General features: G+C 45.5%; 1 protein-coding gene and 1 pseudogene across 3 annotated transcripts; both read right to left on the minus strand.

Annotated features, from left to right (window-relative positions):
- Nucleotides 1-1,200: 1,200 nt before the first annotated feature.
- LOC148345671 (uncharacterized) lies at nucleotides 1,201-55,541 on the minus strand. 3 transcript variants are annotated; one of them, XM_088325861.1, is made up of 7 exons: nucleotides 55,382-55,541; nucleotides 17,929-18,089; nucleotides 4,532-4,714; nucleotides 3,926-4,073; nucleotides 3,780-3,826; nucleotides 3,500-3,621; nucleotides 1,201-1,500 (listed from the first exon to the last, which is right to left on the minus strand). In XM_088325861.1, the coding sequence occupies exons 1-7, from the start codon at nucleotides 55,503-55,505 to the stop codon at nucleotides 1,386-1,388; spliced, it is 900 nt and encodes a 299-aa protein (XP_088181987.1). In that variant the 5' UTR covers nucleotides 55,506-55,541; the 3' UTR covers nucleotides 1,201-1,385. The 3 variants fall into 3 exon arrangements, with proteins under 3 accessions (XP_088181987.1, XP_088181986.1, XP_088181988.1); XM_088325860.1 differs by having other exon boundaries at nucleotides 3,780-3,829; XM_088325862.1 differs by lacking the exon at nucleotides 1,201-1,500 and adding an exon at nucleotides 2,767-3,396 and having other exon boundaries at nucleotides 3,780-3,829.
- LOC148345672 (uncharacterized) lies at nucleotides 14,977-17,913 on the minus strand (annotated as a pseudogene).
- Nucleotides 55,542-72,089: the final 16,548 nt, after the last annotated feature.

The raw sequence follows: 72,089 nt of genomic DNA on the forward strand, positions 1-72,089 counted from the left end.
TACTAACACAAATCACATACAAAGCATGTTAAAACAATATTTTAAAAATAACAAATGAAAACGTCCTCACCCTATTAATCCAAAAGAAACACAAGGAACATTTCTCATTTAATTCTCGTGTTTGTTGCGGTGTTTTGTGAATAAAAAAATTGCACTGAGAACTTCAATTTCAATTTTTTTGTGTGGTGGTGATGGGGGGCACCATAAAGCATTTGTGCTTAGGGCACCCAAATGACACTGCTCCTATGAGACTCAGGTCTGAGCATGACCCAGATGTGTCTGCGTTGTTCTACTGACTATTTTGCGATACATCTGTCATATGATTCGATCAATAAATCACATATAAACGATCACCAACCCAACAAATCTAAAAAATAAAGGGAAAACATGAAATGGGGGTGTACCTACGTCGCCTCGACTGCTCCGGGTTTAACCGTCATTTCGATTTACCAAAACCACTTCGTCTTCATTTTTTGGGAATGTAATACAACTTAAACCATTCAGTCTTTGTATTTGTTGGGAATGTAATCGAACAGTAATTTACACCCAAACATGCATTTCAGGTGAATTGGCCGGTCCAAATTGTCCCTAGGTGTGAATGAGCGAATGAGTTGTCTGTCCCTGTGTGCCCTGTGATTGGCTGGCAACCAGTTCAGGGTGTCTCCTGCCCACTGCCCGGAGATGGCTGGCCAAGTAATGTTTTTTGTATATCCCTTAATCATAAGTAGTCTCAAAGGGCTGCAGAGATCAGACTATTGCAAAATACAGACTATCATTGCACCATCTGATTTAAACATCCATTAGGGCAAGGAAAAACTCAAATATCTCAGCATGAGGAAAATGAAGAAACCTTGAGAAGGTACCGCAAATGAGGTAATCCCCCTTCCAGAATGACGAGGCTGTAATGGATGTTGCATTAACAAATTGTCACGTTAATTTTTTTTTATTTAAAAAAAGAAAAGTACAATATATAATGAAGAATAAAAATTTAAAATAAAAAGGTTGACCGGGTTGCAATGGATGTAGCATTAACAAACAGTACACAGATACTGTCAAAATGGTATATAGGTCATTCTTATAATTTATAATATAAGTGTGTTTTAAGCCTTGTCGAGTCAAGTCAGATTCATTTATAAAGCCCTTAATCACAAAAATGTCTCAAAGGACTGTCAGGAACCAGGAACGGAGACGGGAACCCAATTGCGTTAGTTTCTAAGTTTTATTTGAAAAGAGATGTAAGCTGGCACCCACGATCCAGTGATCGTTGATTGTGGGGAGCAGGTCGCTTCGTGATGCGGAAGTCGCACTTCTCTTAGCGGGAGCTGAAGGCTCGCAGCGATTGGACGGACGGCAGTCCCGTGACAGGTAGGCAGAATCAATACGTCTTAGCGGGGAGGTCGATGGCCAGGGCAGGAGAGTAGCTCGTAAACATGGGGCAGAAACAGGTCGGAACCGAAGGCAGGAATCAAAACAGGAGAGTAGTCTTTGGTACTTGCTAATCTGGCGAAACACACAGGAACACAGGAGTACAATCGGACGTCCTTGTCTGGACGCTGACTGGTTAAGAAGTGAACGTCGGCAAATTAGAGAGCGCGCTCCGGCGTGCCAAACGATTGCCACAGGTGTCTTCACTTCGGCAATCATGACAAGGACTGCACAGGATTACAATTACACAACTAGACAATTCCCGCGGCAATTGTAAGAGTTGTGATTGATCTGGAAGATGATCCCGGTATGTATATATAACCCCGGTTGTTAGCATTATGAGTTAGCATAAAGTTTTTAGCTCAGAGAGATGTTTCTGTTATTTTTTACTTGGTTATGTGGGGGGACTCTGCCCCCCCACACCGGTACTGGCAAGTTCATTTGAGATGGGCCCACAACCGTTAGCAACAAGGATATGCCTTGTGGAGGTCTAAAAAACACATTCATGGTAAAAACCATAGTAATAACACTGTTATTACACTTTAAAAACTTTTGAAATATACATGTTCAAATAGAATGGGCCGTTCGATTTTAATTGGCCCATCCGGAATGCATTGAGCCCATTCAATTTGCTGAGTCGTTAGCATGTTAGCATTAGAATAATTTTGCAGCATGAAGAAGTTAGCATTTAGCCTTTAGCATCACTTTTTAGCATGTATCCGTTAACATAACTCATCAAATGAGGCCATTAGCATAATTTTTAAATATTAATTCGTTACAATATTGCCATTACCAAAATCTTTTTGCATGAAGTTAGCATTTAGCCGTTAGAATCACTCTTTAGCAGTTACCCATTAACATAACTCGTCAACACTGCAAAAACTGCCTCTAAAAAAACAAGAAAATCTAGCCACTATTGCAGGAAATTTACTTGTTTCAAGCAAAATTATCTGCCAGTGCAGCAAGAAAATCCGACTCATAAAGTTTTCTTGAAACAAGAAAAAAAAAAAAAGAAAATAAGATACCTAAAAATGTTATTATATGCAGTAATACTATTAAGTGTACTTGTCAAGTTTTTTTTTGTCTCATTTTAAGATATTTGTGCTTGTTTTGGAGAATTATTGTTTAGAAACAAACTGGGTTTAAGCCAGGATTGCTCAAAAGTAGTTAGCATGAAGGTTACAACAAGATCAATATTCTTGTATTAAGTTGAAAATAAATTAGAAAATGGGTCAAAAACAAGATACATTTGCTTGTAATAAGTAATAAAAATCTTAGGCGAGGAAGTCTTGTTTCAAGAAATTCTCTACGTTTCGATATACTATACAAATGCAAAAATAGTTTTAATGTGAAAATTACCATTTTATTGGCAAACCACAAACCTTTGTCATTATCACAAAACACAATTGACATACCAGTAACAAAAATACTCATTTTCTTGACAAGATCTTGAAACGTTTGTTGGCGAACTGTAAATCTGTGGGGGTCAGATGCATCGACATTTCGTTCTGTATACACGTGTACTAGAATGACAATAAAGTAGATCTGAATCTGAATCTAAATCAAAGTTATCACTTACACATGTATCAGTGAACTGTCAAACAGACAACACATTTTTTTGCCTACAGAATATAGAGTGCAAGTTACCAATTTCTAAAAGAGAACTGCAAACATTCTTTTTTGTCTAATTTTAAGAACATCAGTTGGGTTGTTTTTTTTAAATCAATGCTTAAACTCAAAACAAGGCAATTAAAACACACACTTACAGGGAGACTGAGAGGCCAAAGCGTAAGGGGTCACAAATGTTTATAACAGAAAAAGTTCTCAAAGTACGTCCATGGATGGGTGTGTGGGTGTGTTCCCGAGGGGAGGCAGCATTATACAAAGTTATGCAAAAAAGGCCATCCAATCACTTCTTGCTCGTTTGAAAGCTGGTGTGGCATCTTTGTCATGGATTGAGTCCCCCAGGACCTCAGTTTGTAGAAGGGAAAGAACAGAGGCCACACATTTAGGGTAGGTCATATTTAATACATAATAGTATGCAATTATGTAGAATACTGCATCCCCTAGGTACCTTTTGGGTGATGGGATTGCTTCGGTTCCAAGGCAGAGAAAGGAGTCGAGATTTTCATCCACCAAAAGGAGTGGTGTGGTGAGTGGCCTTCTGTTCAGGAACGTCTCGGGGTCCTCTGTGGGCTTAACAGAAAAACACAACATCAGTAGGACAGCAATCACATCCCTCCATTCCCCGACTAAACATGACAATTTAGTATGAACAGAATAGAGGACCAACAAAAGGAGCAGCCATATTTGAGAAAGTTTAGTATGCACTTATGTAAAAGTTTGTGACTTACCAGAAGAACATGAATGAGCAGCATGGTCAAGAGGTTTATTGCTTGCTCTTCTAAAAAAAAAAAAAATCAAATCAAATATTTGTCTCTCAGTATACAGAAACAAACAAGGATACAGATTCTATTGGTATTATGTTGGCTGTTCTTACCAGCTGAAAGTGACATTGGAGGTTTCATTGCCCTCTTGTAAACCCCATAGAGGCATAATCTAGATTTGAATTCGAGCCACCGCTCCCTCAGCTCTTGCACGTAGTTGGAGTTGTTGTTGTCTATTATTCGTCTTAGTTCATCAAGAACCTTTGGTGGGGAAGACACAAAGAAGTGTTGTATGGAAATATCCAACACATAGTAGTTAAAGCATCACTTGAAAACAACAATTATATGTAGAGAGGTATTCTGAAAAACTATGTTCCCCTTCCCCTCCTCCATTTGTGAAAATAATTCTATTTACACTGATGATAAAACGCTAATAGACAGGTGTGTTGCAAATAACATGCGAAACAGATGGACTATCAGATATTCTAAAGAAGGAAAAATCACACCACAATGCATAAATGCTGTTTTCCCTGTCTACATGCAGAAATAAAACCAGATTGCTCATTTTCATTTTTCAGAGAAAATACATGAAAGGTTTTCCTGCATGGAAATGGGGTCTGAAACAGCTATTTAATGTATCAAAGCAGTATGCACCCAATGTTCAAAAGAACAATTTCACTGTTCAACTGAATCAAAGTGTGAATTGTGATCATACTTACATGATCAATATCTCGAAAGCATGGATATGCCTTCAATATTTTTGCCGGTCTGTCTTGTTCCCTTATTGTGTCCGAATCAATGAAGGCCCTCTTCCCCTCAAACTCAAGGTCAAGAAGTTGTGCCACATCAGCTCTGTTCTGTTTGGTATTGCGATATGGCCATGCGGCTGTCCTGCCTACATTCTAAAAAGGTAAAAGAAAATATCACAACACAGTTGAGGTCAAAATTATTTGCTTCTTGCTAATGTTATTCATGCTATTGTTTCTACTGGAACAAAGACAAAATGTCCACTACAGCTAATGAAGACATTCATTAATATTACTTGATTAGAAACAGGAAAAGGCAAACATTACAAGGTCAACATTTTCACCCCCCTGTAAAACAATAGTATTTATGAGAGTTTTGTGGTGCCTGGCCTTGTCCTTTTCTGCTTTTTCTTGTTTCTGTTCAGCCCACCAGTTGAAAATTTCAATAAAAGCTGGAGATGTTGTCTGTGCCCTCCTAAAAGAAGTAGAACTATGTGCAGTGCTGATTTATCTTGTATTTTGTGTAATTTCAATGAATGGGTCTACTCCATTGTGAATGCTACATTTTGTTTAATAAAATTACAGAGAGCATCAGCTTGTTTTGCTGGAGTGCTGGTTATGACTTGGGGGTCCCCTTCACTTTCTGGGCTGCTGATGGTGCTACTGCAGCTTGGGGAGACAATGAAAGTGAAAATGCTGGAGTCAAAATCCCCCTCATCTTTTCTCTGTGGCGCCAAACTCAAGGCGTCTCTTTTTTTCCCCTTGCCGGTGTAGCCCCCTGCGTTTTGCGTGGAGTCCTGATGTTTTGCAAAAGCAGGATATGCATGTGTGGATACTGTATATGAATTTATGTTCATGCTGAACAAAGAGAAACTGTGTAACATGTAATCCTGGTCGCTTAGATTAGTACAGGGCTCTTGTCGTAATGTTGACTAGTTTTAACGTTATATATTATAGTTAACAGTTTAAATCAACGACCATTTTGTAAGGGGTTAGCTCAATTCCATAGTTAACGGTTTAAATCAACGACCGTTTATTAAGGGGTTAGCTTAAAACTTGAGCTCACCCCTTACAAAATGGTCATTGATTTAAACCGTTAACTACGCATAAATACCGTTAAGAATCATATTTTACTTTTAATCACATTGTTTCTTGTTAAATGTTAAGACAATACAAACCTTTTAATTGTAAAAGTATTTTCACTTCTCTCCAAGTCAAAATACCGAATGGAGTTCGTCGAACGTTGAGGTAGTGTGAGCGAGTCCAAGTATTTCCGAATAAATGGGCGGAACCATATAAAGGAACGCAATATACAATTATTAAACAAAATCTATGAACTATCTCAGGGAAAAAATATAGTGTTCTCATTTATAAATATTAAATTTGTGTTTCGAAGTAAAGACTATCCAGTTTTAGTTAGGACACTGTACGGGTCAGCCACTTGCATTGTAAATGGCATCCCTATTTTTTTGATATGGAATTATCCAGCGCGAAAAAGGCGGAAACTAAGCATCAGCTTGTTTTGCTGGAGTGCTGGTTATGACTTGGGGGTCCCCTTCACTTTCTGGGCTGCTGATGGTGCTACTTCAGATTGGGGAGACAATGACAGTGAAAGTGCTGGAGTCAAAATCCCCCTCATCTTCTTTCTCTGTGATGCCAAACTCAAGGCGTCTCTTTTTTTCCCCTTGCTGGTGTAGCCCCCTGCGTTTTGCATGGAGTCCTGATGTTTTGCAAAATCAGAATATGCATGTCTGGATACTGTATATGAATTTATATTCATGCTGAACAAAGAGAGAAACTGTGTAACATGTAATCCTGGTCGCTTAGATTAGTACAGGCTCTTGTCGTAATGTGGACTAGTTTTAACGTTATATATTATAGTTAACAGTTTAAATCAACGACCATTTTGTAAGGGGTTAGCTCAATTCCATAGTTAACGGTTTAAATCAACGACCGTTTTTTAAGGGGTTAGCTTAAAACTCGAGCTAACCCCTTACAAAACGATCATTGATTTAAACCGTTAACTTTGCATAAATACCGTTAAGTATAATATTTTATTTTTAATCACATTGTTTCTTGTTAAATGTTAAGACAATACAAACCTTTTAATTGTAAGTGTTTTCACTTCTCTCGAAGTCAAAATACCGAATGGAGTTCGTCGAACGTTGGGGTTGTATAAGCGAGTCCAAGTAGGTCTGAATAAATGGGCGGAACCATATAAAGGAACGCAATATACAATTATTAAACAAAATCTATGAACTATCTCAGGGGAAAAATATAGTGTTCTCATTTATAAATATTACATTTGTGTTTCGAAGTAAAGACTATCCAGTTTTAGTTAGAACACTGTACGGGTCAGTCACTTGCATTGAAAATGGCATCCCTATTGTTTTGATATAAAATTCTCCAGCGCGAAAAAGGCGGAAACTAGCACCTAACGTGTGCAACACCATCAACAGAGGACAAAGACTAGGAACCTTCCCGTGGTGTCCTGCGAAGGGCTCTCTCCAGGGGGAGCCTTACGAATCCAACTCAGTCCACTCAGACTCGCTCTTTCTTTCTTTCTTGGTCCTCTCTCCTTCTTTGTCTCTCCTTTTCTCTCTTCCCCCTTTACACTCTTGTCTCTCATTTTCTCTATCCCTCTCTTTCCTACTCTCTCCCCACCTCTCTCACTCTCTTTTCCCCCTTTTTGCGTTTTACTCTGTCTGTCTTTCTCTCTTTCTATCTGTCCCTCTCTTTCTCTCTCTTCTACTCTCCTCTCTCTGTTCTTCTTAGGGCGGGCGACTTCGAGAGCAATCCTGGCCTCCAGTCCAAATGCCAGTGGTGCTTTCGAACCATTCACTCCGACCACACCCCAATCACCTGTGCTATCTGCCCAAGGGGCTTCCATAAATCATGCACCGCCCTGTCCGAACGTACTAAGGACTTTAGAGGCTTCGTCTGCTTGGTTTGCTTGGGTCGCACCCCGTCAGGCCTGGCGGCACAGGACAGTTGCAGCCCCCTCTCCTTCGGAGAACTACGGAGCCTCCCACGAGCGAGTCTGGCGCTACTATGGATTACCTTATGCGCCTTGAGTGACTTAACGACGACGACACCATCAACACAACCAAACTCGATTTGATTAGAGTACAGTGGGACCTCGCTACTTACTTACTACTACTCGCGGTTTGACGTTCGCGGATTCAGAGCTTCGCGGGTCTAAAAAAATAATACAAATTATATTTGTATATATATATATATATATATATATATATATATATATATATATATATATATATATATATATATCTCATCTCATCTCATTAGCCGTACCGCTTATCCTCATTAGGGTCGCGGGGGGGCTGGAGCCCATCCCAGCCATCTCCGGGCAGTGGGCAGGGGTCACCCTGAACTGGTTGCCAGCCAATCGCAGGGCACACGGGGACAGACATCTCACTCGCTCTTTTCACACCTAGGGACAATTTGGACCAATTCACATGAAATGCATGTTTTTGGAATGTGGGAGGAAAACGGAGTCCCCAGAGGAAACCCACGCAAGCAGGGGGAGAACATACAAACTCCGCACAGGAAGTCTGGAGCTGGATTTGAACCCACGCAGGAGGTTCCCATGACTTGAACTGTGCCGCACATGCGCTAACCACTGCCCCACCGTGCTTTATATATATAAAGCATATATGTACAGTGCATCCGGAAAGTATTCACAGTGCTTCACTTTTTCCACATTTTGTTATGTTACAGCCTCATTCCAAATTGTATTAATTTAATCTCTTATCTCAAAATTCTACACAAAATACTCCATTATGACAATGTGAAAAAGTTTTTTTTTGAATTTATTAAAAATAGAAAAACTAAGAAATCATATTTACATAAGTATTCACAGCCTTTGCTTAATACTTTGTTGATCCACCTTTGGCAGCAAATACAGTCTCAAGCTCAGTCAGGTTGGATGGGAGACGTTTGTGCACAGCCATTATCAGATCTCTCCAGAGATGTTCGATCGGATTCAAGTCTGGACTCTGGCTGGGCCACTCCAGGACATTCACGGAGTGGTTCTGAAGCCAATCTTTTGAGATCTTGGCTGTGTGCTTTGGGTCGTTGTCCTGCTGAAAAATGAACCTTCGCCCCAGCCTGAGGTCAAGAGCGCTCTGGAGCAGGTTTTCATCCAGAATATCTCTATATGCATTCATTTTTCCTTCTACCCTGACTAGTCTGCCAGTTCCTGCTGCTGAAAAACATCCCCACAGCATGATGCTGCCACCACCATGCTTCACTGTAGGGATGGTATTGGCCTGGTGATGAGCGGTGCCTGGTTTCCTCCAAACATGGCGCCTGGCATTCACACCAAAGAGTTCAATCTTTGTCTCATCAGACCAGACAATTTTGTTTCCCATGGTCCGAGAGTCATTCAGGTGCTTTTTGGCAAATTCCAGACGGGCTTCCATGTTTCTTTTACTAAAGAGTGGCTTTCGTCTGGCAACTCTACCATACAGGCCTGATTGGTGGATTGCTGCAGAGATGGTTGTCCATCTGGAAGGCTCTCCTCTCTCCACAGAGGAACGCTGGAGCTCTGACAGAGTGACCATCGGGTTCTTGGTCACCTCCCTGACTAAGGCCCTTCTTCCCCGATCGCTCAGTTTAGAAAGGCCGGCCAGCTCTAGGAAGAGTCCTGGTGGTTCCAAATGTCTTTCATTTACAAAAAATGGAGGCCACTGTGCTCATTGGGACCTTCAAAGCATCAGAATTTTTTTTGTATCCCTCCCCAGATTTGTGCCTCAGGACAATCCTGTCTCGCAGGTCTACAGACAGTTCTTTTGACTTCATGCTTGGTGTTTGTGCTCTGACATGCACACTCAACTGTGGGACCTTATATAGACAGGTGTGTGCCTTTCCAAATCATGTCCAATCAACTGAATTTACTGCAGGTGGACTCCAATTAAGCTGTAGAAAGATCTCAAGGATGATCAGTCGAAAAAAGATGCACCTGAGCTCAATTTTGAGCTTCATGGCAAAGGCTGTGAATACTTATGTAAATGTGATTTCTGAGATTTCTATTTTTAAAAAATTCAAAAAAAGTTTTAAAAAAAAGTTTTGTGTAGAATTTTTAGATAAGAGATTAAATTAATACAATTTGGAATGAGGCTGTAACATAACAAAATGTGGAAAAAGTGAAGCGTTGTGCATACTTTCCGGATGCACTGTATTTATATATACCGTATTTTCCGCACTATAAGGCGCACCGGGTTATAGGGTGCACCCCGAAAAAATAGTTTTTGGTCCTATTTTTGAGATACATAAGACGCACCCGATTATAAGGCGCTACAATGGGAACGTGGACAAAACAGTCAGATAGTTCAGTCCAACTTATTACCCCCTTAATATTCCCAAGCTTGCAAAGACGCAAATACGTGTCGAGAACACGTGCGGATGCTGTGTCCGTACGATGTCACTCAAATGCATCGTTCCATCATTCAGAAGGTTAAAGTCTTGGGATTCAAGAAATGCCAACCATTCCCTAGTTTATATTTTCTTTTTCACTCGCAACTTTACTGTGCATATGACAATAAACACTTGGAATTGAGTTTAATTTAAAAATAGACACTCTATTCCATCCATTATCTGCACCGCTTATCACAGAAAAATCTAGTTCAGTCTGAAACAAGATATATAGCCGGAGTAGCTCACCGAAGTCGTTGTGTTCATGATAATGTGCAGCCGTGGTCCTCTTATATCCGTGAATGTAGTAAATCCAGAATAAAATATTTACAAATACAGTATAGTAAAAAATGCTTTCTGTATGCCGTCAGCCACGTGCTATACAAATTCATCTTTTTCGGCCAAATGCAGGCTTTGTTCAGCCGTGAAAGCCAATGCCAGCCTGTAAATGATAAAAAGGATCCGCCTCTTGACCTCCGAATAACTTTAGCCAATAGTGATTGATTCAACTGATGATTGACGCATCTTTTTTGGCCAATTGCAGGCTTTGTTTTGCCGTTTAAGCCAATGCTAGCCTGTAAATGATAAAAAGGATCCGCCCCTTGACCTCCGAATAACTTTGGCCAATAGTGATCGATTCAAATGACGATTGACACATTGGTTAGCCAATGAAACGCCGGTAAATAAATCTCAGCATACATCGCGGACTACTTGATGTTCGGGGGAAAACTAGTTGGCGGCTGCAAGTTAGTTGCAAGACTTTGCGAACTAATATTGATCAATAAATAAGGCGCACTGTATTATAAGGCGCATGGTCAGCTTTAAAAAAAAATAAAGGCTTAAATGTCTATTCTTAACACATCGTGCCTTATAGTGCGGAAAATACGGTATACATATATATATATATATATATATATATATATATATATATGCGCGGCAAGTCATGGGAACCTCCTGCGTGGGTTCAAATCCAGCTCCAGACTTCCTGTGCGGAGTTTGTATATTCTCCCACTGCTTGCGTGGGTTTCCTCCGGGCACTCCGGTTTCCTCCCACATTCCAAAAACATGCATTTCAGGTGAATTGGCCAGTCCAAATTGTCCCTAGGTGTGAATGAGCGAGTGAGATGTCTGTCCCCCCGTGTATATCTATATATATATATCTATATATCTATATATCTATATATATATATATATATATATATATGTATATATATATATATTTTTTTTTTTTAAAGCATTTTTGAAGGGGCGTCGCTACTTCGTGGTTCCACGTTCGCAGGTTCAGAGCTTTGCAGGTCTAAAAAATAATAATAAAATAAAATAATAAAAAAATATATATATTATTTTATTTTTATTTTTTCAAGCATTTTGGAAGGGGCGTCGCTACTTCGCGGATTTTCAATTTTTGGGGGTGGTTTTGGTCCCCATTAACCGCAATAACTAAATAATAATACTTTCATCATCACGGATTCAAAAGACACGCTTCTTACTTTTAGGTTTGATAAATAATATTTTTGTTGTAGATTCATCTTTATTTTGTTGCGAATATCAAATATATGATACATTGGATTTCATTCGAGATTTATTGTCTTATGAAATCGCTGTACCAAATGCTGCCCTGGCAACAGAGTTCATAGATTTGGAGTAATTAGCTGATTACACTGCATACCACTTTGCACCATTTAATGAAAAGATATACGTTTTTAGAAAATATGACTTAACTGGTGTGCTCTTGAATTCGAGTGTTTAAAATGACACATTATGAACGGCAGAAATTGTGCTCATTTATGCATGAGTTTACATTTTGACAAACACTAAATATATTTGATATTTGGACTGAGGTTTGTGGGGGCTATCTGTATGAGCAAGGCCTAGCTGGCTCCGGACTTTGGACGCAGAATTAAATGTGATTCTATGCAATTTTAACATGTTCGTTCTATGTTGCCACTTTGTGCATGTGATTGGCAAGATATTTGTGTGTGTTTAGCCCCTGCCAAGCGGATACAATGTAAATATGTGAAAAAACCATGTGGTGAAATGCAGAGCTGGGGATTAAGATGAAAACTGCATGAGTGCTGTTGTGCCTACAAGCCAATCAAACTTAAGGACCTCTTACACAAATCTCCTGATTATTTTTTTTTTAACATTATATTGGTGTTTTGATGGGTATGTCATGTTGGATGAAGGCGTCTACCAAACATGTAACCATAGCTATAACTTAAAGTAGTTGAGGTATTCCCCACAGTGTTTTGAGAAAAGTTCATGCTTTGTTATTGTTAATGGTCGACTAAATTGATAAAATCATGTTTAAGTTTAGTGACATTTACAGACTAGACATTGTTTCCCACATTGCTTTATAGTTAAGGCTACACCTGCTACCTTAACTGGCTAATGTCTATTCTTAAAACATCGTACCAAGAGTAAAAGGTTTAATATTGAACACTAAATTGTCCATCCATCCACCCATCTTCTACCGCTTTGTCCCTTTCGGGGTCACGGGTGGGAGGGCTGGAGCCTATCCCATTTACCTCGGGCGTAAGGCAGGGTACACCCTGGTTGAGTCGCCACCTCATCACATGGCTAACACAAACAGACAAACAACCATTCACACTGCGACACTGAATTGTACCTGAGTAAATGAATACATATGATGATTCATAAAATCAATTCTTACATTATCTCAATGAGTTGGGTTCCATTCTTAAAACAAGTTGATGTGAGTCTTGAAACAAGTAAAAAATATCCTTAAGCTGAGTTGTTAATATGCCTCTAGGCTATCTCTTCGACAATTTAAGATACATTTGCTTACAATTACTTGAATAATATAAGTTAGTTGGCACAATATTAATTTTCTTGAAACAAGTGATAGTATCTTAACTATCTTCAGCCTGAATAAGTAAATAAGTCCCAAAAAATTGTGATCAGATAAATACACTGAATTCAAGTAAATTACACTAGTCCATACTTTCAATTTTTGCAGTGAACATGAGACCATTGGCATAATTTGTAAATATGAAGTTATTAAAATATTGCCTTTACCAAAAAATTTTAGCATGAAAGAGTTAGCATTTAGCCGTTAGCATCACTTTTTAAAATGTACCTGTTAGCATAACTCATTAACATGAGTCCATTAGCATAAGTTGTAAATATGAAGTCGTTAAAATGTAGCCAAAATTACCAAAAAATTTTACTATGAAGAAGTTAGCATTGCCGACAGTGTTTACAGCTAGCTTGCGCTAATACTTGGGCTGGCTGTGCCAGCCTAACCCATTGCTGGCAGTGTTTACAGCTAGCTTGAGCGAATACTTGGGCTGGCTTAGCCAGCCCAACTTGTCACCAACAGTTTTTACTGCTAGCATTAGTAAGCATAGCATCAACCTCTCATCGCTAATACTTGGGCTGGCAACTGATCACCAACAGTGTTTACAGCTAGCTTGCGCTAATGTTGTGGCTGGCTATGCCAGCCCAACACTTTGCTAGCGGCGCACATAGTTAGCATCCTCTCGCTAGCATCCACTCTTTGGAATTCACCATTTACCCATGGTTAAAGGAAATTTGGGTCGGGCCACCCTGGACAGTCCCTGCTTACTATGACTACCGTCTGGAAAAGCCCTCGTTTCCATGACTACCCATAGAAATGAATGGGCCCATGTATTACGGATGGGAGAATTTCAAAACCCATTATTCCGGATGGGGACTCCTATCGCTGTGAATAGACACACAACAAGAGTCCCGGTCGGGCCGAAATTTTTGATATATGAATCGATGGGGTATTCTAAAAGCTCTGGGAGGAGTTCCCCGTTAAAAGTCGGCGGAAGAAGATAGATATAATAATAATATCTCGGAGGATTATAATAGTTGCAAGCACAACTACATTGCCCTGTGCTTACAGCACTTGGCAATGTAATCGTGCCTTGCTGAAGCAATCAAAACTAATTACCTGATCTTAAACCAACATGCGGGCAAGGAACAACTCAAAACCTCAGCGTGAGGAAAAAGAGAAACCTTGAGATGGGACCTCACAAGTGGTAATCCCCCTTTCAGGATGACCAGGGTGAATTAGATTTAGCATTACAGTACACAAACATAGTAAACACTAGGTAACATGTTGAAAATTTGTCCGGAAAGTGCATGACAGCAACGACGCCCCCAGCCTGTAAATTAGTCCAGAAAGTCTATGACGGCCACGACGCAGCTTCCCATCTCTGCCAGCTGGTCAATGCAGGCGTTGACATGCTTCAGGTCAAACGCTGGTCCACTGACTCATCTCAAATCGTCCTTCTCCTTCGTATCACCACCAGCCAGGCAGTCGGAAAAAGACAGGACAGTACAGAATATGAGGTGGGCATCAATCATAAGCTTTGGAAAAGAAGTGTGTCTTAAGCCTTGATTTAAAAACTTCCATTGAGGTTGCAGATCTTATCTCCGGAGGCAGGGCATTCAATAGCACCGAGGCCCGGATGGAGAACGCTCTCAAGCCTGCAGACTTCTTGGCTCTCGGAGTCACAAGTAAACCGGCATTTTCCGAGAGGAGACTCCGTGCAGGAACATAGGGGGAAATCAAATCAGATAAGAGGGTGCAAGTCCATGCAAACATTTGTATGTTAATAAGAGAACCTTAAAGTCACATCTTAAGTGGACTGGGAGCCAGTGTAAGTTGGCCAATACAGGAGTAATATGCTCAAACTTTTTCGTCTTAGTCAAAAGTCTAGCTGCCGCATTCTGAACCTAGACATGGGGAGACCAGAAAGCAATACATTACAGCAGGGGTCGGGAACCTATGGCTCACGAGCCATATATGGCTCTTTCTATGAGTATCTGTGGCTCAGAGAAAAATTTGATTGCATGCAAAATTTCTCCATCTTGCTTAAAACTTGAGTTGTCTATCCTATTCTGATACACGCAAAGCCAAACCAAAGCTAAATAACAGGATATTACTTTGCAGTATATATAGGGCACATTTTTCACTACAATTTACAGTCAAGTAACACACAAAAAAAGGGGGAAAAAAAACTCGTTTTGGTTTTACAACGCTAAAGAATCCTTTATATAAAAGTTCACTATATAATCTGTGTTCAGTGTTCAGATACCTTATGATGAATCCACAGAACTGTAAATACGCTAAAACACCGGAAGAGAACTTAGTCATTTGATTGGGTGAGTGGGAGGGATGGGTGGAGCTATGCAAAAAGTGCAAGCACTCCCTCCCATCTCTCGCCCTACGCTGTCTGCGCCAAAAGTGAGCTCATCAGGCTCCCTATTTGCAGAATGTTGTGACGTTTTTACACAATAACTGCTTGCATCTGGTTTTGAAACCAATATATATGAAAAAAAGGGTCAAAAGGAGTTTAACCGATCTTGAGTAATTGCAAGAAAGAGACAAGTGGTATGTTTGTTGATTTTGGGACAGGGGCTCTGGCATTATTCTCTTTTCATAATTTTTATCAAATCATCAAAAATAAATGTGCTGAAGACTAAGCTTTTGTCTGGGGTGCGGGTTTAGCAATTTAGTACATTTGTCTCATAATATATGGCGTGGCTCTTTCCCAAAATAAAATTAATATTTTTTGCTTTTATGGCTCTTTGAGTCAAAAAGGTTCCCGACCCCTGCATTACAGTCATCAAGCCGAGAAGTAATAAACGCATGAATTAAAACCTCTGCATCTGATTTGGACAGCATCAAACGAATCTTCGCAATATTACGGAGGTGGTAGAAAACTATTCTAGTAATATTTTTCACGTGTGACTGAAACGACGGATTAGGATCAAATATAACACCTAGATTTTTGACCCGAGTCACTATGGGTGATATTACATTTGTCTAGGTTCAGGGCAGTGTTTGAAAAAAAAACTCACAACAGTGAGCTGGACCAATAATCGACATTTCAGTTTTTTTCTCGGTTAAGGCGCAAAAAAATAAGTGACATCCATCTTTGAATCTCAGTAAGGCAAGCCTCCAGATTTTGAAAATTTAACTGTCCAGTTGTCTCCAGTGGCACATACAGTTGAGTGCCATCTGCATAGAAATGGAAACTAAGATTATACTTGCAGATAATGTCACCAAGTGGTGTTCCACAGGGGACATCAGAGTGTTTAGAGGTCAGATTGCCTTAGTTAACACGTTGCATCCTGTCTGACAGGTCGGACCTAAAACACCAGAGTACAGTTCCTGAGATACCAATGCATTCCAGACGAACAAGCAATATGTTGTGGTCGACAGTATCAAAAGCAGCACTGAGATCCAGTAGCAGTAACATTGATGAGGCACCGGAATATATTGCTAAAAGGAGATCATTGGTTACTTTAGCCAGGGCTGTCTCAGAAGAGTGATTTGCCCTAAATGCTGACTGGCCAGTTCAAAAGAGGGTATTTTCTGACACAAAGTCATTTAGCTGCTGTGCAACGACCTTTTCAAGTAAAAATGGCAGATTTGACACTGGCCTATAATTACCTAGGCTTTCTGGATCAAGGTTAGGTTGCTTAAGCAAGGGTTTAATGACGGCAGACTTGAAAGCTAAAGGAATAATACCCAAGGATAGCGATATATTAATAATATTTTAAACTGATGGTCCTAAGATCCCAAACAGATCCTTCACCAATGAAACTGGAAACGGATCAAGCAGGCAAGTAGTTTGTTTGGCCCTACTAACCATCTGTGTTAGACTATCAAAGGACAAATCATTGAAACTGGAGAATGTTTCTAAACAACCGCCGACACATTCCTTTCTTAACACCTCCACATTTTTGAGGTAGGATGAGGTTGTAGAGCGTACATTTAAAATTTCATTCCTAATGAGTTGAATATTTCTATTAAAACATTCCATAAAGTCATCAGCAGAATAAGTAGAGCTATTTGGGTTAAGTTGTTGTCTGGAAGGTTTCGCAATTGTGACAAACAAAAATTTCAGATTACTCTTATGTATAACGATAATCTTAGAGAAAAACGATGCTTTAGCTGAGGCAAGAGCTACTTTATATTTCAGCAAGCTGTCACACCAGGCCAGTCGGAAGACCTCCAGCTTTGTAGTGCGTCAATTTCGTTTAAGTTTCCTGCAACCTTGTTTGAGTGACCTGGTTTCTTCAGTAAACCAAGGTGTATGCTTCTTAGGTCGAAATGTATGCCTTAGGGGCGCCACAGAAACAAGAACATTAACCAAAGCAGTATTAAAGTTGTTTGTGAGTGAGTCAACAGACCCAGTGTACGAAGGGAAGGCTGCAGTTACCGTAGGTAATAGTTCTTTTAAAGTTAATCCCATTGCAGGGCGGATATTGCGACTGCTAAAACCTAAATTTTCCTTATTACTGTAAACATTGAACAGCACCTCTCACTTAACAAGATCGTGATCAGAGATGGCATTAGGATAAGGTAACACTGTAACATTTGAGGCTACTACGCCCCGGGTCAGAACAAGATCTAGAGTGTTCCCATCTTTATGAGTGGGCACATCAACTATTTGATTGAAACCAAATGTATCAATCAGTGACTTAAAAGAATTTGCAAGTGAATTTGATTTTATGTGAACATTAAAATCACCAATAATTACAACATTGTCCGCATAAGTTACTAACAGTTCCGAAAATTCATCCAAAAAATTTAAGTATGGTCAGGGTGGGCGATACACAACAACTACATAAATTGGTGTTGACATAAAAGACCTCATAACAAGTGCTTAAAACGTTTTAATAACAGTAGGGGTACCAGGAGTAAATTTCAACTTACTTTCCGACAAAGTTAGAGGGAGAAGCCTCATTTAACACTACAAACTCATTTGGTTTTAACCAGATCTCACAAGGGCCAACAAGTTTATGATTGTTTTCATTAATAAGGTCGTTGACAAGTAAAGCTTTGGAGGCTAGTGATCTAATATTCAGAAGGCCAAGCTTCAGCACTGTGGACTGAGCTGAGCACTTTCCCGAGTTTTGAACCTTATGGTTACCTTGGTGGTAACCTCCACAGGATTATACTGCCAGTCCTGCGTCTTGTGCTTTGCATGGCGGCAGATGCGGCCCGAATTCCATACCACAGGAATATTGTTGACAGGTGGAGTAGCAGGATGACTAGTGGTAGAAAATAATGTTATTTCTTCTCCCTCCTCACCTAACAAGGGAAAATCAGAGGTAAGAAGCACAGAAGAAGATGCTATTGAACACAGTACAGTTCAGGGTGTGTGGTGCAGGCAATGGAACGCTCTAAACTACAAAAACTATGTGAATCTAGCATAGCGCTAGTTAGCCCTAGCAATACAGACTCCACACCCGTGATCACAGGTTCACTCAGGTTCATCACCTGTGACCTGGCCTGCACTAGTGTACCCTGTCATGGAAGGCTTAAACAGTAATATATTTTTAGAAAGAGTGAGAGCACCTTCCCAGTTAGGGTGAAGGCCGTTTCTCCTAAGCAGGTCAGGTCGGCCCCAGAAAGCAGGCCAGTTATCCACATACCTAAATCCCTGCTGACTACAGAAACTTGCCAGCCACCGGTTTAGTGAGACTAGTCTGCTAAACCTCTCATCATTGCCTCTCGCAGGCAAGGGGCCAGAGACAATTACAGATGCAGAGTCATCTTTCTGGCGAGATTACAGGTCCTAGCAATATTTTCCTTTGTAATCTCAGATTGCCTCATTTTAGTATCATTAGAGCCGACGTGAATGACTATATCGGTGTAGCTAGCCCTGTCCTGGTGTCTAGATTTGCATGTCAGCTCCCTCAAATTAGCCTCAATGTCGGGTGCTCTGGCCCCAGATATACACATAATTGTGGCTGGGGTGCTAATCTTTATGTTACGGGTGATGGAGTCACCTATAACTAGGGTGCGGGCTCCAGTAGACCGGGGTGGAGTGGGACTAGCTAGGGGGCTGAACTTATTATGTGACTGGATTGGCTAACCTCGATTAGCATGCCGTTTAGGGCTAATGCTAACCGGACTAGCAGGTTCGCTACAACCCACGCTAGCAGTGGTGTCCGCGGCACCTAACATTTTCCTTTTAAACTGCTCTAGCTCAGGGACACGTCCCTCTAGAAGGGCTATTTTGTGTCTGTCTGTCCGTCAATCTTTGTATATGTCTGTCAATCTATGTGCCTGTCCATCCGTCCGTCCGTCTGTCCGTCTGTCCATCTGTCTTTCTATCTGTCTGTCTTTCTATCTGTCTGTCTAGCAGCCAGCCAGCCAGCCAGCCAGCCAGCCAGTCTATCCATCTATCTACATACACATATGGAGCACTTATAAACTTAAATAAAATATTTTACCTCAAAAGTGCTAAATGTTGGTCTTTTTGGTCAAATATTTTTTCAGTACAAATTGCTTGGACAAAAAAAAAAGGGAACATTTTGGACGGAACTCAGAAATGGAAAGGGAAATCTTTGTGTCATTTTAAGCCCGAGACAAAATGATTGCGGAGTGTCTTTGCTGTGATAGTGTGATTCTTAGCTCCTACAGTTTTTTTAAACTATTTTAGGGGATTGGCCTAAATGTGAGCGTATATCAGACCTGGGTCTCCGGTCCTGGAGGGGCATACGTCCTGCCAGATTTTGAAGTTTGCTCTTCTTTAACTCAGGTGATACAAATTATAACCTCGTTAGCAAGCTAGCAAGTGCTCGTTAACGATACTGGTGATTGGAATCCCCTGTATTGGATCAGAGAAACCTCAAAAATCATGCAGAACATATGGCCCTCCAGGACCGGAGTGCCCAGGTCTGGCGTACATTGACGTTGGTGAATTTTTCATCTGCGTTAACAAACGCATTTTGTAGAATACGATCGCACTTTATTGTTTGAATAAACACGTTATATAGACTAGGATCTCCCAATTGTTATGATTAGCTCACTTTATTTTTTAAAATAGCGTATTATATAGAATACGATCGCTTTTGTCGGAAGTGTACATTTACAATTGTAACTTTTGCATCCGCGTTGACGGACGCAATTTGTAGAATACAATAGCGCTTTATTGTTTAAATAAACGCGTTATATTGACAAGGATCTCCCAATTGTTATAATTAGCTCGCTTTATTGTTTTAATAAGCGTTTTATATAGAATACGATCGCTTTTGTTGGAAGCGCAGCAGAATGCGCGTTCACGCGAAGGGGGGGAGGAATTTGCACAGGAGTCGGATTTGGGCACAACAACTGCCGCCTACTTAATGAGTGCCCTCCGGTGGCGTTTTTTCGGCAATGCAGCTACCATTGGAAATACATCCAGCCGTTGAAAATGAACGGAAGCCGATTTAATGACTGTCTCCAGTGGCGTTTTTGCGGCAATGCAGCTACCATTGGAAATACAATGAGCCGTTGGATATGAACAGCCACCGATTTAATGAGTGCCCTCCGGTGGCGTTTTTGGGAGAATGCAACTACCATTGGAAATACTTCCTGCCGTTGGAAATGAACCGCCGCCGATTTAATGAGTGCTCTCCGGTGGCGTTTTGGGGGCAATGAAGCCACCATTGGAAATATGTCAAGCTGTTCGAAATGAACAGCCGCCGATTTAATGAGTGCCCTCCGGTGGCGTTCTTGCGGCAATTTAGCTACCATTGGAAATACATCGAGCTGTTCGAAATGAACAGCCCCCGATTTAATGAGTGCCCTCCGGTGGCGTTCATGCGGCAATGCACTTACCATTGGAAATACATCGAGCCGTTGGAAATGAACGGCCGCCGATTTAATGAGTGCCCACCGGTGGCGTTTTTGCGGCAATTAAGTCACCATTGGAAATACGTCAAGCTGTTCGAAATGAACAGCTGCCGATTTAATGAGTTCCCTCCGGTGGCGTTTTTGCGGCAATGCAGCTACCATTGGAAATACATCCAGCCGTTGAAAATGAACGGAAGCCGATTTAATGACTGTCTCCGGTGGCGTTTTTGCGGCAATGCAGCTACCATTGGAAATACAATGAGCCGTCTGATATGAACAGCCACCGATTTAATGAATGCCCTCCGGTGGCGTCTTTGGGGCAATGCAACTACCATTGGAAATACTTCGTGCCGTTGGAAATGAACGGCCGCCGAATAAATGTGTGCCCTCGGTGGCGTTTTTGAGGAAATGCAGCTACCAATGGAAATACAATGAGCTGTTGGAAATGAACGTCCGCCGATTTAATGAAATCCCTCCGGTGGCGTTTTTGGGGCAATGAAGCCACCATTGGAAATACGTCAAGCTGTTCGAAATGAACAGCCGCCGATTTAATGAGTGCCCTCCGGTGGCATTCTTGCAGCAATGCACTTAGCATTGGAAATACATCGAGCCGTTGGAAATGAATAGCCGCCGATTTAATGAGATCCCTCCGGTCGCTTTTTGCGGCAATGCAACAACCATTGGAAATACATCAAGCTGTTGGAAATGAACGGCAGCCGATTTAATGAATAGATAGATAGATAGATAGATAGATAGATAGATAGATAGATAGATACTTTATTCATCCCCGAAGGGAAATTCACTTTTCACTTTTCCAGCAGCATCCCTAAGCTGAGAACAATCGAAAATAACTGAGAACAATCGAAAATAACACGGGAGCTGCTGGAGTGGCTGCCATTCGTGACGGCGCCGGAGAAACGATTCAATTTGAATCATGTACAAACAAACAAACAATTGAATCATGTACAAGAAACGATTCAATCTGAATCATGTACAAACAAACAAACAATTGAATCATGTACAACAAACAAACAAAATATTTATGTTTCAATAAGTGGAGTGTTAATAAAATGGGGGGAAAATAATTTCTGATACTGATATAACCAGGTAAAACTAATTTTAAGTTACCTGTCCAAATGAATGTTGTGCCATCTCACCTTTCCCACTCTCTCTGCTCGCTCCTGAAACTTTATCAAATAGTCCAAAATTTTACCTCATCTTCTCCGCTCACCTCGTCGTCCTCTTCTCCTTCCACTTCGCACTACAGAGACTTTTTAGCTGAGCCGTCTCTTATGACACCATCCCCTGATCTAGACCAAACTAATGCAAGCAAAAATGCAATGGCAAAGCAAAGCCACTGAGGAGCTAAATGGACGAATTCAAGCACTTTTTCAAACGTTCTTGTAAAATTCGCCTAAAATCCAAATCCAAGATGTGCTATTCTTAAATGGTAGGAGAAAATTGAAGATTTTGGTCTCTTTTGAAAGGTAAGACTCTGGAAGTGACATTATGCTCCTGCTGTGTACTGACATGCTTTTTTTTCATGATGCCATCCATATACCATGAGTAATAAAAGTTCACATTTGTAGACCTGTTCCTACACGTCGCGTACATTTTCACAGGAGCTCCACTTCGGTAGAATTATAAGCTATTGAACACTTGCTAACAAGATTGCTTATACTGATGTTTTTTTTAAAATGTTACCCATTAACGAGTGCTTGAGCACTGTTGTTGTCTCCGCTTGCGTTTTTGCAGCAATGCAGCTACCATTGGAAATACAATGAATCATTGGAAATGAACGGTCACCAATTTAATGAGTTCCCTCCAGTAGCGTTTTTGGGGCAATGCAGCACCCATTGGAACTACATCGAGCCGTTGGAAATGAACGGCAGCCGATTTAATGAGTGTCTCCGGTTGCGTTTTTGCAGCAATGCAGCTACCATTGGAAATACAATGAGCAGTTGGAAATGAACGGCCGCCTATTTAATGAATGCCCTCGATGGCGTTTTTGCAGCAAGGCAGCTACCATTGGAAATACATCCGCCCATTGGAAATGAACAGCCGCCGATTTAATGAGTACCCTCCGGTGGCGTTTTTGCAGCAATGCAGCTACCATTGGAAATACATCAAGCCGTTCGAAATGAACAGCCGCAGATTTAATGAGCGCCCAGGTGGCGTATTTGCGGCAATGCAACTACCATTGGAACTACATCCAGCCGTTGGAAATGAACGGCCGCCGATTAAAAGGTGTGCCCTCCAGTGGCATTTTTGCGGCAATGCAGCTACCGTTGGAAATACATCCAGCCATTCGAAATGAACGGCCGCTGATTTAATGAGTGCCCTCCGGTGGCGTTTTTGCGGCAATGCAGCTAAAATACATCCAGCTGTTCGAAATGAACAGCCGCCGATTTAATGAGTGCCCTCCGGTGGCATTCTTGCAGCAATGCACTTAGCATTGGAAATACATCGAGCCGTTGGAAATGAACGGCCGCCGATTTAATGAGATCCCTCCGGTCGCTTTTTGCGGCAATGCAACTACCATTGGAAATAGAATAGAATAGAATAGAACATACCTTTATTGTCATTGCTACAAATGGGCTAACAAATACATCAAGCTGTTGGAAATGAACAGCAGCCGATTTAATGAGTGTCTCCGGTTGCGTTTTTGCAGCAATGCAGCTACCATTGGAAATACAATGAGTCATTGGAAATGAACGGTCGCCAATTTAACGAGTTCCCTCCAGTGGCGTTTTTGGGGCAATGCAGCACCCATTGGAACTACATCGAGCCGTTGGAAATGAACGGCAGCCGATTTAATGAGTGTCTCCGGTTGCGTGTTTGCAGCAATGCAGCTACCATTGGAAATACAATGAGAAGTTGGAAATGAACGGCCGCCTATTTAATGAATGCCCTCGATGGCGTTTTTGCAGCAAGGCAGCTACCATTGGAAATACATCCGCCCATTGGAAATGAACAGCCGCCGATTTAATGAGTACCCTCCGGTGGCGTTTTTGCAGCAATGCAGCTACCATTGGAAGTACATCAAGCCGTTCGAAATGAACAGCGCCCAGGTGGCGTTTTTGCGGCAATGCAACTACCATTGGAAATACATCCAGCCGTTGGAAATGAACGGCAACCGATTTAATGTGTCCCCTCAGTTGGCGTTTTTGTGGCAATGCATCTACCATTGGAAAGACATTGAGCCGTTGGAAATTAACGGCCACCGATTTAATGAGTGCCCTCCGGTGGCATTTTTGCGGCAATGCAGCTACCATTGGAAATACATCCAGCCGTTGGAAATGAACAGCCGCCGATTTAATGAGTGCCCTCCGGTGGCATTTTTGCGGTGTTGTGGAAAATAGACTTGCATTTGTAGAATAGAGTTGCATACATTTAGAAATGTAGAAAGACTTGCTTACATTGCTTACAGTAGTGAGGGAATGTTGACATCATTCGAGAAGATCCTTGGCAAGACAGTTGAGTTTCCCTAAAAGGGCATGAGACCTGCAAGGCCCTTCTTCAAGGACTCTCTGAGCAAACTGAGGCGAACAACATGTCCTAATAAGGGTACGACAGCATCTTCCTTGTTGATTACTGAGGACTAGGGCCGCTTATGGGTTGTACTCAAACTGAAGCTATAAAAGCATTGTTATGTCTGGAGTTCTCTGAGTTCTTTTGGGATGACGAAATAAAAGGCTCCCCCTCATGGCTGGTTTCCGATGTACTTAATTCAATCACGAAAGAAGACTTAAAAGATTATCGAACCTACATTTTCTCCTACAGCGGCAATGAAGCTAGCATTGGTAATACATCCAGCCGTTCGAAATGAACGGCTGCCGATTTAACGAATGCCCTCCGGTGGCGTTTTTGCGGCAATGCAGCTACCATTGGAAATACATCCAGCCGTTCGAAATGAATGGCCGCTGACTTAAAGAGTGCCCTCCAGTGGCGTTGTTGGGGCAATGCAGCTACCATTGAAAATACATTGAGCCGTTGGAAATGAACGGCCACCGATTTAATGAGTTCCCTCCGGTGGCGTTTTTGCGGCAATGCAGCTACCCATCGGAAATACATTGAATTGTTGGAAATGAACGCCTGCCAATTCAATGAGTGCCCTCCGGTGGCGTTTTTGCGGCAATTCAGCCAGCATTGGAAATACATCGAGCCATTCAAAATGAAGGGCCGCCGATTTAATGACTGCCCCCCGGTGGCGTTTTAGCGGCAATGCAGCTACCATTGGAAATACATCGAACCTTTGGAAATGAAAGGCGGCCGATTTAATGAGTGCCCTCTGGTGGCGTTTTTGCGGCAATGCAGCTACCATTGGAAAAACATTGAGCCGTTGGAAATGAACGGCCGCCAATTTAATGAATGCCCTCGGTGGCGTTTTTGCGGGAATGCAGCTAACATTGGAAATACATTCAGCCGTTGGAAATGAAGGCCCACCGATTTAATGAGAACCCTCCGGTGGCGTTTTTGCGGCAATGCAGCTACCATTGAAAATACATCCAGCCAATCGAAATGAACGGCTGCCGATTTAATGAATGCCCTTCGGTGGCGTTTTTGCCGCAATGCATCTACCATTGGAAATAAATCCAGCTGTTCGAAATGAATGGCCGCTGACTTAAAGAGTGCCCTCCGGTGGCGTTGTTGGGGCAATGCAGCTACCATTGGAAATACATCCAGCCGTTCGAAATGAATGGCCGCTGACTTAAAGAGTGCCCTCCAGTGGCGTTGTTGGGGAAATGCAGCTACCATTGAAAATACATTGAGCCGTTGGAAATGAACGGCCGCCAATTTAATGAGTTCCCTCCGGTGGCGTTTTTGCGGCAATGCTGCTACGATTGGGAATACATTGAATTGTTGGAAATGAACGCCTGCCAATTCAATGAGTGCCCTCGGTGGCGTTTTTGCAGCAATTCAGCCACCATAGGAAATATATCCAGCCATTCAAAATGAACGGCCGCCAATTTAATGAGTGCCCCTCGGTGGCGTTTTTTGCGGCAATGCAGCTACCGTTGGAAACACATTGAGCCGTTGGAAATGAACGGCTGCCAATTTAGAAATGCCCTTGGTGGCGTTTTTGCGGCAATGCAGCTAACATTGGAAATACATTCAGCCGTTGGAAATGAACGGCCACCGATTTATGAGTGCCCTCCGGTGGCGTTTTTGCGGCAATGCAGCTAGCATTGGAAATCCATCCAGCCGTTCGAAATGAACGGCCGCCGATTTAATGAGAACCCTCCGGTGGCGTTTTTGCGGCAATGCAGCTACCATTGAAAATACATCCAGCCGTTCGAAATGAATGGCATCTGACTTAAAGAGTGCCCTCCGGTGGCATTGTTGGGGCAATGCAGCTACCATTGAAAATACATTGAGCCGTTGGTAATGAACAGCCGCCGATTTAATGAGTGCACTCAGTTGGGGATTTTCGGCACTGCAACTGCCATTGGAAATACATTGAGCCGTTGGAAATTAACGGCCACCGATTTAATGAATGCCCTCCGGTGGCATTTTTGCAGCAATGCAGCTACCATTGGAAATACATCCAGCCGTTTGAAACCGAACAGCCGCCTATTTAATGAGTGCCCTCCGATGGCGTTTTTGCGGCAATACAGCTACCATTGGAAATACATCCAGCTGTTGGAAATTAACGGCCGACGATTTAATGAGTGCCCTCCGGTGGCGTTTTTGCGGCAATGAAGCTACCATTAAAAAATACATTGAGCCGTTGGAAATGAACGGCCGCCGACTTATGAGCTCCCTCAGGTGGCGTTTTAGCGGCAATGCAGCTACCATTGGAAAAACATCCAGCCATTCGAAATGAAGGGCCACCGATTTAATGAGTTCCCTCAGTTGGCGTTTTTGCGGCAATGCAGCTACCATTGGAAATACATTCAGCCGTTGGAAATTAACGGCCACCGATTTAATGAGTTCCCTCCGGTGGCGTTTTTGCGGCAATGCAGCTACCATTGGAAGTACATCCCGCCGCTCAAAATGATCGCCCGCCGATTTAATGAGTGCCCTCCGGTGGCGTTTTGCGGCAATGCAGCTACCATTGGAAATACATCCTGCCGTTGGAAGTGAACAACCGTTGATTTAATGAGTGCCCTTAGGTGGTGTTTTTGCGGCAATGCAGCTACGACTGGAAGTACATCCCGCCGTTCGAAATGAACAACCGCCGATTTAATGAGTGCAATCCGGTGGCGTTTTGCGGCATTGCAGCTACCATTGGAATTGCATCCAGCCATTGGAAATGAACAACCTCAAATTTAATGAGTGCCCTCCGGTGGCATTTTGCGGCAATGCAGCTACCAACTGAAATACATCCAGCCGTTCGAAATGAACGGCAGCCAATTGAATGAGTGCCCCCCGGGGGCGTTTTTGTGGCAATGCAGCTACCATTGGAAATTCATTGAGTCGTTGGAAATAAACGGCCGCCGATTTAATGAGTTCCCTCCGGTGGCGTTTTTGCGGCAATGCAGATACCATTGGAAATACATTGAATTGTTGGAAATGAACGCCTGCCTATTTAATGAGTGCCCTCGGTGGCGTTTTTGCGGCAATTCAGCCACCATTGGAAATACATTGAGCCGTTCTAAATGAACGGCGACCGATTTAATGAGTGCCCTCAGGTGGCGTCTTTGCGGCAATGCAGCTACCATTGGAAACACATTGAGCCGTTCTAAATGAACGGCGACCGATTTAATGAGTGCCCTCGGGTGGCGTCTTTGCGGCAATGCAGCTACCATTGGAAATACATCAGGCCATTCGAAATGAACGGCCGCCAATTTAATGAGTGCCCTCGGTTTGCGTTTTTGCGGCAATGCAGCTACCATTGGAAATACATTGAGCTGTTGGAAATTAACGGCCACCGATTTAATGAGTGCCCTCCGGTGGCGTTTTTGCGGCAATGCAGCTACCATTGGAAATAGATCCTGCCGTTGGAAATAAACAACCGCCGATTTAATGAGTGCCCTTAGGTGGCGTTTTTGCGGCTATGCAGCTACCATTGGAAGTACATCCCGCCGTTCGAAATGAACAACCGCCGATTTAATGAGTGCAATCCGGTGGCGTTTTGCAGCAATGCAGCTACCATTGGAATTGCATCCAGCCATTGGAAATGAACAACCTCCAATTTAATGAGTGCCCTCCGGTGGCATTTTGCGGCAATGCAGCTACCAACTGAAATACATCCAGCCGTTCGAAATGAACGGCAGCCAATTGAATAAGTGCCCCCCGGTGGCGTTTTTGTGGCAATGCAGTTACCATTGGAAATACATTGAGTCGTTGGAAATGACCGGCCGCCGATTTAATGAGTTCCCTCCGGTGGCGTTTTTGCGGCAATGCAGATACCATTGGAAATACATTGAATTGTTGAAATGAACGCCTGCCTATTTAATGAGTGCCCTCGGTGGCGTTTTTGCGGCAATTATGCCACCATTGGAAATACATCCAGCCATTCAAAATAAACGGCCGCCGATTTAATGAGTGCCCCCCGGTGGCGTTGTTGCTGCAATGCAGCTACCATTGGAAACACATTGAGCCGTTCGAAAAGAACGGCGACCGATTTAATGAGTGCCCTGAGGTGGCGTCTTTGCGGCAATGCAGCTACCATTGGAAATACATCCAGCCATTCGAAATGAACGGCCGCCAATTTAATGAGTGCCCTCAGTTTGCGTTTTTGCAGCAATGCAGCTACCATTGGAAATACATTGAGCCGTTGGAAATTACCGGCCACCGATTTAATGAGTGCCCTCCGGTGAAGTTTTTGCGGCAATGCAGCTACCATTGGAAGTACATCCCGCCGCTTGAAATGAACGCCCGCCGATTTAATGAGCTCCCTCCGGTGGCGTTTTGGCGGCAATGCAGCTACCATTGGAAGTACATCCCGCCGTTCGAAATGAACAACCGCCGATTTAATGAGTGCCCTCCGGTGGCATTAAGCGGCAATGCAGCTACCAACTGAAATACCTCCAGCCGTTTAAATGAACGGCAGCCAATTGAATGAGAGCCCCCTGGTGGCATTTTTGTGGCAATGCAGCTACCATTGGAAACACATTGAGCCGTTCGAAAAGAAAGGCGACCGATTTAATGAGTGCCCTCAGGTGGCGTCTTTGCGGCAATGCAGCTACCATGGAAATACATCCAGCCATTCGAAATGAACGGCCACCAATTTAATGAGTGCCCTCAGTTTGCGTTTTTGCGGCAATGCAGCTACCCTTGGAAATACATTGAGCCGTTGGAAATCAACGGCCACCGATTTAATGAGTGCCCTCCGGTGGCGTTTTTGCGGCAATGCAGCTACCATTGGAAGTACATCCCGCCGCTTGAAATGAACGCCCGCCGATTTAATGAGTGCCCTCCGGTGGCGTTTTTGCGGCAATGCAGCTACCAACTGAAATACCTCCAGCCGTTCGGAATGAACGGCAGCCAATTGAATGAGTGCCCCCTGGTGGCATTTTTGTGGCAATGCAGTTACCATTGGAAATACATTGAGCCGTTGGAAATGAACGCCCACCGATTTAATGACTGCTCTCTGGTGGCGTTTTTGCGGCAATGCAGCTACCATTGGAAATACATCCAGCCATTGGAAATGAACAACCTCCAATTTAATGAGTGCCCTCCGGTGGCATTTTGCGGCAATGCAGCTACCAACTGAAATACATCCAGCCGTTCGAAATGAACGGCAGCCAATTGAATGAGTGCCCCCCGGTGGCGTTTTTGTGGCAATGCAGCTACCATTGGAAATACATTGAGTCGTTGGAAATGACCGGCCGCCGATTTAATGAGTTCCCTCCGGTGGCGTTTTTGCGGCAATGCAGATACCATTGGAAATACATTGAATTGTTGGAAATGAACGCCTGCCTATTTAATGAGTGCCCTCAGTGGCGTTTTTGCGGCAATTCAGCCACCATTGGAAATACATCCAGCCATTCAAAATAAACGGCCGCCGATTTAATGAGTGTCCCCCGGTGGCGTCTTTGCGGCAATGCAGCTACCATTGGAAATACATCCAGCCATTCGAAATGAACGGCCGCCAATTTAATGAGTGCCCTCAGTTTGCGTTTTTGCAGCAATGCAGCTACCATTGGAAATACATTGAGCCGTTGGAAATTACCGGCCACCGATTTAATGAGTGCCCTCCGGTGAAGTTTTTGCGGCAATGCAGCTACCATTGGAAGTACATCCCGCCGCTTGAAATGAACGCCCGCCGATTTAATGAGTGCCCTCCGGTGGCGTTTTTGCGGCAATGCAGCTACCATTGGAAGTACATCCCGCCGTTCGAAATGAACAACCGCCGATTTAATGAGTGCCCTCCGGTGGCATTAAGCGGCAATGCAGCTACCAACTGAAATACCTCCAGCCGTTTAAATGAACGGCAGCCAATTGAATGAGAGCCCCCTGGTGGCATTTTTGTGGCAATGCAGCTATCATTGGAAACACATTGAGCCGTTGGAAATCAATGACAGCCAATTAAATAAATGCCCTCCGTTGCGTTTTTGCGGCAATTCAGCTACCATTGGAAATACATCCAGCCGTCGGAAATGAACAACCGTCGATTTAATGAGTACCCTCAGGTGGCGTTTTTGCGGCAATGCAGCTACCATTGGAAATACATCCAGCCGTTGGAAATGAACAACCGCCGATTTAATGAGTGCCCTCAGGTGGCGTTTTTGCGGCAATGCAGCTACCATTGGAAGTACATCCCGCCGTTCGAAATGAACAACCGCCGATTTAATGAGTGCCCTCCGGTGGCATTTTGCGGCAATGCAGCTACCAACTGATATACCTCCAGCCGTTCGAAATGAACGGCAGCCAATTGAATGAGTGCCCCCAGTGAAGTTTTTGTGGCAATGCAGCTACCATTGGAAATACATTGAACCGTTGGAAATGAACGCCCACTCATTTAATGAGTGCTCTCCGGTGGCATTTTTGCAGCAATGCAGCTACCATTGGAAATACATCCAGCCGTTTGAAACCGAACAGCCGCCTATTTAATGAGTGCCCTCCGATGGCGTTTTTGCGGCAATGCAGCTGCCATTGAAAATACATTGAGCCGTAGGAAATGAACGTCTGCCGACTTATGAGCTCCCTCAGGTAGCGTTTTTGCGGCAATGTAGCTACCATCTGAAATACATCCAGCCATTCGAAATGAACGTCTACCGATTTAATGGGTCCCCTTAGTTGGCGTTTTTGGGGCAATGCAGCTACCATTGGAAATACATTGAGCCGTTGGAAATGAACGCCCACCGATTTAATGAGTGCTCTCTGGTGGCGTTTTTGCGGCAATGCAGCTACCATTGGAAGTAAATCCCGCCGTTCGAAATGAACAACCGCCGATTTAATGAGTGCCCTCCGGTGGCATTAAGCGGCAATGCAGCTACCAACTGAAATACCTCCAGCCGTTCGAAATGAACGGCAGCCAATTGAATGAGAGCCCCCTGGTGGCATTTTTGTGGCAATGCAGCTACCATTGGAAATACATTGAGCCGTTGGAAATGAACGCCCACCGATTTAATGAGTGCTCTCTGGTGGCGTTTTTGCGCTAATGCAGCTACTATTGGAAATACATTCAGCCGTTCGAAAGGAACGGCTGCCGATTTAATGATTAATCTCCGGTGGTGTTTTTGCGGCAATGCAGCTACCATTGGAAATACATCCAGCCGCTCGAAATGAATAGCCGCTGACCTAAAGAGTGCCCTCCGGTGGCGTTGTTGGGGCAATGCTGCTACCATTGGAAATATATCTAACCTTTGGAAATGAAAGGCGGCCGATTTAATCAGTGCCCTCCGGTGGCATTTTTGCGGCAATGCAGCTACCATTGGAAATACATTGAGCCGTTGGAAATGAACGGCCGCCAATTTAATAGATGCCCTCGTTGGCGTTTTTGCGGCAATGCAGCTAACATTGGAAATACATTCAGCTTTTGGAAATGAATGCCCACCGATTTAATGAGAACCCTCCGGTGGCGTTTTTGAGGCAATGCAGCTACCATTGGAAACACATCCAGCCATTCAAAATGAACTGCCGCCGATTTAATGAGTGCCCCCGGTGGCGTTTTTGCGGCAATGCAGCTACCATTGGAAATACATCCAGCCGTTTGAAATGAACGACTGCCGATTTAATAGTGCCTCCGGTGGTGTTTTTGTTGCAATGCAGCTACCATTGAAAATATATCGAGCCTTTGGAAATGAAAGGCGGCCGATTTAATGAGTGCCCTCCGGTGGCGTTTTTGCGGCAATGCAGCTACCATTGGAAATACATTGAGCCGTTGGAAATGAACGGCCGCCGATTTAATGAGTGCCCCCCGGTGGCCTTGTTGCGGCAATGCAGCTATCATTGGAAACACATTGAGCCGTTGGAAATCAATGACAGCCAATTAAATAAATGCCCTCCGTTGCGTTTTTGCTGCAATGCAGCTACCATTGGAAATACATCCAGCCTTTCGAAATGAACGGCCGCCAATTTAATGAGTGCCCTCCGGTTGCGTTTTTGCGGCAATTCAGCTACCATTGGAAATACATCCAGCCGTCGGAAATGAACAACCGTCGATTTAATGAGTACCCTCAGGTGGCGTTTTTGCGGCAATGCAGCTACCATTGGAAATACATCCAGCCGTTGGAAATGAACAACCGCCAATTTAATGAGTGCCCTCAGGTGGCGTTTTTGCGGCAATGCAGCTACCATTGGAAGTACATCCCGCCGTTCGAAATGAACAACCGCCGATTTAAGAGTGCCCTCCGGTGGCATTTTGCGGCAATGCAGCTAACAACTGATATACCTCCAGCCGTTCGAAATGAACGGCAGCCAATTGAATGAGTGCCCCCCGGTGAAGTTTTTGTGGCAATGCAGCTACCATTGGAAATACATTGAACCGTTGGAAATGAACGCCCACTGATTTAATGAGTGCTCTCCGGTGGCATTTTTGCAGCAATGCAGCTACCATTGGAAATACATCCAGCCGTTTGAAACCGAACAGCCGCCTATTTAATGAGTACCCTCCGATGGCGTTTTTGCGGCGATGCAGCTACCATTGAAAATACATTGAGCCGTAGGAAATGAACGTCTGCCGACTTATTAGCTCCCTCAGGTGGCGTTTTTGCGGCAATGTAGCTACCATCTGAAATACATCCAGCCATTCAAAATGACCGGCCGCCGATTTAATGAGTTCCCTCCGGTGGCGTTTTTGCGGCAATGCAGATACCATTGGAAATACATTGAATTGTTGGAAATGAACGCCTGCCTATTTAATGAGTGCCCCTGGTGGCGTTTTTGCGGCAATTCAGCCACCATTGGAAATACATCCAGCCATTCGAAATGAACGGCCGCCAATTTAATGAGTGCCCTCAGTTTGCGTTTTTGCGGCAATGCAGCTACCATTGGAAATACAATGAGCCGTTGGAAATTAACGGCCACCGATTTAATGAGTGCCCTCCGGTGAAGTTTTTGCGGCAATGCAGCTACCATTGGAAGTACATCCCGCCGCTTGAAATGAACGCCCGCCGATTTAATGAGTGCCCTCCGGTGGCGTTTTTGCGGCAATGCAGCTACCATTGGAAGTACATCCCGCCGTTCGAAATGAACAACCGCCGATTTAATGAGTGCCCTCCGGTGGCATTAAGCGGCAATGCAGCTACCAACTGAAATACCTCCAGCCGTTCGAAATGAACGGCAGCCAATTGAATGAGAGCCCCCTGGTGGCATTTTTGTGGCAATGCAGCTACCATTGGAAATACATTGAGCCGTTGGAAATGAACGCCCACCGATTTAATGAGTGCTCTCTGGTGGCGTTTTTGCGCTAATGCAGCTACCATTTGAAATACATTCAGCCGTTCGAAATGAACGGCTGCCGATTCAATGATTAATCTCCGGTGGTGTTTTTGCGGCAATGCAGCTACCATTGGAAATACATCCAGCCGCTCGAAATGAATAGCCGCTGACCTAAAGAGTGCCCTCCGGTGGCGTTGTTGGGGCAATGCTGCTACCATTGGAAATATATCTAACCTTTGGAAATGAAAGGCGGCCGATTTAATCAGTGCCCTCCGGTGGCATTTTTGCGGCAATGCAGCTACCATTGGAAATACATCCAGCCATTCGAAATGAACGGCCGCCAATTTAATGAGTGCCCTCAGTTTGCGTTTTTGCAGCAATGCAGCTACCATTGGAAATACATTGAGCCGTTGGAGATTACCGGCCACCGATTTAATGAGTGCCCTCCGGTGAAGTTTTTGCGGCAATGCAGCTACCATTGGAAGTACATCCCGCCGCTTGAAATGAACGCCCGCCGATTTAATGAGCTCCCTCCGGTGGCGTTTTGGCGGCAATGCAGCTACCATTGGAAGTACATCCCGCCGTTCGAAATGAACAACCGCCGATTTAATGAGTGCCCTCCGGTGGCATTAAGCGGCAATGCAGCTACCAACTGAAATACCTCCAGCCGTTTAAATGAACGGCAGCCAATTGAATGAGAGCCCCCTGGTGGCATTTTTGTGGCAATGCAGCTACCATTGGAAACACATTGAGCCGTTCGAAAAGAAAGGCGACCGATTTAATGAGTGCCCTCAGGTGGCGTCTTTGCGGCAATGCAGCTACCATGGAAATACATCCAGCCATTCGAAATGAACGGCCACCAATTTAATGAGTGCCCTCAGTTTGCGTTTTTGCGGCAATGCAGCTACCCTTGGAAATACATTGAGCCGTTGGAAATCAACGGCCACCGATTTAATGAGTGCCCTCCGGTGGCGTTTTTGCGGCAATGCAGCTACCATTGGAAGTACATCCCGCCGCTTGAAATGAACGCCCGCCGATTTAATGAGTGCCCTCCGGTGGCGTTTTTGCGGCAATGCAGCTACCATTGGAAGTACATCCCGCCGTTCGAAATGAACAACCGCCGATTTAATGAGTGCCCTCCGGTGGCATTATGCGGCAATGCAGCTACCAACTGAAATACCTCCAGCCGTTCGGAATGAACGGCAGCCAATTGAATGAGTGCCCCCTGGTGGCATTTTTGTGGCAATGCAGTTACCATTGGAAATACATTGAGCCGTTGGAAATGAACGCCCACCGATTTAATGACTGCTCTCTGGTGGCGTTTTTGCGGCAATGCAGCTACCATTGGAAATACATCCAGCCATTGGAAATGAACAACCTCCAATTTAATGAGTGCCCTCCGGTGGCATTTTGCGGCAATGCAGCTACCAACTGAAATACATCCAGCCGTTCGAAATGAACGGCAGCCAATTGAATGAGTGCCCCCCGGTGGCGTTTTTGTGGCAATGCAGCTACCATTGGAAATACATTGAGTCGTTGGAAATGACCGGCCGCCGATTTAATGAGTTCCCTCCGGTGGCGTTTTTGCGGCAATGCAGATACCATTGGAAATACATTGAATTGTTGGAAATGAACGCCTGCCTATTTAATGAGTGCCCTCAGTGGCGTTTTTGCGGCAATTCAGCCACCATTGGAAATACATCCAGCCATTCAAAATAAACGGCCGCCGATTTAATGAGTGTCCCCCGGTGGCGTCTTTGCGGCAATGCAGCTACCATTGGAAATACATCCAGCCATTCGAAATGAACGGCCGCCAATTTAATGAGTGCCCTCAGTTTGCGTTTTTGCAGCAATGCAGCTACCATTGGAAATACATTGAGCCGTTGGAAATTACCGGCCACCGATTTAATGAGTGCCCTCCGGTGAAGTTTTTGCGGCAATGCAGCTACCATTGGAAGTACATCCCGCCGCTTGAAATGAACGCCCGCCGATTTAATGAGTGCCCTCCGGTGGCGTTTTTGCGGCAATGCAGCTACCATTGGAAGTACATCCCGCCGTTCGAAATGAACAACCGCCGATTTAATGAGTGCCCTCCGGTGGCATTAAGCGGCAATGCAGCTACCAACTGAAATACCTCCAGCCGTTTAAATGAACGGCAGCCAATTGAATGAGAGCCCCCTGGTGGCATTTTTGTGGCAATGCAGCTATCATTGGAAACACATTGAGCCGTTGGAAATCAATGACAGCCAATTAAATAAATGCCCTCCGTTGCGTTTTTGCGGCAATTCAGCTACCATTGGAAATACATCCAGCCGTCGGAAATGAACAACCGTCGATTTAATGAGTACCCTCAGGTGGCGTTTTTGCGGCAATGCAGCTACCATTGGAAATACATCCAGCCGTTGGAAATGAACAACCGCCGATTTAATGAGTGCCCTCAGGTGGCGTTTTTGCGGCAATGCAGCTACCATTGGAAGTACATCCCGCCGTTCGAAATGAACAACCGCCGATTTAATGAGTGCCCTCCGGTGGCATTTTGCGGCAATGCAGCTACCAACTGATATACCTCCAGCCGTTCGAAATGAACGGCAGCCAATTGAATGAGTGCCCCCAGTGAAGTTTTTGTGGCAATGCAGCTACCATTGGAAATACATTGAACCGTTGGAAATGAACGCCCACTCATTTAATGAGTGCTCTCCGGTGGCATTTTTGCAGCAATGCAGCTACCATTGGAAATACATCCAGCCGTTTGAAACCGAACAGCCGCCTATTTAATGAGTGCCCTCCGATGGCGTTTTTGCGGCAATGCAGCTGCCATTGAAAATACATTGAGCCGTAGGAAATGAACGTCTGCCGACTTATGAGCTCCCTCAGGTAGCGTTTTTGCGGCAATGTAGCTACCATCTGAAATACATCCAGCCATTCGAAATGAACGTCTACCGATTTAATGGGTCCCCTTAGTTGGCGTTTTTGGGGCAATGCAGCTACCATTGGAAATACATTGAGCCGTTGGAAATGAACGCCCACCGATTTAATGAGTGCTCTCTGGTGGCGTTTTTGCGGCAATGCAGCTACCATTGGAAGTAAATCCCGCCGTTCGAAATGAACAACCGCCGATTTAATGAGTGCCCTCCGGTGGCATTAAGCGGCAATGCAGCTACCAACTGAAATACCTCCAGCCGTTCGAAATGAACGGCAGCCAATTGAATGAGAGCCCCCTGGTGGCATTTTTGTGGCAATGCAGCTACCATTGGAAATACATTGAGCCGTTGGAAATGAACGCCCACCGATTTAATGAGTGCTCTCTGGTGGCGTTTTTGCGCTAATGCAGCTACTATTGGAAATACATTCAGCCGTTCGAAAGGAACGGCTGCCGATTTAATGATTAATCTCCGGTGGTGTTTTTGCGGCAATGCAGCTACCATTGGAAATACATCCAGCCGCTCGAAATGAATAGCCGCTGACCTAAAGAGTGCCCTCCGGTGGCGTTGTTGGGGCAATGCTGCTACCATTGGAAATATATCTAACCTTTGGAAATGAAAGGCGGCCGATTTAATCAGTGCCCTCCGGTGGCATTTTTGCGGCAATGCAGCTACCATTGGAAATACATTGAGCCGTTGGAAATGAACGGCCGCCAATTTAATAGATGCCCTCGTTGGCGTTTTTGCGGCAATGCAGCTAACATTGGAAATACATTCAGCTTTTGGAAATGAATGCCCACCGATTTAATGAGAACCCTCCGGTGGCGTTTTTGAGGCAATGCAGCTACCATTGGAAACACATCCAGCCATTCAAAATGAACTGCCGCCGATTTAATGAGTGCCCCCGGTGGCGTTTTTGCGGCAATGCAGCTACCATTGGAAATACATCCAGCCGTTTGAAATGAACGACTGCCGATTTAATAGTGCCTCCGGTGGTGTTTTTGTTGCAATGCAGCTACCATTGAAAATATATCGAGCCTTTGGAAATGAAAGGCGGCCGATTTAATGAGTGCCCTCCGGTGGCGTTTTTGCGGCAATGCAGCTACCATTGGAAATACATTGAGCCGTTGGAAATGAACGGCCGCCGATTTAATGAGTGCCCCCCGGTGGCCTTGTTGCGGCAATGCAGCTATCATTGGAAACACATTGAGCCGTTGGAAATCAATGACAGCCAATTAAATAAATGCCCTCCGTTGCGTTTTTGCTGCAATGCAGCTACCATTGGAAATACATCCAGCCTTTCGAAATGAACGGCCGCCAATTTAATGAGTGCCCTCCGGTTGCGTTTTTGCGGCAATTCAGCTACCATTGGAAATACATCCAGCCGTCGGAAATGAACAACCGTCGATTTAATGAGTACCCTCAGGTGGCGTTTTTGCGGCAATGCAGCTACCATTGGAAATACATCCAGCCGTTGGAAATGAACAACCGCCAATTTAATGAGTGCCCTCAGGTGGCGTTTTTGCGGCAATGCAGCTACCATTGGAAGTACATCCCGCCGTTCGAAATGAACAACCGCCGATTTAAGAGTGCCCTCCGGTGGCATTTTGCGGCAATGCAGCTAACAACTGATATACCTCCAGCCGTTCGAAATGAACGGCAGCCAATTGAATGAGTGCCCCCCGGTGAAGTTTTTGTGGCAATGCAGCTACCATTGGAAATACATTGAACCGTTGGAAATGAACGCCCACTGATTTAATGAGTGCTCTCCGGTGGCATTTTTGCAGCAATGCAGCTACCATTGGAAATACATCCAGCCGTTTGAAACCGAACAGCCGCCTATTTAATGAGTACCCTCCGATGGCGTTTTTGCGGCGATGCAGCTACCATTGAAAATACATTGAGCCGTAGGAAATGAACGTCTGCCGACTTATTAGCTCCCTCAGGTGGCGTTTTTGCGGCAATGTAGCTACCATCTGAAATACATCCAGCCATTCAAAATGACCGGCCGCCGATTTAATGAGTTCCCTCCGGTGGCGTTTTTGCGGCAATGCAGATACCATTGGAAATACATTGAATTGTTGGAAATGAACGCCTGCCTATTTAATGAGTGCCCCTGGTGGCGTTTTTGCGGCAATTCAGCCACCATTGGAAATACATCCAGCCATTCGAAATGAACGGCCGCCAATTTAATGAGTGCCCTCAGTTTGCGTTTTTGCGGCAATGCAGCTACCATTGGAAATACAATGAGCCGTTGGAAATTAACGGCCACCGATTTAATGAGTGCCCTCCGGTGAAGTTTTTGCGGCAATGCAGCTACCATTGGAAGTACATCCCGCCGCTTGAAATGAACGCCCGCCGATTTAATGAGTGCCCTCCGGTGGCGTTTTTGCGGCAATGCAGCTACCATTGGAAGTACATCCCGCCGTTCGAAATGAACAACCGCCGATTTAATGAGTGCCCTCCGGTGGCATTAAGCGGCAATGCAGCTACCAACTGAAATACCTCCAGCCGTTCGAAATGAACGGCAGCCAATTGAATGAGAGCCCCCTGGTGGCATTTTTGTGGCAATGCAGCTACCATTGGAAATACATTGAGCCGTTGGAAATGAACGCCCACCGATTTAATGAGTGCTCTCTGGTGGCGTTTTTGCGCTAATGCAGCTACCATTTGAAATACATTCAGCCGTTCGAAATGAACGGCTGCCGATTCAATGATTAATCTCCGGTGGTGTTTTTGCGGCAATGCAGCTACCATTGGAAATACATCCAGCCGCTCGAAATGAATAGCCGCTGACCTAAAGAGTGCCCTCCGGTGGCGTTGTTGGGGCAATGCTGCTACCATTGGAAATATATCTAACCTTTGGAAATGAAAGGCGGCCGATTTAATCAGTGCCCTCCGGTGGCATTTTTGCGGCAATGCAGCTACCATTGGAAATACATCCAGCCATTCGAAATGAACGGCCGCCAATTTAATGAGTGCCCTCAGTTTGCGTTTTTGCAGCAATGCAGCTACCATTGGAAATACATTGAGCCGTTGGAAATTACCGGCCACCGATTTAATGAGTGCCCTCCGGTGAAGTTTTTGCGGCAATGCAGCTACCATTGGAAGTACATCCCGCCGCTTGAAATGAACGCCCGCCGATTTAATGAGCTCCCTCCGGTGGCGTTTTGGCGGCAATGCAGCTACCATTGGAAGTACATCCCGCCGTTCGAAATGAACAACCGCCGATTTAATGAGTGCCCTCCGGTGGCATTAAGCGGCAATGCAGCTACCAACTGAAATACCTCCAGCCGTTTAAATGAACGGCAGCCAATTGAATGAGAGCCCCCTGGTGGCATTTTTGTGGCAATGCAGCTACCATTGGAAACACATTGAGCCGTTCGAAAAGAAAGGCGACCGATTTAATGAGTGCCCTCAGGTGGCGTCTTTGCGGCAATGCAGCTACCATGGAAATACATCCAGCCATTCGAAATGAACGGCCACCAATTTAATGAGTGCCCTCAGTTTGCGTTTTTGCGGCAATGCAGCTACCCTTGGAAATACATTGAGCCGTTGGAAATCAACGGCCACCGATTTAATGAGTGCCCTCCGGTGGCGTTTTTGCGGCAATGCAGCTACCATTGGAAGTACATCCCGCCGCTTGAAATGAACGCCCGCCGATTTAATGAGTGCCCTCCGGTGGCGTTTTTGCGGCAATGCAGCTACCATTGGAAGTACATCCCGCCGTTCGAAATGAACAACCGCCGATTTAATGAGTGCCCTCCGGTGGCATTATGCGGCAATGCAGCTACCAACTGAAATACCTCCAGCCGTTCGGAATGAACGGCAGCCAATTGAATGAGTGCCCCCTGGTGGCATTTTTGTGGCAATGCAGTTACCATTGGAAATACATTGAGCCGTTGGAAATGAACGCCCACCGATTTAATGACTGCTCTCTGGTGGCGTTTTTGCGGCAATGCAGCTACCATTGGAAATACATCCAGCCATTGGAAATGAACAACCTCCAATTTAATGAGTGCCCTCCGGTGGCATTTTGCGGCAATGCAGCTACCAACTGAAATACATCCAGCCGTTCGAAATGAACGGCAGCCAATTGAATGAGTGCCCCCCGGTGGCGTTTTTGTGGCAATGCAGCTACCATTGGAAATACATTGAGTCGTTGGAAATGACCGGCCGCCGATTTAATGAGTTCCCTCCGGTGGCGTTTTTGCGGCAATGCAGATACCATTGGAAATACATTGAATTGTTGGAAATGAACGCCTGCCTATTTAATGAGTGCCCTCAGTGGCGTTTTTGCGGCAATTCAGCCACCATTGGAAATACATCCAGCCATTCAAAATAAACGGCCGCCGATTTAATGAGTGTCCCCCGGTGGCGTCTTTGCGGCAATGCAGCTACCATTGGAAATACATCCAGCCATTCGAAATGAACGGCCGCCAATTTAATGAGTGCCCTCAGTTTGCAATTTTGCAGCAATGCAGCTACCATTGGAAATACATTGAGCCGTTGGAAATTACCGGCCACCGATTTAATGAGTGCCCTCCGGTGAAGTTTTTGCGGCAATGCAGCTACCATTGGAAGTACATCCCGCCGCTTGAAATGAACGCCCGCCGATTTAATGAGTGCCCTCCGGTGGCGTTTTTGCGGCAATGCAGCTACCATTGGAAGTACATCCCGCCGTTCGAAATGAACAACCGCCGATTTAATGAGTGCCCTCCGGTGGCATTAAGCGGCAATGCAGCTACCAACTGAAATACCTCCAGCCGTTTAAATGAACGGCAGCCAATTGAATGAGAGCCCCCTGGTGGCATTTTTGTGGCAATGCAGCTATCATTGGAAACACATTGAGCCGTTGGAAATCAATGACAGCCAATTAAATAAATGCCCTCCGTTGCGTTTTTGCGGCAATTCAGCTACCATTGGAAATACATCCAGCCGTCGGAAATGAACAACCGTCGATTTAATGAGTACCCTCAGGTGGCGTTTTTGCGGCAATGCAGCTACCATTGGAAATACATCCAGCCGTTGGAAATGAACAACCGCCGATTTAATGAGTGCCCTCAGGTGGCGTTTTTGCGGCAATGCAGCTACCATTGGAAGTACATCCCGCCGTTCGAAATGAACAACCGCCGATTTAATGAGTGCCCTCCGGTGGCATTTTGCGGCAATGCAGCTACCAACTGATATACCTCCAGCCGTTCGAAATGAACGGCAGCCAATTGAATGAGTGCCCCCAGTGAAGTTTTTGTGGCAATGCAGCTACCATTGGAAATACATTGAACCGTTGGAAATGAACGCCCACTCATTTAATGAGTGCTCTCCGGTGGCATTTTTGCAGCAATGCAGCTACCATTGGAAATACATCCAGCCGTTTGAAACCGAACAGCCGCCTATTTAATGAGTGCCCTCCGATGGCGTTTTTGCGGCAATGCAGCTGCCATTGAAAATACATTGAGCCGTAGGAAATGAACGTCTGCCGACTTATGAGCTCCCTCAGGTAGCGTTTTTGCGGCAATGTAGCTACCATCTGAAATACATCCAGCCATTCGAAATGAACGTCTACCGATTTAATGGGTCCCCTTAGTTGGCGTTTTTGGGGCAATGCAGCTACCATTGGAAATACATTGAGCCGTTGGAAATGAACGCCCACCGATTTAATGAGTGCTCTCTGGTGGCGTTTTTGCGGCAATGCAGCTACCATTGGAAGTAAATCCCGCCGTTCGAAATGAACAACCGCCGATTTAATGAGTGCCCTCCGGTGGCATTAAGCGGCAATGCAGCTACCAACTGAAATACCTCCAGCCGTTCGAAATGAACGGCAGCCAATTGAATGAGAGCCCCCTGGTGGCATTTTTGTGGCAATGCAGCTACCATTGGAAATACATTGAGCCGTTGGAAATGAACGCCCACCGATTTAATGAGTGCTCTCTGGTGGCGTTTTTGCGCTAATGCAGCTACTATTGGAAATACATTCAGCCGTTCGAAAGGAACGGCTGCCGATTTAATGATTAATCTCCGGTGGTGTTTTTGCGGCAATGCAGCTACCATTGGAAATACATCCAGCCGCTCGAAATGAATAGCCGCTGACCTAAAGAGTGCCCTCCGGTGGCGTTGTTGGGGCAATGCTGCTACCATTGGAAATATATCTAACCTTTGGAAATGAAAGGCGGCCGATTTAATCAGTGCCCTCCGGTGGCATTTTTGCGGCAATGCAGCTACCATTGGAAATACATTGAGCCGTTGGAAATGAACGGCCGCCAATTTAATAGATGCCCTCGTTGGCGTTTTTGCGGCAATGCAGCTAACATTGGAAATACATTCAGCTTTTGGAAATGAATGCCCACCGATTTAATGAGAACCCTCCGGTGGCGTTTTTGAGGCAATGCAGCTACCATTGGAAACACATCCAGCCATTCAAAATGAACTGCCGCCGATTTAATGAGTGCCCCCGGTGGCGTTTTTGCGGCAATGCAGCTACCATTGGAAATACATCCAGCCGTTTGAAATGAACGACTGCCGATTTAATAGTGCCTCCGGTGGTGTTTTTGTTGCAATGCAGCTACCATTGAAAATATATCGAGCCTTTGGAAATGAAAGGCGGCCGATTTAATGAGTGCCCTCCGGTGGCGTTTTTGCGGCAATGCAGCTACCATTGGAAATACATTGAGCCGTTGGAAATGAACGGCCGCCGATTTAATGAGTGCCCCCCGGTGGCCTTGTTGCGGCAATGCAGCTATCATTGGAAACACATTGAGCCGTTGGAAATCAATGACAGCCAATTAAATAAATGCCCTCCGTTGCGTTTTTGCTGCAATGCAGCTACCATTGGAAATACATCCAGCCTTTCGAAATGAACGGCCGCCAATTTAATGAGTGCCCTCCGGTTGCGTTTTTGCGGCAATTCAGCTACCATTGGAAATACATCCAGCCGTCGGAAATGAACAACCGTCGATTTAATGAGTACCCTCAGGTGGCGTTTTTGCGGCAATGCAGCTACCATTGGAAATACATCCAGCCGTTGGAAATGAACAACCGCCAATTTAATGAGTGCCCTCAGGTGGCGTTTTTGCGGCAATGCAGCTACCATTGGAAGTACATCCCGCCGTTCGAAATGAACAACCGCCGATTTAAGAGTGCCCTCCGGTGGCATTTTGCGGCAATGCAGCTAACAACTGATATACCTCCAGCCGTTCGAAATGAACGGCAGCCAATTGAATGAGTGCCCCCCGGTGAAGTTTTTGTGGCAATGCAGCTACCATTGGAAATACATTGAACCGTTGGAAATGAACGCCCACTGATTTAATGAGTGCTCTCCGGTGGCATTTTTGCAGCAATGCAGCTACCATTGGAAATACATCCAGCCGTTTGAAACCGAACAGCCGCCTATTTAATGAGTACCCTCCGATGGCGTTTTTGCGGCGATGCAGCTACCATTGAAAATACATTGAGCCGTAGGAAATGAACGTCTGCCGACTTATTAGCTCCCTCAGGTGGCGTTTTTGCGGCAATGTAGCTACCATCTGAAATACATCCAGCCATTCAAAATGACCGGCCGCCGATTTAATGAGTTCCCTCCGGTGGCGTTTTTGCGGCAATGCAGATACCATTGGAAATACATTGAATTGTTGGAAATGAACGCCTGCCTATTTAATGAGTGCCCCTGGTGGCGTTTTTGCGGCAATTCAGCCACCATTGGAAATACATCCAGCCATTCGAAATGAACGGCCGCCAATTTAATGAGTGCCCTCAGTTTGCGTTTTTGCGGCAATGCAGCTACCATTGGAAATACAATGAGCCGTTGGAAATTAACGGCCACCGATTTAATGAGTGCCCTCCGGTGAAGTTTTTGCGGCAATGCAGCTACCATTGGAAGTACATCCCGCCGCTTGAAATGAACGCCCGCCGATTTAATGAGTGCCCTCCGGTGGCGTTTTTGCGGCAATGCAGCTACCATTGGAAGTACATCCCGCCGTTCGAAATGAACAACCGCCGATTTAATGAGTGCCCTCCGGTGGCATTAAGCGGCAATGCAGCTACCAACTGAAATACCTCCAGCCGTTCGAAATGAACGGCAGCCAATTGAATGAGAGCCCCCTGGTGGCATTTTTGTGGCAATGCAGCTACCATTGGAAATACATTGAGCCGTTGGAAATGAACGCCCACCGATTTAATGAGTGCTCTCTGGTGGCGTTTTTGCGCTAATGCAGCTACCATTTGAAATACATTCAGCCGTTCGAAATGAACGGCTGCCGATTCAATGATTAATCTCCGGTGGTGTTTTTGCGGCAATGCAGCTACCATTGGAAATACATCCAGCCGCTCGAAATGAATAGCCGCTGACCTAAAGAGTGCCCTCCGGTGGCGTTGTTGGGGCAATGCTGCTACCATTGGAAATATATCTAACCTTTGGAAATGAAAGGCGGCCGATTTAATCAGTGCCCTCCGGTGGCATTTTTGCGGCAATGCAGCTACCATTGGAAATACATTGAGCTGTTGGAAATGAACGGCCGCCAATTTAATAGATGCCCTCGGTGGCGTTTTTGCGGCAATGCAGCTAACATCGGAAATACATTCAGCTTTTGGAAATGAATGCCCACCGATTTAATGAGAACCCTCCGGTGGCGTTTTTGAGGCAATGCAGCTACCATTGGAAACACATCCAGCCATTGAAAATGAACTGCCGCCGATTTAATGAGAGCCCCCGGTGGCGTTTTTGCGGCAATGCAGCTACCATTGGAAATACATCCAGCCGTTTGAAATGAACGGCTGCCGATTTAATAGTGCCTCCGGTGGTGTTTTTGTTGCAATGCAGCTACCATTGGATATATATCGAGCCTTTGGAAATGAAAGGCGGCCGATTTAATAAGTGCCCTCCGGTGGCGTTTTTGTGGCAATGCAGCTACCATTGGAAATACATTGAGCCGTTGGAAATGAACGGCCGCCGATTTAATGAGTGCCCCCCGGTGGCCTTGTTGCAGCAATGCAGCTATCATTGGAAACACATTGAGCCGTTGGAAATCAATGACAGCCAATTAAATAAATGCCCTCCGGTGGCATTTTGCGGCAATGCAGCTACCAACTGATATACCTCCAGCCGTTCGAAATGAACGGCAGCCAATTGAATGAGTGCCCCCCGGTGAAGTTTTTGTGGCAATGCAGCTACCATTGGAAATACATTGAACCGTTGGAAATGAACGCCCACTGATTTAATGAGTGCTCTCGGTGGCATTTTTGCAGCAATGCAGCTACCATTGGAAATACATCTAGCCGTTTGAAACCGAACAGCCGCCTATTTAATGAGTGCCCTCCGATGGCGTTTTTGAGGCAATGCAGCTACCATTGAAAATACATTGACCCGTAGGAAATGAATGTCTGCCGACTTATGAGCTCCCTCAGGTGGCGTTTTTGCGGCAATGTAGCTACCATCTGAAATACATCCAGCCATTCGAAATGAACGTCTGCCGATTTAATGAGTTCCCTCAGCTGGCGTTTTTGGGGCAATGCAGCTACCATTGGAAATACATTGAGCCGTTGGAAATGAACGGCTGCCGATTTAATGACTGCCCTCCATTGGCGTTTTTGCGGCAATGCAGCTACCATTGGAAATACCTCCAGCCGTTTGAAATGAACGGCTGCCGATTTAATAGTGCCTCCGGTGGTGTTTTTGTTGCAATGCAACTACCATTGGAAATATATCGAGCCTTTGGAAATGAAGGGCGGCCGATTTAATAAGTGCCCTCCGGTGGCGTTTTTGTGGCAATGCAGCTACCATTGGAAATACATTGAGCCGTTGGAAATGAACGGCCGCCGATTTAATGAGTGCCCCCCGGTGGCCTTGTTGCGGCAATGCAGCTATCATTGGAAACACATTGAGCCGTTGGAAATCAATGACAGCCAATTAAATAAATGCCCTCCGTTGCGTTTTTGCGGCAATGCAGCTACCATTGGAAATACATCCAGCCGCTGGAAATGAACAACCGACAATTTAATGAGTGCCCTCAGGTGGCGTTTTTGCGGCAATGCAGCTACCATTGGAAGTACATCCCGCCGTTCGAAATGAACAACCGCCGATTTAATGAATGCCCTCCGGTGGCATTTTGCGGCAATGAAGCTACCAACTGATATACCTCCAGCCGTTCGAAATGAACGGCAGCCAATTGAATGAGTGCCCCCCGGTGAAGTTTTTGTGGCAATGCAGCTACCATTGGAAATACATTGAACTGTTGGAAATGAACGCCCACTGATTTAATGAGTGCTCTCCGGTGGCATTTTTGCAGCAATGCAGCTACCATTGGAAATACATCCAGCCGTTTGAAACCGAACAGCCGCCTATTTAATGAGTGCCCTCCGATGGCGTTTTTGAGGCAATGCAGCTACCATTGAAAATACATTGAGCCGTAGGAAATGAACGTCTGCCGACTTATGAGCTCCCTCAGGTGGCGTTTTTGCGGCAATGTAGCTACCATCTGAAATACATCCAGCCGTTCGAAATGAACGGCAGCCAATTGAATGAGAGCCCCCTGGTGGCATTTTTGTGGCAATGCAGCTACCATTGGAAATACATTGAGCCGTTGGAAATGAACGCCCACCGATTTAATGAGTGCTCTCTGGTGGCGTTTTTGCGCTAATGCAGCTACCATTTGAAATACATTCAGCCGTTCGAAATGAACGGCTGCCGATTCAATGATTAATCTCCGGTGGTGTTTTTGCGGCAATGCAGCTACCATTGGAAATACATCCAGCCGCTCGAAATGAATAGCCGCTGACCTAAAGAGTGCCCTCCGGTGGCGTTGTTGGGGCAATGCTGCTACCATTGGAAATATATCTAACCTTTGGAAATGAAAGGCGGCCGATTTAATCAGTGCCCTCCGGTGGCATTTTTGCGGCAATGCAGCTACCATTGGAAATACATTGAGCTGTTGGAAATGAACGGCCGCCAATTTAATAGATGCCCTCGGTGGCGTTTTTGCGGCAATGCAGCTAACATCGGAAATACATTCAGCTTTTGGAAATGAATGCCCACCGATTTAATGAGAACCCTCCGGTGGCGTTTTTGAGGCAATGCAGCTACCATTGGAAACACATCCAGCCATTGAAAATGAACTGCCGCCGATTTAATGAGAGCCCCCGGTGGCGTTTTTGCGGCAATGCAGCTACCATTGGAAATACATCCAGCCGTTTGAAATGAACGGCTGCCGATTTAATAGTGCCTCCGGTGGTGTTTTTGTTGCAATGCAGCTACCATTGGATATATATCGAGCCTTTGGAAATGAAAGGCGGCCGATTTAATAAGTGCCCTCCGGTGGCGTTTTTGTGGCAATGCAGCTACCATTGGAAATACATTGAGCCGTTGGAAATGAACGGCCGCCGATTTAATGAGTGCCCCCCGGTGGCCTTGTTGCAGCAATGCAGCTATCATTGGAAACACATTGAGCCGTTGGAAATCAATGACAGCCAATTAAATAAATGCCCTCCGGTGGCATTTTGCGGCAATGCAGCTACCAACTGATATACCTCCAGCCGTTCGAAATGAACGGCAGCCAATTGAATGAGTGCCCCCCGGTGAAGTTTTTGTGGCAATGCAGCTACCATTGGAAATACATTGAACCGTTGGAAATGAACGCCCACTGATTTAATGAGTGCTCTCGGTGGCATTTTTGCAGCAATGCAGCTACCATTGGAAATACATCTAGCCGTTTGAAACCGAACAGCCGCCTATTTAATGAGTGCCCTCCGATGGCGTTTTTGAGGCAATGCAGCTACCATTGAAAATACATTGACCCGTAGGAAATGAATGTCTGCCGACTTATGAGCTCCCTCAGGTGGCGTTTTTGCGGCAATGTAGCTACCATCTGAAATACATCCAGCCATTCGAAATGAACGTCTGCCGATTTAATGAGTTCCCTCAGCTGGCGTTTTTGGGGCAATGCAGCTACCATTGGAAATACATTGAGCCGTTGGAAATGAACGGCTGCCGATTTAATGACTGCCCTCCATTGGCGTTTTTGCGGCAATGCAGCTACCATTGGAAATACCTCCAGCCGTTTGAAATGAACGGCTGCCGATTTAATAGTGCCTCCGGTGGTGTTTTTGTTGCAATGCAACTACCATTGGAAATATATCGAGCCTTTGGAAATGAAGGGCGGCCGATTTAATAAGTGCCCTCCGGTGGCGTTTTTGTGGCAATGCAGCTACCATTGGAAATACATTGAGCCGTTGGAAATGAACGGCCGCCGATTTAATGAGTGCCCCCCGGTGGCCTTGTTGCGGCAATGCAGCTATCATTGGAAACACATTGAGCCGTTGGAAATCAATGACAGCCAATTAAATAAATGCCCTCCGTTGCGTTTTTGCGGCAATGCAGCTACCATTGGAAATACATCCAGCCGCTGGAAATGAACAACCGACAATTTAATGAGTGCCCTCAGGTGGCGTTTTTGCGGCAATGCAGCTACCATTGGAAGTACATCCCGCCGTTCGAAATGAACAACCGCCGATTTAATGAATGCCCTCCGGTGGCATTTTGCGGCAATGAAGCTACCAACTGATATACCTCCAGCCGTTCGAAATGAACGGCAGCCAATTGAATGAGTGCCCCCCGGTGAAGTTTTTGTGGCAATGCAGCTACCATTGGAAATACATTGAACTGTTGGAAATGAACGCCCACTGATTTAATGAGTGCTCTCCGGTGGCATTTTTGCAGCAATGCAGCTACCATTGGAAATACATCCAGCCGTTTGAAACCGAACAGCCGCCTATTTAATGAGTGCCCTCCGATGGCGTTTTTGAGGCAATGCAGCTACCATTGAAAATACATTGAGCCGTAGGAAATGAACGTCTGCCGACTTATGAGCTCCCTCAGGTGGCGTTTTTGCGGCAATGTAGCTACCATCTGAAATACATCCAGCCATTCGAAATGAACGTCTGCCGATTTAATGAGTTCCCTCAGTTGGCGTTTTTGGGGCAATGCAGCAACCATTGGAAATACATTGAGCCGTTGGAAATGAACGGCTGCCGATTTAATGACTGCCCTCCATTGGCGTTTTTGCGGCAATGCAGCTACCATTGGAAATACATCCTGCCGTTGGAAATGAACAACCGCCGATTTAATGAGTGCCCTTAGGTGGCGTTTTTGCGGCAATGCAGCTACGTTTGGAAACACATTGAGCCGTTCGAAAAGAACGGCGACCGATTTAATGAGTGCCCTCAGGTGGCGTCTTTGCGGCAATGCAGCTACCGTTGGAAATACATTTGAGTCGTTGGAAATGACCGGCCGCCGATTTAATGAGTTCCCTCCGGTGGCGTTTTTGCGGCAATGCAGATACCATTGGAAATACATTGAATTGTTGGAAATGAACGCCTGCCTATTTAATGAGTGCCCTCGGTGGTGTCTTTGCGGCAATGCAGCTACCATGGAAATACATCCAGCCATTCGAAATGAACGGCCACCAATTTAATGAGTGCCCTCAATTTGCGTTTTTGCGGCAATGCAGCTACCATTGGAAATACATTGAGCCGTTGGAAATTAACGGCCACCGATTTAATAGTGCCTCCGGTGGTGTTTTTGTTGCAATGCAGCTACCATTGGAAGTACATCCCGCCGCTTGAAATGAACGCCCGCCGATTTAATGAGTGCCCTCCCGTGGCGTTTTTGCGGCAATGCAGCTATACCAGCTCAGTAGCCTTGATGGTAAGGCGCCCGCTTTGAGACTGGGAGGTCGGTGGTTCGCGCCCCGGCCGAGTCATTCCTAAGACTTAAAAAGTGGTCGGCGGCGCCCTCTGTTGGCTGCGGCTGCATCAGCTCGCTACAACGGGTCAGGTGCAATCGACATTTCGTTCTGTGTAAATTGTTACACAGAATGACAATACAAGGAAATTATTATTATTATTATTATTGTTGGAAGTACATCCCGCCGTTCGAAATGAACAACCGCCGATTTAATGAGTGCCCTCCGGTGGCATTATGCGGCAATGCAGCTACCAACTGAAATACCTCCAGCCGTTCGGAATGAACGGCCGCCAATTTAATGAGTGCCCTCCGGTTGCGTTTTTGCGGCAATTCAGCTACCATTGGAAATACATCCAGCCGTCGGAAATGAACAACCGTCGATTTAATGAGTACCCTCAGGTGGCGTTTTTGCGGCAATGCAGCTACCATTGGAAATACATCCAGCCGTTGGAAATGAACAACCGCCAATTTAATGAGTGCCCTCAGGTGGCGTTTTTGCGGCAATGCAGCTACCATTGGAAATACATTGAGCCGTTGGAAATGAACGGCCGCCGATTTAATGAGTGCCCCCCGGTGGCCTTGTTGCGGCAATGCAGCTATCATTGGAAACACATTGAGCCGTTGGAAATCAATGACAGCCAATTAAATAAATGCCCTCCGTTGCGTTTTTGCTGCAATGCAGCTACCATTGGAAATACATCCAGCCTTTCGAAATGAACGGCCGCCAATTTAATGAGTGCCCTCCGGTTGCGTTTTTGCGGCAATTCAGCTACCATTGGAAATACATCCAGCCGTCGGAAATGAACAACCGTCGATTTAATGAGTACCCTCAGGTGGCGTTTTTGCGGCAATGCAGCTACCATTGGAAATACATCCAGCCGTTGGAAATGAACAACCGCCAATTTAATGAGTGCCCTCAGGTGGCGTTTTTGCGGCAATGCAGCTACCATTGGAAGTACATCCCGCCGTTCGAAATGAACAACCGCCGATTTAAGAGTGCCCTCCGGTGGCATTTTGCGGCAATGCAGCTAACAACTGATATACCTCCAGCCGTTCGAAATGAACGGCAGCCAATTGAATGAGTGCCCCCCGGTGAAGTTTTTGTGGCAATGCAGCTACCATTGGAAATACATTGAACCGTTGGAAATGAACGCCCACTGATTTAATGAGTGCTCTCCGGTGGCATTTTTGCAGCAATGCAGCTACCATTGGAAATACATCCAGCCGTAGGAAATGAACGTCTGCCGACTTATTAGCTCCCTCAGGTGGCGTTTTTGCGGCAATGTAGCTACCATCTGAAATACATCCAGCCATTCAAAATGACCGGCCGCCGATTTAATGAGTTCCCTCCGGTGGCGTTTTTGCGGCAATGCAGATACCATTGGAAATACATTGAATTGTTGGAAATGAACGCCTGCCTATTTAATGAGTGCCCCTGGTGGCGTTTTTGCGGCAATTCAGCCACCATTGGAAATACATCCAGCCATTCAAAATAAACGGCCGCCGATTTAATGAGTGCCCCCCGGTGGCGTTGTTGCGGCAATGCAGCTACCATTGGAAACACATTGAGCCGTTCGAAAAGAATGGCGACCGATTTAATGAGTGCCCTCCGGTGGCGTTTTTGCGGCAATACAGATACCATTGGAAATACATTGAATTGTTGGAAATGAACGCCTGCCTATTTAATGAGTGCCCTCGGTGGTGTCTTTGCGGCAATGCAGCTACCATGGAAATACATCCAGCCATTCGAAATGAACGGCCACCAATTTAATGAGTGCCCTCAATTTGCGTTTTTGCGGCAATGCAGCTACCATTGGAAATACATTGAGCCGTTGGAAATTAACGGCCACCGATTTAATGAGTGCCCTCCGGTGGCGTTTTTGCGGCAATGCAGCTACCATTGGAAGTACATCCCGCCGCTTGAAATGAACGCCCGCCGATTTAATGAGTGCCCTCCCGTGGCGTTTTTGCGGCAATGCAGCTATAGCAGCTCAGTAGCCTAGATGGTAAGGCGCCCGCTTTGAGACTGGGAGGTCGGTGGTTCGCGCCCCGGCCGAGTCATTCCTAAGACTTAAAAAGTGGTCGGCGGCGCCCTGTGTTGGCTGCGGCTGCATCGGCTCGCTACAACGGGTCAGGTGCAATCGACATTTCGTTCTGTGTACATTGTTACACAGAATGACAATACAAGGAAATTATTATTATTATTATTATTGTTGGAAGTACATCCCGCCGTTCGAAATGAACAACCGCCGATTTAATGAGTGCCCTCCGGTGGCATTATGCGGCAATGCAGCTACCAACTGAAATACCTCCAGCCGTTCGGAATGAACGGCCGCCAATTTAATGAGTGCCCTCCGGTTGCGTTTTTGCGGCAATTCAGCTACCATTGGAAATACATCCAGCCGTCGGAAATGAACAACCGTCGATTTAATGAGTACCCTCAGGTGGCGTTTTTGCGGCAATGCAGCTACCATTGGAAATACATCCAGCCGTTGGAAATGAACAACCGCCAATTTAATGAGTGCCCTCAGGTGGCGTTTTTGCGGCAATGCAGCTACCATTGGAAATACATTGAGCCGTTGGAAATGAACGGCCGCCGATTTAATGAGTGCCCCCCGGTGGCCTTGTTGCGGCAATGCAGCTATCATTGGAAACACATTGAGCCGTTGGAAATCAATGACAGCCAATTAAATAAATGCCCTCCGTTGCGTTTTTGCTGCAATGCAGCTACCATTGGAAATACATCCAGCCTTTCGAAATGAACGGCCGCCAATTTAATGAGTGCCCTCCGGTTGCGTTTTTGCGGCAATTCAGCTACCATTGGAAATACATCCAGCCGTCGGAAATGAACAACCGTCGATTTAATGAGTACCCTCAGGTGGCGTTTTAGCGGCAATGCAGCTACCATTGGAAATACATCCAGCCGTTGGAAATGAACAACCGCCAATTTAATGAGTGCCCTCAGGTGGCGTTTTTGCGGCAATGCAGCTACCATTGGAAGTACATCCCGCCGTTCGAAATGAACAACCGCCGATTTAAGAGTGCCCTCCGGTGGCATTTTGCGGCAATGCAGCTAACAACTGATATACATCCAGCCATTCGAAATGAACGTCTGCCGATTTAATGAGTTCCCTCAGTTGGCGTTTTTGGGGCAATGCAGCTACCATTGGAAATACATTGAGCCGTTGGAAATGAACGGCTGCCGATTTAATGACTGCCCTCCATTGGCGTTTTTGCGGCAATGCAGCTACCATTGGAAATACATCCAGCCGTTTGAAATGAACGGCTGCCGATTTAATAGTGCCTCCGGTGGTGTTTTTGTTGCAATGCAGCTACCATTGGAAATATATCGAGCCTTTGGAAATGAAGGGCGGCCGATTTAATAAGTGCCCTCCGGTGGCGTTTTTGTGGCAATGCAGCTACCATTGGAAATACATTGAGCCGTTGGAAATGAACGGCCGCCGATTTAATGAGTGCCCCCCGGTGGCCTTGTTGCGGCAATGCAGCTATCATTGGAAACACATTGAGCCGTTGGAAATCAATGACAGCCAATTAAATAAATGCCCTCCGTTGCGTTTTTGCGGCAATGCAGCTACCATTGGAAATACATCCAGCCGCTGGAAATGAACAACCGACAATTTAATGAGTGCCCTCAGGTGGCGTTTTTGCGGCAATGCAGCTACCATTGGAAGTACATCCCGCCGTTCGAAATGAACAACCGCCGATTTAATGAGTGCCCTCCGGTGGCATTTTGCGGCAATGAAGCTACCAACTGATATACCTCCAGCCGTTCGAAATGAACGGCAGCCAATTGAATGAGTGCCCCCCGGTGAAGTTTTTGTGGCAATGCAGCTACCATTGGAAATACATTGAACTGTTGGAAATGAACGCCCACTGATTTAATGAGTGCTCTCCGGTGGCATTTTTGCAGCAATGCAGCTACCATTGGAAATACATCCAGCCGTTTGAAACCGAACAGCCGCCTATTTAATGAGTGCCCTCCGATGGCGTTTTTGAGGCAATGCAGCTACCATTGAAAATACATTGAGCCGTAGGAAATGAACATCTGCCGACTTATGAGCTCCCTCAGGTGGCGTTTTTGCGGCAATGTAGCTACCATCTGAAATACATCCAGCCATTCGAAATGAACGTCTGCCGATTTAATGAGTTCCCTCAGTTGGCGTTTTTGGGGCAATGCAGCAACCATTGGAAATACATTGAGCCGTTGGAAATGAACGGCTGCTAATTTAATGAGTGCCCTCAGGTGGCGTTTTTGCGGCAATGCAGCTACCATTGGAAGTACATCCCGCCGTTCGAAATGAACAACCGCCGATTTAATGAGTGCCCTCCGGTGGCGTTTTTGCTGCAATGCAAGCGTTCTCTGATCCTCGATCAATGAATTGATCCCTAATCATATCATCAGCAAACGTGCCAAGTCACAGTTTGTAATTAATTCCCTCAATGCAGCAATGAACTGACCAGTCGTCTCGCCCGGTGTTGTGCCCTTTTCCGACTCCTATGCAAATTCCTCCCCCCCTCCGATTTTAATTAAAAAAAAAAAAAAAAAATTTGTTTACACCGCGGGATCCAATGCAACCAGGGTTTCATTCACAATAAAAAAGACATTACATACGGATATTATAGTAAATCAAATAAACATTATTTGTGTACAATTAGTTGTGATTGCGGAAATCATAGCGTACAGTGACGTTGGTGACTTTTCCATCCGCGTTAACAAACGCATTTTGTAAAATACGATCGCGCTTTATTGTTTAAATAAATGCGTTATATAGACTAGGATCTCCCAATTATTATAATTAGCTCGCTTTATTTTGTTTTAAAGCGTATTATATAGAATACGATCGCTTTTGTCGGAAGCGTACATTGACGTTGGTGACATTTTCATCCGCGTTAAAAAACGCAATTTGTAGAATAAAATCACGCTTTATTGTTTAAATAAACGCATTATATAGACTAGGATCTCCCAATTATTATAATTAGCTCGCTTTATTGTTTTAATAAGAGTTTTATATAGAATACGATCAGGGGGGGAGGAATTTGCATAGGAGTCGGAAAAGGGCACGCTGACGGAACTTGCTACTCTCAGCCACGACATTCATCTTCGGTACAAAGAAAGTTTTCTGGCGCATCACAGGCGGATTTGTAAGAAGTGCCAGTGTCGGGAAGGGAAAGAAAAATTCTCTGACCTTCTGTGCCTGAACAGTGCAGCAGTAGTGCACGTTTTCGTTTGTCCGGTATGTTGTTTGCAGTCAATGCTAGCAGCTAATTTTCGAACATCTAAATCCACGTGATGTACAACATTGTACGCTCACCTGGGGTTTCAAGCAAAGCAAGTGGTTGTGAGATTCTGATCCAAGTCATCTTCGTCGCCGATATGTTGTTTATGTAGTAGGATTGTAGTAATAGATTCAGGACAGGCACGGACGGTACATTCATAGAGTGTCTACTTAACTTCTTCCTCGGTAGTTCTCAAGCACAAGTACAAGGCTGCACATTAGTATACAGCGACACCGCAGGAAAGGAAGTGTATTACACGACACCACACTTGGGGTCATTCCGAGGTTTAATTCAGGAGTTAGCATGGGGGGGGGGAGAAATTGGGCAGGCATTTTACCTGCCAAAATCTGACTCCCCTGCTAAAATAGATCCTGTTTGAGATACAGACTTGTGACTTGAAGAGTAACCTTCTGTGGCATAAATAAGTAAGCACAGTGAATTTGGGGTCATTTGGAGTTTTTAGTCAGGAGTTAGCATTGGTGGTAGGATTTGGGCAGGCAAAAAAATCTGACTCCCCTGCTAAAATAGACTCTGTTGGAGATACAAACTTGTAACTTCTAGAGCAGGGGTCGGGAACCTTTTTGACTCAAAGAGCCATAAAAGCAAAAAATATTAATTTTATTTTGGGAAAGAGCCACACCATATATTATAAGACAAATTTACTAAATTGCTAAACCGGCGCCCCAGACAAAAGCTTAGTCTTCAGCACATTTATTTTTGATGATTTGATAAAAATTATGAAAAGAGAATAATGCCAGAGCCCCTGTCCCAAATTCAACAAACAGACCACTTTAAACTTGTCTCTTTCTTGCAATTACTCAAGATCGGTTCAACTCCTTTTGACCTTTTTTTTTCATACATATTGGTTTCAAAACCAGATGCAAGCATTTATTTTGTAAAAACGTCACAACATTCTGAGAATAGGGAGCCTTATGTGCTTACCTTTGGCGAGAGATGGGAGGGAATGCTTGTACCTTGTACTTTTTGCATAGCTCCACCCATCCCTCCCACTCACCCAATCAAATGACTAAGTTCTCTTCCGGTGTTTTGGCGTATTTACAGTTCTGTGGATTCATCATAAAGTATCTGAACACTGAACACAGATTGTATAGTGAACTTTTAAATAAAGGATTCTTTAGCGTTGTACAGCCAAAACGAGTTTTTTTCCCCCTTTTTTTGTGTGACACTTTGACTGTAAATTGTAGTGAAAAACGTGCCCTATATATACTGTGAAGTGTTACCTTCGGATTTAGTTTTGATTTGGTCTACGTGTACCTGAATAGGATAGACAACTCCGGTTTTGAACAAGATGGAGAAATTTTGCATGCAATCAAATTGGTCTCTGAGCCACAGATACTCATAGAAAGAGCCATATATGGCTCGCCAGCCATAGGTTCCCGACCCCTGTTCTAGAGTAACCTTCTGTGGCATCAATAAGTCAGCACAGTGAATTTGGGGTCATTTTGAGTTTTAATTCAGGAGTTAGCAGGGGGGGGGATGGGCAGGCATCTTACCTACCAAAATCTGACTCCCCTGCTAAAATAGACTCTGTTGGAGATACAGACTTGTAATTTCTAGAGTAACCTTCTGTGGCATCAATAAGTCAGCACAGTGAATTTGGGGTCATTTGGAGTTTTAATTCAGGAGTTAGCAGGGGGGGGGGATGGGCAGGCATCATACCCACCAAAATCTGACTCCCCTGCTAAAATAGACTCTGTTGGAGATACAGACTTGTACTTTCAAGAGCAACCTCCTGTGGCATCAATAAGTCATCACAGTGAATTTGTGGTCATTTGGAGTTTTTATTCAGGAGTTAGCGGGGGGAATTTGGGCAGGCAAAAATCTGACTACCTTGCTAAAATAGACTCTGTTGGAGATACAGACTTGTAACTTGTAGAGTAACCTTCTGTGGCATCAATATGTCAGCACAGTGAATTTGAAAACTTTCAGACGTTTCTCATAATACTACTATTATTATTATTAATAGTAGTAATAAAAACGAACTAGATCTGTCGAACACCTATTCAGTAACACATCGCAAAGTGGAGGTATTCCTCTGTAGTTGGATCCCAAAACCCCAAAACATAAGGTTTAAAGCGTGTCTTATTTTGCAAACAGTATAGGCAGGGAAGTCCAATTTTAAATGAAAAAAACAACAACCATTTGTTTACACCGCGGGATCCAATGCAACCACGGTTTCATTCACAATAAAAAAGACATTACATAAGGCTATTATAGTACATCAAATAAATGCTATTTGTGTACAATTAGTTGTGATTGCGGAAATCATAGCGTACATTGACGTTGGTGAATTTTTCATCCACGATAACAATCGCATTTTGTAGAATACGATCGCACTTTATTATTTGAATACACGCGTTATATAGACTAGGATCTCCCAATTATTACAATTAGCTCGCTTTATTTTTTTAAAAAGCGTATTATATAGAATACGATTGCATTTGTCGGAAGCGTCCATTGACGTTGGTGACTTTTTCATCCGCATGAACAAACGCATTTTGTAGAATACGATCACGCTTTAATGTTTAAATAAACGCGTTATCTAGACAACCCCCATTGTTATGAATAGCTCGCTTTATTGTTTTAATAAGCGTTTTATATAGAATACGATCGCTTTTGTTGGAAGCGGAGCAGAATGTGCGTTCACGCGAGAGGTGGGATTCTGTACAGGAGTCGGAATTGGGCAAACAACGGCCACCAATGAGTTCCCTCCGGTGGCGTTTTTGCGGCAATGCAGCTACCATTGGAAAGACATCCAGCCATTCAAAATGAACGGCCGCCGATTTAATGAGTGCCCTCCGGTGGCGTTTTTGCGGCAATGCAGCTACCATTAGCATACATCCAGCCGTTCGAAATGAACGGCCACCGATTTAATCAGTGCCCTCAGTTGGCGTTTTTGTGGCAATGCAGCTACCATTGGAAATACATTGAGCCGTTGGAAATTATAAGCCACCGATTTAATGAGTGCCCTCCGTTAGCATTTTTGCCCCAATACAGCTTCATTGGAAATACATCCAGCCGTCGGAAATGAACAGCCGCCGATTTAATGAGTGCCCTCCGGTGGCGTATTTTCTGGTAATGTAGCTACCATTGGAAATATATCCAGCCGTTGGAATTTAACGGCCGCCGATTTAATGACTGCCCTCCGGTGGCGTTTTTAGCAATGCAGCTACCATTGGAAATACATCCAGCCGTTGGAAATTATTGCGCGCCAATTTAATGAGTGCCCTCAGGTGGCGTTTTTGCGGCAATGCAGCTAACATTGGAAGTACATCCCGCCGTTCGAAATGAACAACCCCCAATTTAATGAGTGCCCTCCGGTGGCATTTTGCGGCAATGCAGCTACAATTGGAAATGCATCCAGCCATTGGAAATACACGCCCGCCCATTTAATGTGTGTCCTCCGGAGGCGTTTTTGCGGCAATGCAGCTACCATTGGTAATACATCCAGCCGTTCGAAATTAACGGCCGCCGATTTAATGAGGACCCACCGGTGGCGTTTTCGCGGAAATGCAGAAACCATTTTAAATACATCCAGCCGTTAGAATTGAATGGCTGCCAATTTAATGAGTGCCCTCCGGTGGCGTTTTTGTGGCAATGCAGCAACCATTGCAAATACATCCAGCCGTTCGAAATGAATGGCAGCTACTTAAAGAGTGCCCTCTGGTGGCGTTGTTGGGGCAATGCAGCTACCATTGAAAATACATTAAGCCGGTGGAAATGAACGGCCGCCGATTTAATGAACTCCCTTCGGTGGCGTTTTCGCAGCAATGCAGCTACCATTGGAAATCATCCAGCCATTCAAAATGAACGGCCACCGATTTAATGAGTCCCCTCAGTTGGCATTTTTGTGGCAATGCAGCTACCATTGGAAATACATCCAGCCGTTCGAAATGAATGGCTGCCGACTAAAAGAGTGCCTTTCGGTGGCGTTTTTGCGGCAATGCAGCTACCATTGGAAATACATCCAGCCTTTCGAAATGAACGCCTGCCCATTTAATGTGTTCCCTCCAGTGGTATTTTGGGGCAATGCAGCTACCATTGGAAATACATCCATCCATTGGAAATGAACGGCTGCTTATTTAATGAGTGCCCTCCGGTGGCGTTTTTGCGGCAATGCAGCTACCATTGCAAATACATCCAGCCGTTTCGAAATGAATGGCAGCTGACTTAAAGAGTGCCCTCTGTTGGCGTTGATGGGGCAATGCAGCTACCATTGCAAATACATCCAGCCGTTTCGAAATGAATGGCAGCTGACTTAAAGAGTGCCCTCTGTTGGCGTTGATGGGGCAATGCAGCTACCATTGGAAATATATTGAGCCGTTGGAAATGAACGGCCGCCGATTTAATGAGCTCCCTCCGGTGGCGTTTTTGCGGCAATGCAGCTACCATTGGAAATACATCCAGCCGTTGGAAATGAACGCCCGCCAATTTAATGAGTGCCCTCAGGTGGCGTTTTTGCGGCAGTGCAGCTACCCTTGGAAGTACATCCCGCCGTTTGAAATGAACAACCGCCTATTTAATGAGTGCCCTCTGGTGGCGTTTTTGCGGCCACACTGCTACCATTGGAAATAAATCGAGCCTTTGGAGATGAACAGCGCCCAATTCAATGAGTGCCCTCCGGTGCAGTTTTTGCGGCAATGCAGCTACCATTGGAAATACATCCAGCCGTTGGAAATGAACGCCTGCCCATTCAATGTGTTCCCTCCAGTGGTATTTTGGGGCAATGCAGCTACCATTGGAAATACATCCAGCCGTTGGAAATGAACGGCAGCCGATTGAATGATACCCCCCCGGTGGCGTTTTTGCGGCAATGCAGCTACCATTGGAAATACATCCAGCCATTCGAAATGAACAGCTGCCCATTTAATGAGTGCTCTCAGGTGGCGTTTTTGGGTCAATGCAGCTACCATTGGAAATACATCCAGCCATTCGAAATGAACGGCCGCCGATTTAATGAGCTCCCTCCGGTGGCGTTTTTGCGGCAATGCAGCTACCATTGGAAATACATCCAGCCGTTGGAAATGAACGCCCGCCAGATTAATGAGTGCCCTCAGGTGGCGTTTTTGCGGCAGTGCAGCTACCCTTGGAAGTACATCCCGCCGTTTGAAAAGAACAACCGCCTATTTAATGAGTGCCCTCTGGTGGCGTTTTTGCGGCCACACTGCTACCATTGGAAATAAATCGAGCCTTTGGAGATGAACAGCGCCCAATTCAATGAGTGCCCTCCGGTGCAGTTTTTGCGGCAATGCAGCTACCATTGGAAATACATCCAGCCGTTGGAAATGAACGCCTGCCCATTCAATGTGTTCCCTCCAGTGGTATTTTGGGGCAATGCAGCTACCATTGGAAATACATCCAGCCGTTGGAAATGAACGGCAGCCGATTGAATGATACCCCCCCGGTGGCGTTTTTGCAGCAATGCAGCTACCATTGGAAATACATCCAGCCATTCGAAATGAACAGCCGCCCATTTAATGAGTGCTCTCAGGTGGCGTTTTTGGGTCAATGCAGCTACCATTGGAAATACATCCAGCCATTCGAAATGAACGGCCACCGATTTAATGAATCCCCTCAGTTGGCGTTTTTGTGGCAATGCAGCTACCATTGGAAATACATTGAGCCGTTGGAAAGTAACGGCCACCGATTTAATGAGTGCCCTCCGTTGGCATTTTTGCCCCAATACAGCTACCATTGGAAATACATCCAGCCATCGGAAATGAACAGCCGCCGATTAAATGAGTGCCCTCCGGTGGCTTTGTTTGGGCAATGCAGCTACCATTAAAAATACATTGAGCCGATGGAAATGAACGGCCGCCATTTAATGAGCTCCCTCCGGTGGCCTGTTTGCGGCAATGCAGCTACCATTGGAATTACATCCAGCCATTCGAAATGAACGGCCACCGATTTAATGAGTCCAGTCAGTTGGCGTTTTTGTGGCAATGCAGCTACAATTGGAATTACATTGAGCCGTTGAAAATCAACGGTTTCGATTTAATGAGTGCCATCCGTTGGCATTTTTGCCCCAATATAGCTACCATTGGAAATACATCCAGCCGTCGGAAATGAACAGCCGCCGATTTAAAGAGTCTCCTCCAGTGGCATTTTTGCGGCAATGCAGCTATCAGTGGAAATACATCAAGCCGTTCAAAATGAACGGCCGCCGATTTAATGAGTGCCCTTCGGTTGCGTTTTTGTGGCAATGCAGCTACCATTGGAAATACATTGAGCCGTTTGAAATTAACGGCAACCGATTTAATGAGTGCCCTCTGTTGGCATTTTTGCCCCAATACAGGTACCATTGGAAATATATCCAGCCGTCGGAAATGAACAGCTGCCGATTTAATGAGTGCACTTCGGCGGCGTGTTTGCGGAAATGCAGCTACCATTGGAAATACATCCAGCCGTTCAAAATGAACGGCCACCGATTTAATGAATGCCCTCCGGTGGCGTTTTTGCGGCAAAGTAGCTACCTTTGGAAATTCATCCAGCCTTTGGAAATTAACGGCCGCCGATTTAATGACTGTCCTCCGGTGGAGTTTTTGCGGCAATGCAGCTATCATCGGAAATACATCCAGCCGTTGGAAATGAATGCCTGCCAATTTAATAAGTGCCCTCAGGTGGCGTTTTTGCGGCAATGCAGCGTCCATTGGAAGTACATCCCGCCGTTCGAAATGAACAACCGCCAATTTTTTGAGTGTCCTACGGTGGCGTTTTGCGGAAATGCAGTTACCATTGGAATTACATTGAGCCGTTGAAAATCAACGGTTCCGATTTAATGAGTGCCATCCGTTGGCATTTTTGCCCCAATACAGCTACCATTGGAAATACATCCAGCCGTTCGAAATGGATGGCTGCCGACTAAAAGAGTGCCTTCCGGTGGTGTTGTTGGGGCAATGCAGCTACCATTGAAAATACATCTAGCCATTCGAAATGAACGGCCGCTGATTTAATGAGTGACCTTTTGGTGGCGTTTTTGCGGCAATGTAGCTACCTTTGGAAATTCATCCAGCCTTTGAAAATTAACACTCGCCGATTTAATGACTGTCCTCCGGTGGAGTTTTTGCGGCAATGCAGCTATCATCGTAAATACATCGAGCCGTTGGAAATGAATGCCTGCGAATTTAATGAGTGCCCTCAGGTGGCATTTTTGCGGCAATGCAGCGTCCATTGGAAGTACATCCCGCCGTTCGAAATGAACAACCGCCAATTTTTTGAGTGTCCTACGGTGGCGTTTTGCGGCAATGCAGCTACCATTGGAAATACATCCAGCCTTCGGAAATGAACGCCCGCCCATTTAATGTGTGCCCTCCGGAGGTGTTTTTGCGGCAATGCAGCTACCATTTGAAATACATCCAGCCGTTGGAATTAATCGGCCGCCATTTTAATGAGTGCCCTCCGGTGGCGTTTTTGCGGAAATGCAGCAACCATTTGAAATACATCCAGCCGTTGGAATTAATCGGCCGCCATTTTAATGAGTGCCCTCCGGTGGCGTTTTTGCGGCAATGCAGCAACCATTGCAAATACATCCAGCCATTCGAAATGAACGGCCACCGATTTAATGAGTCCCCTCAGTTGGCGTTTTTGTGGCAATACAGCTACATTTGGAATTACATTGAGCCGTTGAAAATCAACGGTTCCGATTTAATGAGTGCCATCCGTTGGCATTTTTGCCCCAATACAGCTACCATTGGAAATACATCCAACCGTCGGAAATGAACAGCCGCCGATTTAAAGAGTCCCCTCAGTTGGCATTTTTGTGGCAATGCAGCTACCATTGGAAATACATCCAGCCGTTCGAAATGAATGGCTGCCGACTAAAAGAGTGCCTTTCGGTGGCGTTTTTGCGGCAATGCAGCTACCATTGGAAATACATCCAGCCTTTCGAAATGAACGCCTACCCATTTAATGTGTTCCCTCCAGTGGTATTTTGGGGCAATGCAGCTACCATTGGAAATACATCCATCCATTGGAAATGAACGGCTGCTTATTTAATGAGTGCCCTCCGGTGACGTTTTTGGGGCAATGCAGTTACCATTGGAAATACATCCAGCCATTCGAAATGAATGGCCGCCCATATAATGAGTGCCCTCTGTGGTGTTGTTGGGGCAATGCAGCTACCATTGGAAATACATCCAATCTTTCGAAATGAACGCCCGCCCATTTAATGTGTGCCCTCTGATGGCGTTTTTGCGGAAATGCAGCAACCATTGGAAAAACATCCAGCCGTTGGAATTGAACGACCGCCAATTTAATGAGTGCCCTCCGGTGGCATTTTTGTGGCAATGCAGCTACCATTGCAAATACATCCAGCCGTTTCGAAATGAATGGCAGCTGACTTAAAGAGTTCCCTCTGTTGGCGTTGATGGGGCAATGCAGCTACCATTGGAAATATATCGAACCGTTGGAAATGAACGGCTGCCGATTTAATGAGCTCCCTCCGGTGGCGTTTTTGCGGCAATGCAGCTACCATTGGAAATACATCCAGCCGTTGGAAATGAACGCCCGCCAATTTAATGAGTGCCCTCAGGTGGCGTTTTTGCGGCAGTGCAGCTACCCTTGGAAGTACATCCCGCCGTTTGAAATGAACAACCGCCTATTTAATGAGTGCCCTCTGGTGGCGTTTTTGCGGCCACACTGCTACCATTGGAAATAAATCGATCCTTTGGAGATGAACAGCGCCCAATTCAATGAGTGCCCTCCGGTGGAGTTTTTGCAGCAATGCAGCTACCATTGGAAATACATCCAGCCGTTGGAAATGAACGCCTGCCCATTCAATGTGTTCCCTCCAGTGGTATTTTGGGGCAATGCAGCTACCATTGGAAATACAGTCAGCCGTTGGAAATAAACGGCTGCTTATTTAATTAGTTCAAAATGAACGGCCGCCGATTTAATGAGTGCCCTTCGGTTGCGTTTTTGCGGCAATGCAGCTACCATTGCAAATACATCCAGCCGTTTCGAAATGAATGGCAGCTGACTTAAAGAGTGCCCTCTGTTGGCGTTGATGGGGCAATGCAGCTACCATTGCAAATACATCCAGCCGTTTCGAAATGAATGGCAGCTGACTTAAAGAGTGCCCTCTGTTGGCGTTGATGGGGCAATGCAGCTACCATTGGAAATATATTGAGCCGTTGGAAATGAACGGCCGCCGATTTAATGAGCTCCCTCCGGTGGCGTTTTTGCGGCAATGCAGCTACCATTGGAAATACATCCAGCCGTTGGAAATGAACGCCCGCCAATTTAATGAGTGCCCTCAGGTGGCGTTTTTGCGGCAGTGCAGCTACCCTTGGAAGTACATCCCGCCGTTTGAAATGAACAACCGCCTATTTAATGAGTGCCCTCTGGTGGCGTTTTTGCGGCCACACTGCTACCATTGGAAATAAATCGAGCCTTTGGAGATGAACAGCGCCCAATTCAATGAGTGCCCTCCGGTGCAGTTTTTGCGGCAATGCAGCTACCATTGGAAATACATCCAGCCGTTGGAAATGAACGCCTGCCCATTCAATGTGTTCCCTCCAGTGGTATTTTGGGGCAATGCAGCTACCATTGGAAATACATCCAGCCGTTGGAAATGAACGGCAGCCGATTGAATGATACCCCCCCGGTGGCGTTTTTGCGGCAATGCAGCTACCATTGGAAATACATCCAGCCATTCGAAATGAACAGCTGCCCATTTAATGAGTGCTCTCAGGTGGCGTTTTTGGGTCAATGCAGCTACCATTGGAAATACATCCAGCCATTCGAAATGAACGGCCGCCGATTTAATGAGCTCCCTCCGGTGGCGTTTTTGCGGCAATGCAGCTACCATTGGAAATACATCCAGCCGTTGGAAATGAACGCCCGCCAATTTAATGAGTGCCCTCAGGTGGCGTTTTTGCGGCAGTGCAGCTACCCTTGGAAGTACATCCCGCCGTTTGAAATGAACAACCGCCTATTTAATGAGTGCCCTCTGGTGGCGTTTTTGCGGCCACACTGCTACCATTGGAAATAAATCGAGCCTTTGGAGATGAACAGCGCCCAATTCAATGAGTGCCCTCCGGTGCAGTTTTTGCGGCAATGCAGCTACCATTGGAAATACATCCAGCCGTTGGAAATGAACGCCTGCCCATTCAATGTGTTCCCTCCAGTGGTATTTTGGGGCAATGCAGCTACCATTGGAAATACATCCAGCCGTTGGAAATGAACGGCAGCCGATTGAATGATACCCCCCCGGTGGCGTTTTTGCGGCAATGCAGCTACCATTGGAAATACATCCAGCCATTCGAAATGAACAGCCGCCCATTTAATGAGTGCTCTCAGGTGGCGTTTTTGGGTCAATGCAGCTACCATTGGAAATACATCCAGCCATTCGAAATGAACGGCCACCGATTTAATGAATCCCCTCAGTTGGCGTTTTTGTGGCAATGCAGCTACCATTGGAAATACATTGAGCCGTTGGAAAGTAACGGCCACCGATTTAATGAGTGCCCTCCGTTGGCATTTTTGCCCCAATACAGCTACCATTGGAAATACATCCAGCCATCGGAAATGAACAGCCGCCGATTAAATGAGTGCCCTCCGGTGGCTTTGTTTGGGCAATGCAGCTACCATTAAAAATACATTGAGCCGATGGAAATGAACGGCCGCCATTTAATGAGCTCCCTCCGGTGGCCTGTTTGCGGCAATGCAGCTACCATTGGAATTACATCCAGCCATTCGAAATGAACGGCCACCGATTTAATGAGTCCAGTCAGTTGGCGTTTTTGTGGCAATGCAGCTACAATTGGAATTACATTGAGCCGTTGAAAATCAACGGTTTCGATTTAATGAGTGCCATCCGTTGGCATTTTTGCCCCAATATAGCTACCATTGGAAATACATCCAGCCGTCGGAAATGAACAGCCGCCGATTTAAAGAGTCTCCTCCAGTGGCATTTTTGCGGCAATGCAGCTATCATTGGAAATACATCAAGCCGTTCAAAATGAACGGCCGCCGATTTAATGAGTGCCCTTCGGTTGCGTTTTTGTGGCAATGCAGCTACCATTGGAAATACATTGAGCCGTTTGAAATTAACGGCAACCGATTTAATGAGTGCCCTCTGTTGGCATTTTTGCCCCAATACAGGTACCATTGGAAATATATCCAGCCGTCGGAAATGAACAGCTGCCGATTTAATGAGTGCACTTCGGCGGCGTGTTTGCGGAAATGCAGCTACCATTGGAAATACATCCAGCCGTTCAAAATGAACGGCCACCGATTTAATGAATGCCCTCCGGTGGCGTTTTTGCGGCAATGTAGCTACCTTTGGAAATTCATCCAGCCTTTGGAAATTAACGGCCGCCGATTTAATGACTGTCCTCCGGTGGAGTTTTTGCGGCAATGCAGCTATCATCGGAAATACATCCAGCCGTTGGAAATGAATGCCTGCCAATTTAATAAGTGCCCTCAGGTGGCGTTTTTGCGGCAATGCAGCGTCCATTGGAAGTACATCCCGCCGTTCGAAATGAACAACCGCCAATTTTTTGAGTGTCCTACGGTGGCGTTTTGCGGAAATGCAGTTACCATTGGAATTACATTGAGCCGTTGAAAATCAACGGTTCCGATTTAATGAGTGCCATCCGTTGGCATTTTTGCCCCAATACAGCTACCATTGGAAATACATCCAGCCGTTCGAAATGGATGGCTGCCGACTAAAAGAGTGCCTTCCGGTGGTGTTGTTGGGGCAATGCAGCTACCATTGAAAATACATCTAGCCATTCGAAATGAACGGCCGCTGATTTAATGAGTGACCTTTTGGTGGCGTTTTTGCGGCAATGTAGCTACCTTTGGAAATTCATCCAGCCTTTGAAAATTAACAGCCGCCGATTTAATGACTGTCCTCCGGTGGAGTTTTTGCGGCAATGCAGCTATCATCGTAAATACATCGAGCCGTTGGAAATGAATGCCTGCGAATTTAATGAGTGCCCTCAGGTGGCATTTTTGCGGCAATGCAGCGTCCATTGGAAGTACATCCCGCCGTTCGAAATGAACAACCGCCAATTTTTTGAGTGTCCTACGGTGGCGTTTTGCGGCAATGCAGCTACCATTGGAAATACATCCAGCCTTCGGAAATGAACGCCCGCCCATTTAATGTGTGCCCTCCGGAGGTGTTTTTGCGGCAATGCAGCTACCATTTGAAATACATCCAGCCGTTGGAATTAATCGGCCGCCATTTTAATGAGTGCCCTCCGGTGGCGTTTTTGCGGAAATGCAGCAACCATTTGAAATACATCCAGCCGTTGGAATTAATCGGCCGCCATTTTAATGAGTGCCCTCCGGTGGCGTTTTTGCGGCAATGCAGCAACCATTGCAAATACATCCAGCCATTCGAAATGAACGGCCACCGATTTAATGAGTCCCCTCAGTTGGCGTTTTTGTGGCAATACAGCTACATTTGGAATTACATTGAGCCGTTGAAAATCAACGGTTCCGATTTAATGAGTGCCATCCGTTGGCATTTTTGCCCCAATACAGCTACCATTGGAAATACATCCAACCGTCGGAAATGAACAGCCGCCGATTTAAAGAGTCCCCTCAGTTGGCATTTTTGTGGCAATGCAGCTACCATTGGAAATACATCCAGCCGTTCGAAATGAATGGCTGCCGACTAAAAGAGTGCCTTTCGGTGGCGTTTTTGCGGCAATGCAGCTACCATTGGAAATACATCCAGCCTTTCGAAATGAACGCCTACCCATTTAATGTGTTCCCTCCAGTGGTATTTTGGGGCAATGCAGCTACCATTGGAAATACATCCATCCATTGGAAATGAACGGCTGCTTATTTAATGAGTGCCCTCCGGTGACGTTTTTGGGGCAATGCAGTTACCATTGGAAATACATCCAGCCATTCGAAATGAATGGCCGCCCATATAATGAGTGCCCTCTGTGGTGTTGTTGGGGCAATGCAGCTACCATTGGAAATACATCCAATCTTTCGAAATGAACGCCCGCCCATTTAATGTGTGCCCTCTGATGGCGTTTTTGCGGAAATGCAGCAACCATTGGAAAAACATCCAGCCGTTGGAATTGAACGACCGCCAATTTAATGAGTGCCCTCCGGTGGCATTTTTGTGGCAATGCAGCTACCATTGCAAATACATCCAGCCGTTTCGAAATGAATGGCAGCTGACTTAAAGAGTTCCCTCTGTTGGCGTTGATGGGGCAATGCAGCTACCATTGGAAATATATTGAACCGTTGGAAATGAACGGCTGCCGATTTAATGAGCTCCCTCCGGTGGCGTTTTTGCGGCAATGCAGCTACCATTGGAAATACATCCAGCCGTTGGAAATGAACGCCCGCCAATTTAATGAGTGCCCTCAGGTGGCGTTTTTGCGGCAGTGCAGCTACCCTTGGAAGTACATCCCGCCGTTTGAAATGAACAACCGCCTATTTAATGAGTGCCCTCTGGTGGCGTTTTTGCGGCCACACTGCTACCATTGGAAATAAATCGATCCTTTGGAGATGAACAGCGCCCAATTCAATGAGTGCCCTCCGGTGGAGTTTTTGCAGCAATGCAGCTACCATTGGAAATACATCCAGCCGTTGGAAATGAACGCCTGCCCATTCAATGTGTTCCCTCCAGTGGTATTTTGGGGCAATGCAGCTACCATTGGAAATACAGTCAGCCGTTGGAAATAAACGGCTGCTTATTTAATTAGTTCAAAATGAACGGCCGCCGATTTAATGAGTGCCCTTCGGTTGCGTTTTTGCGGCAATGCAGCTACCATTGCAAATACATCCAGCCGTTTCGAAATGAATGGCAGCTGACTTAAAGAGTGCCCTCTGTTGGCGTTGATGGGGCAATGCAGCTACCATTGCAAATACATCCAGCCGTTTCGAAATGAATGGCAGCTGACTTAAAGAGTGCCCTCTGTTGGCGTTTTTGCGGCAGTGCAGCTACCCTTGGAAGTACATCCCGCCGTTTGAAATGAACAACCGCCTATTTAATGAGTGCCCTCTGGTGGCGTTTTTGCGGCCACACTGCTACCATTGGAAATAAATCGATCCTTTGGAGATGAACAGCGCCCAATTCAATGAGTGCCCTCCGGTGGAGTTTTTGCAGCAATGCAGCTACCATTGGAAATACATCCAGCCGTTGGAAATGAACGCCTGCCCATTCAATGTGTTCCCTCCAGTGGTATTTTGGGGCAATGCAGCTACCATTGGAAATACAGTCAGCCGTTGGAAATAAACGGCTGCTTATTTAATTAGTTCAAAATGAACGGCCGCCGATTTAATGAGTGCCCTTCGGTTGCGTTTTTGTGGCAATGCAGCTACCATTGGAAATACATTGAGCCGTTGGAAATTAACGGCAACCGATTTAATGAGTGCCCTCTGTTGGCATTTTTGCCCCAATACAGGTACCATTGGAATTACATCCAGCTGTCGGAAATGAACAGCTGCCGATTTAATGAGTGCACTTTGGTGGCGTGTTTGCGGAAATGCAGCTACAATTGGAAATACATCCAGCCGTTCAAAATGAACGGCCGCCGATTTAATGAATGCCCTCCGGTGGCGTTTTTGCGGCAATGTAGCTACCTTTGGAAATTCATCCAGCCTTTGGAAATTAACGGCCGCCAAATTAATGACTGTCCTCCGGTGGAGTTTTTGCGGCAATGCAGCTATCATCGGAAATACTTCCAGCCGTTGGAAATGAATGCCTGCCAATTTAATGAGTGCCCTCAGGTGGCGTTTTTGCGGCAATGCAGCGTCCATTGGAAGTACATCCCGCCGTTCGAAATGAACAACCGCCAATTTTTTGAGTGTCCTACGGTGGCGTTTTGCGGCAATGCAGTTACCATTGGAATTACATTGAGCCGTTGAAAATCAACGGTTCCGATTTAATTAGTGCCATCCGTTGGCATTTTTGCCCCAATACAGCTACCATTGGAAATACATCCAGCCGTTCGAAATGGATGGCTGCCGACTAAAAGAGTGGCTTCCGGTGGTGTTGTTGGGGCAATGCAGCTACCATTGAAAATACATCTAGCCATTCGAAATGAACGGCCGCTGATTTAATTAGTGACCTTTTGGTGGCGTTTTTGCGGCAATGTAGCTACCTTTGGAAATTCATCCAGCCTTTGAAAATTAACGGCCGCCGATTTAATGACTGTCCTCCGGTGGAGTTTTTGCGGCAATGCAGCTATCATCGTAAATACATCCAGCCGTTGGAAATGAATGCCTGCGAATTTAATGAGTGCCCTCAGGTGGCGTTTTTGCGGCAATGCAGCGTCCATTGGAAGTACATCCCGCCGTTCGAAATGAACAACCGCCAATTTTTTGAGTGTCCTACGGTGGCGTTTTGCGGCAATGCAGCTACCATTGGTAATATATCAAACCGTTCGAAATGAACGGCCGCCGATTTAATGAGTACCCTTCGGTGGCGTTTTTGCGGAAATGCAGCAACCATTTGAAATAATCCCGCCGTTGGAATTAAACGGCCGCCATTTTTATGAGTGCCCTCCGGTGGCGTTTTTGCGGCAATGCAGCAACCATTGCAAATACATCCAGCCATTCGAATTGAACGGCCACCGATTTAATGAGTCCCCTCAGTTGGCGTTTTTGTGGCAATGCAGCTACAATTGGAATTACATTGAGCCGTTGAAAATCAACGGTTCCGATTTATTGAGTGCCATCCGTTGGCATTTTTGCCCCAATACAGCTACCATTGGAAATACATCCAACCGTCGGAAATGAACAGCCGCCGATTTAAAGAGTCTCCTCCGGTGGCGTTTTTGTGGCAATGCAGCTACCATTGGATAACGTGGTCGGCGGCGCCCTCTGTTGGCTGCGGCTGCATCGGCTCGCTACAACGGGTCAGGTGCAATCGACATTTCGTTCTGTGTACATTGTTACACAGAATGACAATACAAGGAAATCATTATCATTATTATTATTATTATATACATCCAGCCGTTGGAAATGAATGCTCGCCAATTTAATGAGTGCCCTCAGGTGGCGTTTTTGCAGCAATGCAGCTACCATCGGAAATACATCCAGCCATTCAAAATGAACGGCCACCAGTTTAATGAGTCCCCTCAGTTGGCGTTTTTGTGGCAATGCAGCTACCATTGGAAATACATTGAGCCATTGGAAATTAACGGCCATCGATTTAATTAGTGCCCTCTGTTGGCATATTTGCCCCAATACAGGTACCATTGGAAATACATCCAGCCGTCGGAAATGAACAGCTGCCGATTTAATGAGTTCACTTCGGTGGCGTGTTTGAGGAAATGCAGCTACCATTGGAAAAACATCCAGCCGTTCAAGATGAACGGCCGACGATTTAATGAGTGCCCTCCGGTGGCGTTTTTGCGGCAATGTAGCTACCTATGGAAATTCATCCAGCCTTTGGAAATTAACGGCCGCCGATTTAATGACTGTCCTCCGGTGGAGTTTTTGCGGCAATGCAGCTATCATCGGAAATACATCCAGCCGTTGGATATGAATGCCTGCCAATTTAATGAGTGCCCTCAGGTGGTGTTTTTGCGGCAATGCAGCGTCCATTGGAAGTACATCCCGCCGTTCGAAATGAACAACCGCCAATTTTTTGAGTGTCCTACGGTGGCGTTTTGCGGCAATGCAGTTACCATTGGTAATACATTTAGCCGTTCAAAATGAACGGCCGCCAATTTAATGAGTACCCTCCGGTGGCGTTTCTGTGGAAATGCAGCAACCATTTGAAATACATCCAGCCGTTGGAAT

The sequence above is a fragment of the Urocampus carinirostris genome, unplaced genomic scaffold (genome assembly GCF_059441175.1).
Source record: "Urocampus carinirostris isolate Australia breed hairy pipefish unplaced genomic scaffold, RoL_Ucar_1.0 HiC_scaffold_35, whole genome shotgun sequence".
Classification (NCBI taxonomy): Eukaryota; Metazoa; Chordata; class Actinopteri; order Syngnathiformes; family Syngnathidae; genus Urocampus; species Urocampus carinirostris.

Bases quoted from the DNA above. Each gene is read 5' to 3' on its own strand.
- LOC148345671 (XM_088325860.1), bottom strand. From the start codon at position 55,505: ATGAATGTACCGTCCGTGCCTGTCCTGAATCTATTACTACAATCCTAC. The intron at 3,830-3,925 runs GTAAGAACAGCC...TTTTTTTTTTAG, and splicing joins TCCAATGTCACTTTCAGCTG to AAGAGCAAGCAATAAACCTC. The intron at 3,622-3,779 runs GTAAGTCACAAA...TTTTCTGTTAAG, and splicing joins TGCTCATTCATGTTCTTCTG to CCCACAGAGGACCCCGAGAC.